Below are 60,948 nucleotides of genomic sequence, written 5' to 3'. Positions count from 1 at the left end.
GACTCGCGCTGCGCAACATCCTTCGCCGCTGCGCCGAAGTCGCGAAGGTCATTTCAGACTTAGAATAGCCCCCATCACACGCGAAAAGCTTGCACACGTAAAATATGTGCGCTAACTGCGTAAGCCACGCGCAGCGCCGAAGTAAGTGTGCAAATCGTCGCCCCACTCATTTAAGCTGGCCAAATAATTTACCCTAACCAAATCGTGGCTTAGTCACAACAAGAAAGATAATTTACTTTGAGAAAATGTGCACCAAATTCTTCAAAAATAAGAATGGATCATTTTTCAGCTTTGTTGGTTTTCTTAATTTTCTGAAAACAAACATTTCTATAGTTACCAAAATAGGACACGTTGGGAAGAAAATTTAGAGTGTAAATTTGTTTGAAAAAAACAAAAGGAATAGTGTGTAATTTGTATTTATAAAGAAAGCACGATGATAATAATAATAATAACAATAATAATGACGTAGCAAACATATAATATATATAATATAACAATAATTAAGTTAATATGAAATTAAAAAAATAATATTATAGCAAAGTACAATACAAAAACGTGAAATTCATGCCAGTCTTGGAAAAAATCTAAGGAATTCATTGAAGTCAGGTATCATAATAAATTGCTGGCGATGAGCTTTTGGGACTAGCAAATTATTTAGTTCAGAGTTCAAGAAGGCCAATTAATATTAGTAAATGTTTTGCCCAAAACAATTAGTCTAATGATTTTTGCAGGAAAATAATGAGGTAAAAGGGAGAAAAGTAAATTAATAGAAAGGTCATTGACAAAAAAAAAATAAACAAACGAAAAGAATTGCAAAAAAATTAACATAATGACTAAAAGCTAAATATGTAGAAATAATAAATGTTGAAATATTCTTCTATCTTACTTTTTTTTCCAACATTAATTTTATGCACATTAAAAGAACTTTTTCTCTACCAAAAATAGACGACATTTTAGCCGCGCACTGCACTGCAAAAACTGTCGGATCAAAAAAATCTAGTCAATTTTTTTACAAGTATGTCCTGGTTATCTTGTCATCGTACAAAATTCATAGTACTTCCAGAGTTATGAAATTATTGTTGTAGCTACCATGGCGGCCCCACAATACTTTGGCTTGGACGCCCTTTGAAAGAAATTTACACCATGGGGCGGATTTAGGGCGTCATTGTCTGGGCATCAAAAGGCTGTCTTTTAAAACCATATATAACATGGTAAATCATCTTTCTACCTTCTGAAATCACCTTCAATTTGTGCGAAGTTTTCCTGTCAACCAATCACCATTGAGAGGGTGATCAAACGGACCAATCAGAAGCAAGGGATGGGGACCTGTCATCCAATCAAATCGTGAGAATGGGAATATCCACCAATCATTACACAGCTGTCTCATGGTCGTCAGCAGCAATTAACTGTAACTGCTCCTCTTCTAAATAAGACAATAAAATCGATTGAATTCAACATCATATAACGAGACTACGAAATTATGGTCAAAAGAATTTTCAGTAAGAACATGCTACTATTACAATCTCAATCTAACCAATTCAAAATTTCTCATCGAATTGTTCGGTAAGCATATTCTAGAAGATTTTCCATGTATTCTTAGGTGGCACGTTAACGTAGAAAGTTCCTCGAGTTTTGTTCGCGTTTGCTTATTATGTTCGGAATAAAGTTATATAGATTCATGCCTATAAAATACCTTAAGGCTCAATTACGAAGTTTCGCGGTTCAACTTCCTCACGGTAATTAAGAGAAGTATCATTTCTAACGGAAGTACACGAGGTAAGCAAAATGGGTTTTTATGATGATGTCCAAAAAAGTTGATCGCAAGAAGGAAAGCCGAAAAAAGCTCTGCCATTAGCAAGGAAATACGAAAATGAGGTCACAACATTTTTCTTCTTGATTAAACCTTAAATGGGAATTGTCGAATGACTTGCCGCCAATTTCTAACATTGTGGTAATTTTCGTTTATATTGTAAATTTGTAATTTAGCGTAGAAGCACTAGCCACAATATTGTTTTTGTATTAGAAGTGATTTTTCGCCTGCCTGTTCACGAATCGAATCAACTAATGCAACTTTTGACAAGCACTTCACGTGGACAGACTTCTAGGAAATTCAAAAACCAAGGTATGGTTTGGGGTCTGTTAAACATGTATGAAACTTGTTTTAAGTGCAAAAAGAAAGTTAAAAATGTTACCAGAGCACTCAGCCCGTGAAAATGTAGGTGAAATATCCCTTGACTACGTATTAGAAAGATTTTTGGTACGTTTTGTAATGTTTTGAGAATAAATAATAACTGTTGAAGTGTTGACGCAAAAAGAAAGAAAACATGACGTCCTCCAAAACTCTCAAATTTTTTGTTATTCCAATCAAGAAGATATTATCTTATTAGGTCACTGATGTCATGAGAAGTGGTTTTAATGCTAGAATAATCTTCAAAAAAAATATCGACACCTTAAGTCTTCCAAACAACTTTCTGCTGCTCATAAAGAAGGTCGAGAAGAACGAAAGGCTAATGAATACGAAAGAGTTGTTCCTGTGAACGATTATTCTGTAAAGATGCATGTATAACGTCTTACTTTGTAGGAACTTGGCCAGCTCGTTATCGGAGGACTTCATTGCTAATTGTTGTGGTGTGTTCCCCTGAAAACAAACAAAAATAGAAATAAACAATCACTGAGATCAAAAGAGGACGAACGGATGTTTTCATCACATTCACTTTTTACAAAATGCATGTCAAATTGTTTTACGAGGCGCTATTGAAATTAAAAAGACGAGCTAGACATTTTTGACCAAGCTTGGTGAAACATCCAATGCATCCAAAGAGAAGGCCTGAGCAAAAATAAAGTCGTCGTGTAGGACTGGACCTTACCAATAGATTTTAAAGCCCCTACTTTAAAATAGTCTCGTAAAATACCAGCATTAAACGTTTCTTCCTATACATGTTTTTTTTATAAGCAAATGTCTGCCCCTATATCAGGCTCGCATTACGCTTATCATTCTATTGTTCTTAACAAGAGAGCCATTGTTTTGATACCAAAAACTGAGCCTGTATATGCTTACAAACGTTATGTTTATAGAAAACAAGTGATACTTTTATGGACCTACCTGGTTATGCATTTAACAAATATAATTGATATCTACGTAAGCATGACCGTTAAACAATCATTCAGAACACAAATAGTGACGATCTATCAAAATTAGTCGTTTGTTTCTTATAAAAAAAACGTTTAGAAACCAAAATTTCATGCTCTTGAAATAATCTTTCATATTCAAGACTTCGTGAGCAAAAAAAAATATCTTCTCATTGAAAAATTGAGTAATTTGGCTAAGAACATGTATGCTTATTAATAGTGATTCTTATAAATAAAGATGCGTTTTTTAGTTGAAAACTTCTTTTTTTACGAAAATTTGCTTGAGCCATCTTTTAGCTACTTTCATGTAAAAAATCAGAAAAAAAAAATAATCCAATGTTTCACAAAGTCCAAAAAAACCCTTTTTTAAGCCGTTTTTTGGCCCAAATTTGCCCAAAAACATTTATTTTCGAAAATCAGGCTCCGTCACATTTGAGGGTTTAAAGTTATGCATCTTTGTGCAAAAAATCATAAAGAATGAAAGAGCCTATCTCGAGAAAAGCTAATACCTAAGTAATTGATGATGTGCTTATAAAAAATATCGAATTTGGCCAGTTTTTCTATAAAAACACACTAAGCAACCAAAATTTCATGTCTAAACACACATACTCTCTAAAAGTAAGCCCTTGTGAGCAAAAGAGACATCTATCTCATAAAAAAAATTAGTAATTTGACTAAGAACATTGATGTATGCTTATTAATAGTGATTCTTATAGATAAACATGCGTTTTTTGAGCCAACAAAATTTTTTGCAAAAATCTGCTTGAGCCATCTTTTACCTATGATGGTACCCTACTTTCATACAAAACAAGCAACATGCTGAATGGACCTACCTGTTGATCAAAATCAGATAAAAGTAGGTGTTCTACATTTTACTTTTTTTATTGATTAAACACAATAAGTTTTAGAATGCAAAAACGTCTGATTTATTTTCTTTTATCATTGTGTAACTTGGTCGTCTTTTTTTGAAAATTTTATGACGAAAAAAAATTTTCCGAGAAAAATTACTTCAGCCACATTTTAGGGTACCTTGCACTCTATCTTTCTGCCAAAAATCAAGAAAAACTAATGAAGCAATTTTGCATAAAGTCCAAAAAACCTTATTTTTAGGTAGTTTTTGGCCCAAATTTGCCCCCCCCCAAATTTTTTTTTCAAAAATCGGGCTCCGTCACTTTTCAGGCATTGCTATTTTGTATCATTGTGCAAAAAATTAAAAAAAACTAATGAGCCAATCCCGAGAAAAGCTGCTAACAGGAAAATGGTAAAAGGGAATTTCCCCAAAAAAGCGAAAATCCGTATTTTTACGACGAAAAAAAATTTTCCGAGAAAAATTACTTCAGCCACATTTTAGGGTACCTTGCACTCTATCTTTCTGCCAAAAATCAAAAACTAATGAAGCAATTTTTGCATAAAGTCCAAAAAACCTTATTTTTAGGTAGTTTTTGGCCCAAATTTGCCCCCCAAAATTTTTTTCAAAAATCGGGCTCCGTCACTTTTCAGGCATTGCTATTTTGTATCATTGTGCAAAAAATTAAAAAAAACTAATGAGCCAATCCCGAGAAAAGCTGCTAACAGGAAAATGGTAAAAGGGAATTTCCCCAAAAAAGCGAAAATCCGTATTTGACGACGAAAAAAAATTTTCCGAGAAAAATTACTTCAGCCACATTTTAGGGTACCTTGCACTCTATCTTTCTGCCAAAAATCAGGAAAAACTAATGAAGCAATTTTGCACAAAGTCCAAAAAACCTTATTTTTAGGTAGTTTTTGGCCCAAATTTGCCCCCCAAAAATTTTTTTCAAAAATCGGGCTCCGTCACTTTTCAGGCATTGCCATTTTGTATCACTGTGCAAAAAATTAAAAAAAACTAATGAGCCAATCCCGAGAAAAGCTTGTAACAGACGAACGGACAACGGTCAAATTAAAGGACCTCCCGGTAGGTCCAAAAATCAGAAAAGATTAATGATCCAATTTTTCACAAAGTCTAAGCCGCTTTCTAAAGCAATTAAAAAAATTCTGAAATTATTCTTTCGTCAGATAGAAAACTATAATGCTAAATCTTTTTTCTATTCAAGTGTCAAAACATTTTGGGTTATTCAAAACAATGCCGATGTTATCAAATGCATTAACAAATTGAACAAGCGAGGTTCTTTTAGATCTATGGCCACGTTTGACTTTTCAACCCTTTATACCAAAATTCCACACGAAAGTTTACTTGATGTGTTGAACACTCTTTCTGATTTTTGTTTTCAAGGAGGTGCTAATGATGTGATTTCTGTTTCTGGTACTAGTGCAAGATGGGTGACAAAGAAAAGTAATGCCGGTGTAAAATTTTCAAAAGATCTTTTCAAGGAGGCCCTCTCATATCTTATGGGGAATTCTTATTTCACTTTTGGGGTTAATATTTTTCGTCAGATCATTGGGATACCGATGGGGTCGGACCCAGCCCCATTTATGGCTAATCTTTTCCTTTATCATTTTGAGTCGAAGTGGATCAAAAGCTTGAAAAAAGAAAATCTTCAAAAAGCCAGACGATTTAGCAACACATTTCGTTTTATAGATGACCTTCTTACCATCAACGATAACAATCTCTTCTTGGAAAATTTTGAGTCAATTTATCCTCCAGAATTAAAATTAAATCTTGAAAGTTCTGGTGATCGAATTACTTTTTTAGACATTGAATTGAGAAACATCAACGGTCGTCTAGATGTTAGACTTTTTGATAAAAGGGACAGTTTTTCCTTTGAGATTGTACGTCTTCCTTTTTGCACTAGTAATTTGCCTTCAACCATGTTTTACTCTTGTTTTGGTGCTGAAATCATCCGGATAGCACGGGTTAGTTCATCTTTGGAAAATTTTAGCTTGGCGGGTAGAGTTTTAATGGACCGTGCTTTGAAACAAGGCGGAAAAGTCTTTCGTTTACAAAAGACATTGAAAAAAATATATGGACGCCAGCAGGTATTCCATCCCCTTGCTAGCAATATAACACTATTCTTAGAAAGTCTTCTCTAGTTTTATTTAATTATCATCATCATCTAAAACATTTATCGGATTTGTCGTTTTATTTTAACATTTTTAGTTTGAAAATTGTGAATGTCTCGCTTGAACTTATTAGAAAGTCTAGTGGTTGGTAGCGCTCCACTTGTTTGCAGGATATGTGAATTAGCAACTCACATTAGTAAAAAATTTGGTTAAAGAAGTTCACGCGTATTGATATAAATTTGTGTGTTTTTTGTTTGAAGTCCTCATTTCCTTCTTCTTTTCCTTTCGTACGGCCACTCGGATACGGCACGCCGAACCGGGCTCTGGGCCAACTTTTCAAACTTTTCGATTATGCGTCTTTCTTTCTAAATCTTTTCTTTTCTAGATTGTGATTGCAACACTTTCTAACCTTTCGTTAGATGACGGGTGACTCTAGAGTAGCAGGGCAAGCTTACTCATGGCCACACCTGATGCCAGACTTTGGTCTTCATCTATCCGCTTTCCATTTATTTCTCAACTTTCTTTAAATTCACTTACCGGTTTTCTCTCCGCTAAATTTGTAGATTTATATTGATTGTTTGTCTATTGTAAGATTGTTTTTTTGTGGGTTGTTACTTTTTGGTTCTTTGTTTTTATTTTGTTATTGTTGTTGGTTTTAAGGTTTGTCGCTGTTTTGTTTTGTTGGTTTTCAACTTTTGTCCTTGTTGCGTTAAGTTGGTGAAAATGATTTCTCGCTCTGTTTGAATGTTTTTGATTTTTAGTTTGACACGCGTTTTCTGAATTTTAATTAGCTTTTTCAGATAAAAAACCCTTTTTTTAGCTGTTTTTTGGCCCAAAAATTGGCCCAAAAATTTTTTTTCTCGAAAATCGGGCTCCGTCACGAACGAACGAACGAACGAACGGACGGACGGACGGACGAACAAACACAGGTTAATTTATAGGACCTCCACCGGGCTCCGTCACATTTTGGCCACCACCATTTTGCACCTTTGTACCAAAAATCAAAAGATTCCTATGATTCAATCCTGAGAAAAGTTGGTAACAGACGAACGAACGAACGAACGAACGAACGAACGAACGAACGAACGAACGGACGGACGGACGGACGAACAAACACAGGTTAATTTATAGGACCTCCACTGGGGTAGGTCCAAAAAATGTAATAGGAGTTGCTTTTTAAAATATAACCATACTGATTAAAAAATACCGCTTGAAGCTCAAGCACAAAGTTACAAAAAATAACATTTCATGAAGCTATCCACAAAGTCTCTTACTACTATGCAAATAACGCATGGGGATAGCATACATCACACACAGTTTCAAAGGATGGATCAACAACGATAAGACCTTTCATCAATCGTGAATGAGTTTATTTATTCTTCTACACTTATAACAGTGAGTTCTGCCTTGATGAGGAAAAACAAACGTTTTGACGAAAATAATGAAAGTTTTTAAGCATGGACAGGAATTGTGAACAAGACTTTAACAGCCAGTCTTTGACATTTGAATTTCTGAAATAAACACGCTAGCTTTGAAATTTGATCGATTAAAAAAAGCTTGCAGATTCACATCTCATTTGTTTTTGAACAGAGCTTTCCAATAATAATAGTGTACTTAAATACGAGAAACTACTTTGTGTCTGCAGTACATGAGATTGCGAAATGTATTAATAAAGTGTCAATGGAAGTATGTCATCACGAATTTGTGACGCTCGAGACTTTTGTGTTATCCGATTATTGTAGAAGGTTCAGTGGTTAACCATTACAGTAGTATGAAAATAAATACTAAAAACTTCTTCCAGGAGACTTTCTCTTTTAATATGGTTTCGTTGTCGAATGTGCGCAATGCACTTTGCTCAAGTACAGTATCTTTTCAACCAACTCAAAAGCCCGATTGTAAATACACAAATTATAGAGTGATGGCAAGAGCTCGTATGAAACCCTCGAACAAAAAAAACAACAGACTAAACGGACTTTCGTTTGCAAAAATGCTTTCCAAATCCAATTTATATCTACCAATGTCAATCATTTTTCATGTAACACCCAAAATTTAGATTTCAAGAAAATGAGAAAAAGACATCGACCCAGATATTCACCCCAGGAACATGCACAACAAAGTTCATCCAAATTCGCCATCTTTTAAGTTGCCAGGCTACTCCGAAGTTTTCGTCTGGTTTAGGCTGGTCCCAGGCCTCAAATATTTTCAAAAAATGAAACTAGTTTGTTTCTATAGGGGAAAGTACAAAATTGGACTTAAAAACCCAATGCCAAAACCAAAGAGCCGAATGTTGAAATCGAATGGGAGCTTACCTCGAGGTCTGCTCTGAACAGTGAAGCTCCTTTACGAACCAGTAGACGACATATCGTCCTTCGTTTGGTGGATGCAGCAATATGGAGAGCGGTTTGACCTTTTTCTTGGTCCATGATGTCCACTACTGCTAGCGGTACTGAAAAAAAAGAATTAATTGGTTCAAGCCTAGTCCATCTGAGTGATGCTTTGGCGATTACTACTTATATTGTTTTATTTAAAGGTCGGCGTAAATGAAGTCAAGTTTCATAAGGGTGAAAAAGCCACGTAAAAAAGGGTGAAAAAGATAAGTCATTTGCGCGAAAACGTCAAACATTTTCATCCAACAAGGCTGCGCAAATGTAAAAAGGTGACAACAATCTCATAAATATGTCGGAGACTAGTTTTCTCAAAACTTTTGACGAAAATTGCATCGCAGGAAGCAATGTTCTGGAGCATCAAGCTAACAATCATCCCCAGGTAATAGGTTACTTTTAAGAGACTCCAATGGTTTTAAATGCCTCGCGCTACACCTCTAGAGCAGAGTGGTATCGAAAAAAGAATGGTTAGAGACAATTGGATACCTCTTTCAAGGATATACTCGACGATATTTTTATAGCCATTCCTTGACGCCAAATGTAATGGTGTTCTGCCAGCAGAATCACAAACCGTCAGCTTGGCTCCACTCTCGTGTAGCTGTTTGAACTATAGAGAAAAAGCAATTTCGAATTATTATCCTCGAAAATATTAAGTACAAATAGCGAAGTTAGAGCATTCGGCTACGATGCATAGACTTGGGTACCAGAAGACTACGTACTTAGTACAAAATGGTACTTGGTGTCCCTCTGCTTAATGCTTAGCAATCCAGAGAAGGATCAAGATTAAGTGGAACAATCCAGGGAAAAGAGTGGTGCCCTCCCCTACATTCGCATTGATAGCTATCGAAAGAGGAGCCTTCGGGTTGTCTCCGTCTGTGTTCGCAGACTTTCTTAAGTACAAATACCGATATTTAGTATACCTTTTACACATACCAAAAGAAGGAACATAAATACAAGAATTCCCCGTTAAGAATCGTAACTTTTAATTTCAACAAAATGGACTTACCCTTGATGCGAAACCTGTCCTTGCAGCCTCCAAAAATACTGAAAAATACAAAAAATTAAAATTTGATAAAAAAATAGTATCATAATACTACGAAGGTTAATACTTGTAAAATCAGTACAGTGTGGTGAATTACATATCGAACCTTAGCAGCGCAATCAGTTTTCGAGGAGAATGATGACAAAGACGCAAGGAAAATTCAACGCCAGTATCGAAAACACAAGTGTAAGAGCGCTCTTGTAGAAAATGTAAGATACCGTTGCATTCAAATGATAATTTAACCTCGATTTAGTCAAGCTATTCGAATGCTAAAAATAATTTGAACTCCACCGCAGAGATCCATGGAAATGTCTCTCATGTGAAATGGAGTTTTGGCAGAGGTTTGCTTGGTTTGTTTTGGAAGCAGCCTTAAAATACCATGTGTATAGAACAAATTTTCCTTGTAACTTAATTACCAGTCCCTTCGAAAGATGCATTGTAGAACAGTTCTTCGTGTTTCGAGATTTTATCTCACTGGGATTCTTCATGAGTGAAAGGAATTGTCGGATCTCGTGTCAGCACTTGAACTACCATAATCAAATTTAGACAAAACGTTCAAAATTCAAAACGAGGATTCATCAAAGATTTTTCTATTAGTTTTTATTGCTACCAAAAATCTTTTCACTTACGCTTATTCTTCTCTGTTTGGTCGATGGGTGGTCTGAAAGATACGAAGAAGTAAAAAACGTTAAAAATGATTCAATAATGGATAATGATTCCAGGGTAAAATGTAAGACATTAAAATTTTGAACGAAGAAGATTAGCCTTTTTAGAGGACCAATTTTTAAATGAAGGGGAAAGTCAATTAAAGGTAGTGGTGAGACAACCACAGCATATCTTGTGTTTTGAATGATAGCCTAAAGTTTTAAATTTCAATGGATTCAACTTACTGAAATTCACTTTCGTATCCGATCATGCTGGATTGAGGTACCAAAGTACTCGTTGGACTGATGTCTGATGAGAGGCTGAAAAAAGTAGGAAAGATATTATGATAACCCTCGAGTTGTTAAGGAGAAAATTGATAATACAATTTAATTGAAGAGATGGGAACACAGAGAAACTGTATGATATTTTTGACGAAAATCAACAAAATGAAATAAGCTTTTCTAGTTATTATACGTTAAGATACGTGGCAACCACCTACCCTTATTAACAAGATATATTGTAGACATATTGGAGAGATATATTGTATAAAGAATTACAAGAATAATAAATTTTGAGGGAAGAATAGACACTGGAAACAGCCTTACCCATCACTCGTCAAGTCGCTATCTGAGCCACTGGAAGTTGCTAGATCACTACTCATGCTACCACTTGCTGACATCGTGTTTGGTGGCATGATTGCGTTGGCGTTGACGGCGGTGCTTGTAAAGTCTAATGATTGCCAGCGGTTGTTGAGCATACCATTGTGTGGAGTGTTAGTGTTGTTGTTAAGATGGTTGTGCAGTGTTGTGTGTGTTGTATGTGTGGTGGTGTGTTGTTGGATAGTGTTGTTGTTACGTTGTTGTGATGGTGACGAAGGTTGACTCTTCGAAAGCACTGATGAGCTGTGAAGAAGAATAAAGTAAGAATGAGAAAATGTAATATCCAATTGTTAATTGTATAATGGTTCTCTCGTATGGGCAGGTCACGAGAGCATTTTGGTACAGGGGACACTCGCCATTTCGAACTTCTATTATTCAAATCTTTCTATAATTCGAACTAAATTTTAGTTCCCGTCAAGGAGCAACCTACGTAAAACACTCTCTCTATGAAAGTAGCATGTTCCTTTCTTCTCTTAGATATATGTTAGACATCAAAACAATATAGAAGTGAAATGTTGAACATGAAGGAAGAGTACTTATTATAATAATGGAAAGGAATATGTGAAGGCGTGTGAGCAGGATGTCAGTTGAGGATGTTTCCTTCCTTATTGCAGTACCCAATAAAATTATAATATCACAATTTATTCATTTTATTCTTGATTATAATTAATGAAAATTATTAATAATTCAACACAATCTTCTAAATACCACAGGCAATACCCCACAATCCAATATTTAACTCGTTTAATGTCACCTCTTTAATCGTTTTGTATCTCTGGAAAGAATATTTTCAAAAAAGTGCAAACCCCCATCAAGTGAAAAGAGGATTATGCTAATTGAAAATTGAGAATACTTTTAAGAGGAGTGAACCAAAAAAGTTTCTGGTCAAAGTTACATTATATTGAGATGCACAGGAGTGAATCATTCTGAAATTATACGGAGGCTTATGATGTACTTTTTGTAAACTTCAGTTTTGAGATGACCTAAATGGTATTAACCCCTCCCTCAAATTGAGTTATCAAGTATTAAACCAAACCTTTGATTTATCCTTCGATCTCCCTCCCTATTTTAAAAGATTTAAAGAAAAAAACCTGTAGAAAAGTGGGTACTATGAATACATTGCACCAAAATTAAAGATAAGCTCTTTTAGTTGGTTCGTTAAAAAGAAGAAGAAGATGGCTTACACAGGTGGAATCAGCTGATCGGGTTTCCGTAGTCGATCCAATACATAAATTCCACCTTCCAAGATGTCTCCCACGTGTAATAGCATTTCCTACGAGATGAAACGGAAAGATTTAGTCATGGGATTGGTTATTGAGAGAATAGATGATAGGATAGTATGTAATGTGAAGGTCAATCAATTTCAGCTACAAAAGTTATCATATTTTATTTCTAATAGGACTGAGAAAATAAGTTTCACGAATTTCAAGTTGTGACTGAATGATTATAACAGGATAAGTGAAGAGTTGATGAAGCTTGATGGGACTATTCTTGATATGTGTAAGACGCTAGAAAAATGACTTACGCATATCAAGAATAGATAAATCGAGAACAGATTTAAAAATACCTGTGCTTCATCGATTCGATATATCCTGGCAGTCCACGTGGCTGAAAATGAAGAAAGAAAGTAAAATGAAAAAATGTGGAATTCTCTATTAAGAACGTGGGAAGTATTCTTTAGAAAATAAGAAAGCAGCATTTTGTAGCATAGAACTCTTTTAACAATCATCTTACGTTTTTAAAATATCTGACTTTTGGCAAAATTTTCCACGAAATGTGCGACAAAAGTCAATAACTATACTAACCATCTAGGAAGCACCAGTCATCGTGAAGTTTCGAAGATAATGTTTCCTAGCAAAGAGAAAGAACGATGAAAAGTAAATTCAGAATACGTGCAGAATCCTTTAGGTAACTTTTCCAGTTTTTCCACCCAAATACATCACTTGCAACCAATCAGGCGTTGTAAAAGTGACGTAATGTCAGAAGAATAGCGAGCATACCACTGACCTTTATATACCCTGGACCAAGCTATATCCGCTATCTTTAATCAGAGTTTTTAGAAAAGTGATCCGTTTCAATTTTTTTCACCAGCATTGAGTAGAGCTACCATTAGGGTACCAGTTGCAGAAGTCACCGGATAAAAGATTTTTCTTGACAGGGATCGAGAAACTGTGTTCAAGGTATATAAAAGTCAGCGGTGTAGAATACTTACCCCTGTCTGTTTCATTGTTTCCAGTGTTTTCCTGAACTCATCCAGTTGCAATTCAGGATCGATTTCAATAGGACATAGTTCTTGGACTACCGATTTGATTTCTTCAATGTCGAATTTCACCAAAGAGTCGTATTGTTGGAAAGTCAAATAGTAGAGTTTGGTACGAATTGTTTTCGGTGTGATCAATTCTATTGATTCTGTTGATTTTGGATATATTGACCGATGAGGCTGTGAAAAAGAAGTGGAAAATTCTTCTGGAATGTGATACTGAATTAAGATTCCATATAGACTGAATTGCCGGGAAATTGCGCCAGTCTAACAATTGAAAGTGCAGTTGACGCTCTCTAATTCGACGTTCTACTGTTCGGTAGGCTACCTCATTCGATTAAATCTAAAGTCCCCGTCAACAAGAAACTCTCATAAACGCTCCCTTATTCGATGAAAATTCAATTCCCTTTGAAGATCGAATTAGAGAGCGTCAACTGTAGTACTTTGAAAAAATTAATATCTAAGGAGTTGTAAATGATGATAAGTACGGGGAAACAAACGTGTATTGTTGATACATAAAAAAAGGAAAGGATGGGAAACAGCTTGATCAGTAGTAGCGACTTTATGTACTTGCACTTTTGAGGTGGGGCGTGGTGTAACTGAAGCGATTTGGAGCAACCTGCAGTTTTGGGCCGCGAAATTTAGTACGGTAAAAGTGCTGATTTACTGTCGTCCTCAATCCATCAGGATCTAGACAAATCAGAAGCTAACCGTCTCCGTCGCTGAAAATAACATAAACTCGCTAGTATGTTATTGCTTACAACCTACCTTCTTTTTAGCAATCATGTTAGCCTGATTCCTGATATTGATTTTAATTTTGGAAGGATTTAGCCTGCAAGGTTCACCATCAACTTGCATTGAGATTTTGGTAGTAGTAGTAAGCATAGCGCACCGACATTGGAAAATCCGAACACCATGACCACCGACTTGCGTTGTTACCTGTGTGTAGAAAGGAAAAAAAATTAGAAAATGTTCGCGCATTTATTATATTTAGTTTAGAAGTAGTGACGAGATGGAGTTTTTACAAACTCTTATTTGATTCGACCAACCGAATCAACCAGTAATAAAACAATTTTGTTAATTTTTCTAAAGAACGCGGCATTTTTATTACTTCAAATGACAAATTATTAAAGTATCTTATAAAAACTCCATCTTATCTGGAGTAGTGGAACCGAAAGTCAATAAATAAAGCCTTTTATGCTCAATACAATATACAACGGGAGAATAGAGTTAACCTATTTGATAACGATCCGATAAGGGAAGGGCATTATTTTTCAATCATTATTTTTAGAGTGAATGAAGAAAAATGAAACGGATAGAAAATTTGTCGTGACCATCGAAAGGTTTTTTTTGTTATATGGGTTGACTTAAAGGCCTGTGGTATAGATATAGGGAATCACACCATTGCTCACAACAGTTATGCCTGTTATTATTAAAAGGGTATTTAAATCTTATTGATATATCGTTGACTCAAGTCAACGGAACTTATGATAACTTACCATTGCTCTTGACGTTAGACCGATTATTTCTAGGTAGCCGTCATCACAACTTTGAGGTAGATAATGCTGAAATGAAAGAAGAATTAAAAAATATTGTAAAAAACTTAAATAAATCACTCCTTCCATACATCTTGAGTAATAGATTTAATAACAGAACATTTTTTTACTGATGATGGCACCCTGTTGAGGCCGAAACGTTTAAAATAAAAATAAATTTCAAAATAAACCAGAAGCAGCCTCTGTTACTAAACGTAAAAAATTATGTTGTGCGTGATTCAGTGACACCTACTTACATCGCTACTTGGATTTCCCCAGGGTGAAGTGCCAGCACTATATCTGTAAAGGTAGAAATTGAAATGAAATAAAATCAAAAACTGTAGCTTCTATGTAGATTTGAGCTAGGAAATAGAGGAATATAAATGTTGAAGTATTAGGCTTAAAAATCTCGTTGTATTCTTAAATCTTTTAGTAAAAAAATCAGAAAAATGATTTTTTCAGAATATGTTATAGACTATGAATATTGAAGAGCTTTTTTTTCAAGGTGAACAATTTAGAAAAGAAAAAAAACGATATTTGAAAAGTTCTAGTTTAACTATTTTAGTGAGAGACTTTCAAAATGTTTCAAAACTAATTCAACTTACGAGGATATATTTAAAAATATTAAACAAAGTGGTTTTAAGTCTTTTATTTTTTCCGTTAAATCGCAACCATCGCACTGAAAAAAATAAACAGTAGATGTTTAAAGTTTATTTTCCACATAAAATTATGTATTTCGTCAAAAGTTTAGTCACTGGAAGATGGTCCGTGTGAAAATAAACAAAAAACCGAGTTTCTCGACTCCAAAGAGCGACCTTCTATAGGCTGTAACGTCGAAAAAGGTTAAATAAACAAGAAGTAGTGCACAATTAAAGGAAAGGACTAAATATAATAAACGGTGACGTTGTTCGTTGGAAAGATAATTTCGAGCCGCTGTGATCATTCTATGATTACCAGTAATATACGCAAAACAAACATAGCAAAAATCCTGATCAGAATGCTTAAAAATGATTGAAATAAACTTCAAACGGATAGGTAGGAGTAGTTCAGGGTAGTTTAAAAATTAGAAAAAATATTTTCGGGGTGGTCAATCGATACATAGGGAAGTGAAATGGTTTATACTTACAACTAAACTATCTATACATTTATACAAATCTTTGCTTTTTCGTTTTATTACTGTTTCGCCGCCTTTCTGAAATGGAGAAACAAGAGTAAATAAAGGGATGCAAAAATGACGGTGGCCTGCAAACCTGTAAAGCTTTATTATTAAAAATAATGATTTGATGGTTGAGTGAAAAAGTCGCTACAAGCTAACCGGTATAAAAAGTACATTGATAGTCTTTATGCAGTATATCAAGCCGAATTCCCATGTTTCCCAATGGCTCTTTAAAAAAGATGATAGAAACATTTGTAGGCTGATAGCTTTACCAAAAAAGATATGAGAGAAAGGGCCGTTGAAAACCCGTTAATATTCCAAAAAAATACCAACATACCGATTAAAAAAACGTCCAACCCGGCGCCACTGGGATGAAGGTCAAAGGCCCAATCCCGTAATACTAAACTGTCAAAAGCTCTTCTTTGAATAATGCAAGATCTTACTTACCCTTCCATAAAAGTAAAGGTTTTTTATTCGACTATTGAATTTTTCAGGATTCGCCTCTGTTAAAAGAAGAAGAAGATAAAATGTACATTTGTTTCGTTGATGTTTGAGTTATTGATGATTGCAATACGCTTAAGTAAAAGTTCCAGTAAACATTAGAGAATTAAGTTCATTTCCTATGTTGACAAGAGCTTTTATACACGAAACTGATTACCTTATCGGCCTTTTTTACGCCGGCCCCTTTTACGCCGGTCCTTATTACGCCACAATCTAATTTTGGGCTTACGCCAATTAGGGCCGTTAATAACGCCAAAATTTGTAAAAATGGCTACTTATGCTTCAAATTAGTAAATAATGTTTAAAATTTACATTAAAATGTCATGTTTCGGTAGTAAATTGTTGAAAATCCCATTCAAAATCACTGATTTTCGTGAGGTCTTAGATATGGAGTAAAACAATGAACAATTTTTGTCTTCGAATCATACCTAAAATCCTTTAAATTGAGACATAATTATCGAAAATTAACGCCACTTTTAGGTAAAAATTGCAAAATCTTGGTCCTTTTTACGCCGGCCCTTAATACGCTACGTGCCCAAAAATAACGCCAATTAGGGCCGGCGTAAAAAGGGCCGATAAGGTAGTTAGGTCCTAAAAAAGTTTTATTTTATTTTTGTTTCTGCGCAAAGTCAAGAAGTGAAAAGTAGAAAATCATTACATTGGAGATTAGATATCTAGATTTCGATAAAAAATGGTTATTATAATGGCAAAGTGCAAAAGATATTTATTGATGATGTTTACCGCGCGATTCGTGGAACTCGAGACAGACGTCCGCATCTGCACCCATACTGAAGTAATTGTTCATCACGTTCAAAGGTAGCTAAAAACAAAATCCAAATATAAACATGATTGGAGAAAACCTCGTAGCCTTGGTAGTAGAAAAACGATGCACCAAGGCGATTGACGTACCTTTGGTTTTCTTAAAGACCGAACAAGAAGTCAAATGAAATTGATAAAAATTGCAGAAGAGAAAGAAACGGAAAACTACACAGATTCTGAAATAGAATTCTTGAAAATTGTGGGAATACAGTCGCTAATAAACTTTATTCACCTTGGATACAGAGTTAAGGCCGTCATCTTCGAGCCGTTCTTCCGTTTTCTCTTGGTTTGTTGTCACTTGAATGTCCCACCTGAAGTGTAAACAAAATAATTTCTCGTTAAGATAGCACTCCCACCCAGGTTTTTAGTAGTAACAATAAGGAGCGACTCTAAGATCTATTGCATCTCGGACAAATCATACGACACTGAACCTAATGAAAGCAGTATCGTAGTGAAGAATAGTACCTAGGGAAAAAGAAAACAGAATGGATACCTATCAAGTCTTTGTACTTCTCCCTCTTCGACGTGCGTAAGAATTTTACTGAGAGGTTCGTCCATGTAACCCTAAATAAAAAGGGAGAAATTAAGAACAAGATTTATTACCAAAGCTTCAACATAAAGTCACTGTACTATAATATAATACAAAAAAGATGATAAATAAAAAGAAACTTTTTCTTTGAATATTAATGGTTTTGAAGAAGTAGCTTAGTGAAAATATTTCAGCAGTTAACCTTGGCAAAATTATTACCAACACAATGATGGAATGAAGGACATAAACAAGTCTTAGCAATAATAAAAGATTTCAACTTACACCACCCCATCCAAGGAAACGTGCGAGGTCGTTACCAGTCCCCAGAGGAAGGATTGAGACGGCCGGTGGTGGTTGAATGCGTAATTTGTCGATCTCCGAAAGAATCCATCCCGCCTGAAATCAAAAAACGTATTTAAACGATTGTAGCGGAGTCTCCATAATTCAAATATAAATATGGTACGTAACTTTGTTCGAGTCGTGGAGAATTGCCCATGTCAGAATAATTGTACGAGTTCAAGGAAAATTCGAGTTATAGAGGTATCGCAAGGGTGGACACTCTTCTACTCTTCCCTGTGAAAAGTGGAAGGTATTTTAAAAGTAGTTCAAACCTTTATCGAGAGGAGGAGATCAATATCTAAAAAATATTCTGGCGAATTTCAGGAACAAAGAGATCTCGTGTGTTGGTTGGTGAATTATAAAAGAATTAACTACTTAAAGAAGCTCATGAAAACAAGTCAATCTAAATCAAGATGATGAATTTATGATGTTACTTTTATTCAGTTTTTACTACATTTAATTGCTTTTAAACACATAAATTGTAACTTTTTTTATTTCCAATTTTTAACATCCCTTGTAGCACTGAAGATGATTTTTAGTCGAAAAGCTTTGCTCAATTTTGAAATAAAACTTTGTTGTTTTTCTTTAAATTTAAATCAAGAAAGTTTCGTATATTAATTTCTTATATGTATTGTTGTTGTTGTTTGTTGTCTTACCGTCCCATCCCCTCCACAAACGAGGATTCGAAGATTCGGTACTTTTCGATATAACTCCAATCTGAAAGAAAAATCAAATAATACATATCTCAATTGCCACATTTTTCTGTTAGGTTTTGAGATGATAGCGACGCGGAAAAGTGATCCTACAATCAGAATATATGGTAATCCCGAGAAAACGTGTGAATCGTGTGTAAGCAAAAAGGAATCAGATAAAAACGTTTCTGAACAAAATTATCAATTAATTGAAACACTCAGAAATACTTACGCAAATTTTGGTCCACCCTGCGACAGATCAAAAACCTACAAATGCAAAGAAAAGACTTGATTTTGATTTTTTTTCTTGTTTATTAGGCGGTTATCACAAACTATGTTTTTTTTCTTGACGGCTAACACTTCTTATTTTGCATAGTTTACCTCTGACATTGCCGAGTTATTGCCATGGGATAATTATTCAAAACAAATCAGGAATGATAGCGCTTACCTGCCTAGGATTAAGAATATATTGATATTTTTCGAGTATTCGGCCGCCCTAAAAAGAAAAGTAAAGATAACTCTTCCATCTTGTTATCGACAGATTGACGATTTGAGGTAGAAAATTAATGATTAAAAGTAAGGGTAGGTAGAAGATAGTTGGAAACACTGCTTATGAAAGGGAGCAATTCCCGAGTGGTCAGAACGCCAGCACCTTAATCCTTGCTCCTTTCAATGTTCCGTTCAGTTCATAGATAGTCGAGGCGGCTGACCGTGAAAATAATCAAAAGACTGTCTAAAAGTCATAGATTATTTGTCTATCCACGAAGAATATCGACCAATAAAAACCGCAAAAAAACCGTTCTGATAATACTACCCTAAGCGAGTCAAAAAAACCAAATTGAAAAAAGGATTCCTGCCAAGGAATAACGATAGTGTAAAAACCTAGATGAGTCCAGTCTGTGAAGAGTGAAAACACGAATCAAATGACAGCACACTGTGACGACGGAAATGATTACCTGATTGCCACCGCTTTTTGGATTAACAAATATTATTAGTGGTATTTTGTTGTCTTTTTCGATTGGTTTTATCTGCGAAAAGAATGGTGAAAAATATTAAAGAAAATGAACTTTACAAAGGACAAGGAGTTAGGAAATTCACATGGAAGACTCATAACTCGATTGAATCAATCTTAAAGTTTCAAGTCAAAAAAAGACAAAAAACATGATAAACTAAGCATGGCAAGATTAGATGATTTAAAAAGGGTTTTAAAAAACGTACAACAAAAGCTCGTCGTTCTTTACTTGATAATCGCTTCGTTTGTCGTCCGCGTTTGCCCGTCATCTGTGAATACTGAAAGCAGAAGAACGATAAAGGTAACATGACGATCATTCTGTAAATTTTATTCCTAGTATAATTCAGAAGGAACTTATAGCATTGGTATGTGCGGGACTATCATATACACGTTGAGATCGAGGACGGCTTTTCAAAAAGGCTTTTTACTTAAGAATCTTCCGAGTCAAGGCTCCGAATGGCGAATTATGAGACGCAGATTTCGAATATTTTTCGAGAAAAGCAAGCAAGAACTCTACCTAGTTTTTTATCTTTTTATCCGACAAATTCCAAAACCCGTGTATAACGTTTCCTGCTAATATTGTACTCACTTTTCTTGGAGGTAATTTGACAACCCATGACGGTGGTAATATAATGTCTTTATGAACACCCAAATCGCATAGTGGTTCCACTAGAAACGCTTTCGAACATTCTGATTTCAAATGGTAGGCTCTTTTACACCATGAACAGCTGATGGCCACGTGTTCCTTTTGTGTTTTGTACGATAACATAGACTGGAAGCCTTTTCCACACGAATCGCATTTCCCTTCTTGTTTCCGCCGCCTGACGTAGTGGTGCGGTGGGTTGCTCTGAAAAAAAACAAGCTACATGCTGAATGGACCTACCTGATGATGAAAGTTAGATAGCAATAAAAAGAAAAATGAATAAATAATCAGTCAAAAAACATAGCGTTTCGCAAAAATGCATAACGCATTAAATTTCATCATTGATTGTTGATGGGGGAGAGGGAAGGGGAGCAGAGAAAAAAGAAATAGAAAGTTCTCAGTTTTATTGATAATTGAATCATGCTTAACGGTGGGCATTGTTATCAATAATGTTTTTGTGTGAAAAAAACAAAGAATTATTAAGAAAAAGTCCAATGAAAATCTGCAAAACGGTGATTTCTGGTATATTTCCAGCATTTTCGGCCGGAAAAATCGAACTCGGTCATGTTTTGAGGATTGCGAATACGCATCTTTCTGCAAAAGATCAGAAAAAACTAAAGATGAAAATTCGAGAAAATGTCAAAAAACCGGTTTTTCCAGCATATTTCCGGCATTTTCGGCGGGAAAATTTTTTTTTTCGGAAATCGGGCTCCGTCACATTTTAGGTATTGTCATTTTGCATCAGTGTGCAAAATTTCATAAAAAAATATACAGCACGAGAAATTCCGGCGAAATTAGGTTGTTCCGGCGATTTTTAAATAGTTCCGGCTTCAAAAATCAATTTTATTGAAAGTTGAAACATGCTTGATGGTGGGCATTGCTATTAATAATGTTTTTGAATGAAAAAACAACCAATTATAAGGAAAAAGTCCAATGAAAATCCAGAAAAACAGCGATTTCCGGCATATTTCCGACATTTTCGGCCGGAAAAAATTTTTTCTCAAAAATCGGATTCGCCAATGTTTTGGGCATTGTTAATACGCATCTTTGAGCAAAAAATCAGAAAAAAACTAATGATAAAATCTTGAGAAAATGCCAAAAAAAACAATTTTTCCAGTATATTTCCGGCATTTTCGACCGGAAAATAATTTTTTTCGAAATTCTGGTTCCGTCACATTTTGGGCATTGCCATTTTGCATCTTTATGCCAAAAATCAGAAAAAACTAATGAGCCAATCTCGAGAAAAGCTAGTAACAGACGAACGGACGGACGGACAACGGTTAATTTATAGGACTTCCAGGTAGGTCCAAAAAAAAGAATTTGATAGTGGCTATGGTTGGTCATCGAGCCTATGTCGTTTATGAGAGCGCCTCTATTGAATTTCACGCCTGGGAAAAAATATTGAGGTATAAAATGGACTAGGGCAGCAGCCAGCACTTTACTTTTGTTAGAGCAGCGGATGACAGATTAACTCCAGTGATTTTCGCATTCTAGGCCGTTGCATTCGGAGCAAATTTAGTGTATTGATCACCATGAATATGTAACAGGATGGGTAACTTATATTAACGACTTAATAAGCAGTCTTCGTGCTTCAGGATTCAGATATTTGCCGATCGCCGGGCCGTAAAAAGACCCCTGGCTCAGAACAACGAAAATGGCTCATTTCGAAAAAAATTTTATACCTCTGTTTGTACCAGTTCTCTCGTTGCTTCACGGTAAGTTGGTCGACATTTGATTTGTGAAATCTGTGCAAATAAACAGTGACAATGCTTTAAGAAAGGCGTGTTTTACAGTGATTAAGAAAACCGACGTAGTAGTGAAAGTCATAACATAGACGAGTAAGTGGAACAACAACAGCAAATCAACTGTCGCCAATGCTGAATGAATGGATATTTACCTTTTCCAGCTGATCGATACATTTCTGATGAGCGACTACTTTACAAGCTGTACATCTTTTCCGTGGTCCTGATTTCTGAAATGAAGTAATGAGAAACGAAAATAGAAACTTGAGGTTTTGAAAATGTTAGCATCTCTGTCATTTTGAATCATGCCGCGACAATAACGTCAGGTAAAAAGTTTTTTCAAAAGAAATGTCTGATTTTTACTCTACTACTCATACTTTATTCAGTCTTATCGAGGCAAGTTCAATTAGCCAGAAGATGATTTTGTTGACTTTATGATTTCAAGTGAAAAGGCAAGAAAAAAACCGCGTCATATTTAAGAAAGCTTGGGAAACTCGGAAAAAGTAAACCGGAGATTTTAGGCTTCGCCGACTAAAGTGGGCACCTTGAACAAACAGTTTAGGCCTCTAAGAGTATGTCTTTAGTTTTTTAAACAAGCAAAACTTAAAACTGCAGTGTTCGCGGAACATGAAATGTAAAGTTAAAGATCTGACAAAACTTGAATTGATTGATTGTGTAATCATTGTTTACATTGAGCTCACCTCAAGTCTATAACTCTCGATTCATCATAAAGATGACATCATTAATATTTATCATGACTATTGATTCAGCGTTTTATGAAATAATAAATTTGAGCAAAACCACGCAGTTATTCTATCTTTGTATAACATTCTTACATATCATTTAGATCAAATCTACCACGCATGTGTGGGGACCACCGTGGCACATCGATCTATTGTAGTACTAGACTGGGAATCCAGTCGTTTATAACGTTTTTGTTGAAAGCGGGAAATTTTTATGTCGGGATATGGTTAAAATAAACGACTGGGCTAAGGTGGTTTCCGTAGCTTACGGGAGTTCCAGCAGGGCCCGCAGATTTCTGCGGGGTGAGAAAACAATCATATACAACAAAATACATAAACAAATAAAAATTTCAGCCAATGAGAATTTCTAAGTGAAAGAAAAAAAAACAAACCAAAACAAACCAACAAGACCCCCTGAAAATGTTATCCAAAAACATGAAAAAAGAGAATTTTTATGAAAAGTTTGTTGTGCACAAAATATTCTAGACGACTATATTGATGCTCCTGACAAGTTTTCTAATTCCTATTTTTTACTGAGTTAAGTCGTCTAGCATGCTAGACTATTGTAGTACTGTCTCATTACGAAACGAAAATAACCTTTTCATATCGGAAAAACCTTTGCAAACTTTTCTTACGCAATTCTTACTAACTACAGGAAGAAAAAATAAACGCTGTATTTTCGTCGTATATAGTCTACATCAACTCAATGAAATTCTAGAAAAAAATTAATTTTTGAATGACTAAATTTCTGGCGATCGCACAGAGTTAAATCTCTATTTTTATTATTGCCAAAGAAAAAACTTTTATAAGCAGTTATAAGGCAATTGGGAATCAGCAAAAAATGGCGCTGAAATTCCAGTTTGAAATGAGTGAAATGTATTAATACTTTGCAGTCTGCACTGAAGCAACCTGATGCATCTGTTTCCAGCCAGATATGAGCACCATTGAAAGCAGCAACAGTCCAGTCTACACGATCAGGAATCATTTGTTTGCGAGCGTCCGCTATCCAACGTTCGTTCGGTTCATTCGTGCCATGAGGCATGGACATTGCCTTCCTGGAAAAAGAAAACACAAAGAGTCAGCAGGTTCGCTCAAGGATAAAATCACAAAGCTCCTGAAAAGTGAAAGTTTATCATCTCACGTTTCTTTTTTTATGTATTTCTAACATCCATTCCAAGGTTACACTTGTTAAAAAAATAGAGAAAAGTGCCAAAAGGTAAAACAGACCCTACATCAGATTTAATATTTATGAGCAATCTACACCAGTTTGCCAAACTGAAACTAATTCAAGACCAAGCAGCCGACCAATGATAGAATAGTCATGTCAAAATTGCGACTTGTAAGCAAGTTATGCTACATATAAAAATAGATTCCATAAAAACACAGTAATTTTTACAAAACAAATTCCACTCTTGCAAATCGGAAAAGCATGAGAACAGTCAAGCTGTTCTTTTCGTTATATTGAAATTCTATGGTTCATCAAAATCATGTGGTAACAACACAAAACATGGCGTGTGTGAAAAAAAGTTTGTTTGAGAAATCCTCCCTAATTCAATTACAATCTCACGAGCATTGAAGTATAGAGATGAATGAGGACTATTCAATACATTATGACAACCTTCAAGCATTCCCACTGCCAAACTGTAGATTTATCTCATGCAGACACAACAAAATAAAGATAAAACAGTCCTATATAAAGTGGAATCTCCATAACTCGAACACGCACAGGGAACACAAATTTATTCGAGTTAAGGAAATTTCGAGTTATGGAGCAAGGTAATCTTAATTGAAGGAACCATAAAACTTGTTTGAGTTAAGAGGTTCGAGTTATGAAGTCTCTACTGTACTAACTTTCTAGACATCTTCGTGCTCTGTTATTATTAGTGTTTCAAACGTAACAAAATTCCGTAAAGATATAAAACCACTATCTTGTCATGGATGTATTTTATTTGACGAGTATTATACAACGTGACTTGAAGCTGATATAAACGATCCAATCTAACTTCTTCTGGTGGACTTTTAGACGTCATACAATACAGCCTCTGCAAGATTATTTCTCTAATTGAGCGTACCCTTTGTTAACGCCTTTGCAAAAAGTAAAGATAAGGCACACCTCTTTTTTCACCCTACTCATTTCAGTATTTTTTCATAACCCCTTTCCAAAAACCCCTGTGAATACTGAAATCTGTGTCCAAAGACACCTACTATCCTCCCGTTCTGTTTCATAACCCTTTTAAGTAGTTTTGAGGGCATATACAATGGCAGATGAAAAGTTTAGTTAGGCTTTTTTTTGACCCACGCAAGCAATAGAGATGCGTGGAGAATACAATAATGAGAAATACAGTCGGTGACTTAACACAACAATAACATTCAGTAAAATAGATTCGAAAATGAAAAGCATATGGAAAAACATGGTTGTAGGAGTATATTTTGCAGTTGAATGTCTTCTTCAACTTCATAAATAATACATGTTCTTGTTGAGTCATACTTGAAACATCTAATCATACTAAGCATGTTTTTGTTGCATTTTTATGGAGGCACCCTGGGGGACCGTGAAAAACAACAATGACTAAACTACACATTGACGTATACTGTGCAATGTATACTGCGGGATGGATACTGTGTCGTGGATACTGTGGGCGAGCCCTCTGATTCAAGAGTATACTTTCTAAAGTTCACGTTAAAAATGTGATATATGATCAGATATGCAACAATTTCTTTCACAGGTGTCATCTTAGAATACGGGTTAAAGAATTTGCCATGTCACTTGAAAACCCCTTACAGAAGCGAAAGTAGAGAACCCACTGGACGAAAGAAGACACCCGTTTCCTTTGTATTACATATTATATGCACGTGCAATGACTTCCCTGTAAGCATTATACAATAAATGAACATAACATGAATGTGCAGTGAATGTTAGAGATTTTCTATCAATTGTCTGAAATTTAATACTGTTAAAAATTACCCCTATAAACCACAATGGAGAGGAATATGCTGTGAAAATGTTTACATAAAATCGCCCCAAACTTTCAAAATTTATGGAATATCATGAACTAACCAAAAGTGCCATATACTTTTGGCTCTAATGAAATTTCTCAAAGGAGAGAAACTTACTAGGTAGGTAAGGGCTGTTGTGGTTTTTGACTGACATGGGAGAACAGCAGAAGTAAAATGGATTTGGAAGACTTTTTTTTAGAGAAGAGATTTTGTCCAATGACTCATCCCAAATCTATCGAGAACTATCAAACATCAATGGGGCCCGAAGGCTCCTCAAAGTTAAAGTCAGCAATTATCTGGGTGGTTCCGTTAACACCCTAATTATTCTAAAACAGTGAATACAAAGAATCAAAATTAAGAGAATGTACAACAAAATTGAACTACTTTTATTAGTGCAATCTGGGGAGAAAGAGTGGCGCTCTCCCCTACTTTCGGGTATATAGCTATCGAGAAGAGAGCCTCCGACTGTGGTCGCAGACTTCTTCAGTGTATTGCATCCGTTAAACTGAATAGCAGCATAAAATAAAATTCTATGAATTAATTTACCTACGTCATTATCTATGACAATGGGAGTAAGTATGTGTCATGGGAAAAGCAATTAAAACGGAAATTTTGAACTCGAAACAGGAAGATTTGGTTTCACGTGTACAGTCGTAGAAGTAACTCGAATGGTCCATGAGGGAACCATTTTTTCTAAAAATACAATTTGAAACGGACCTCATTTTGAAACAAAACAATCATAGAAAATTCTAAGATCAAAAGGCTACTTTGTTCATCGGGCTTTGAAGGGAGGAAAACGAAAAATGGAATTTTAATCTACTTCGAAAACATCCTTTAAAAATGACTATAATTTCCACAAAAGTTCCCTCTTTAAGACAATCAAGATCTACTCAAGAATCCAACACCATCACTTGAAAGACCTTGAATCACTAAAGTGATAGATTATGACGTCATCGATTGTACTTAGCCTAAGTTCGTCTGTATAAGATTTGTACTTTTATAGAGCTTCCTTAATGACAAATATGACAATATGTCTTACGAGTTTAAGTATGACCAAAAGATTTCACAAGTAAATTGACAGAGATCAGAAAATACCATATTACTTAAACCTTAACTCATCAATAAATCCTGTAAAGAGCTACAACAAACACACAACTAATGAGGACAAAACCTACGGACCTGTATGCTTTTAATATAGACACAGTAATTGTCTATAATATGGATCACTTTTACACTAGCAAACAACTTTTAGAAAGACTTTTAAAGACCAACCCAAACAAAATCAATGAATTTCGAATGAAAACAGTCTCGTTAAGAAACAGACATTTAAAACGCTTACACATACGAGTCAGTCTTTTTCAAGGGTCGTTTATTGATACTGCCTCGTTTTTTCTTCGAAAGAAAACCTGCAGTAGAATGGCCAGAAGCGCTACCATTTGTAGTTGAAGCAGTCACTTGTTGTGGGGTGTTAGGTTCTTGTTTCATAGTTTCTTTTGGTTGTCTCATTCTCAATATACGCCGTGCGATCTTTGGGGATGATCTTGAAGGGTTTGGTGACTTAGGCTTTTTATCACCTCCACGATCAAAGAAAGCATGAAATATTCCATGGTTGGTGCTTGGTGAACCACTTAGTAGTGGAATACCGATATCGTCAGAGCTCTTTGAATAACGATTCTTTTCTTGATTTTGCTGCTGGTCTTGTTGCTGAAGCGGTGAGCTGGTGTAAAAGACTGGTGTCGAGTGGCGCCGCTCTGAACGCTGACCACCGATGGGTGGCTTTAAAAATTGTGATGCCATTTTTTCATAACATTTATTGATGGTTTCTGTATATCTAATATTATTGATCATTCGCAATGTATTGTTAAAGTACAAACTACTGAAAGATACAAATTCTCTTTGACTTCTGGTAGAATTATAACAAACTCAATCCGAGCAATACTTGATTCCGTACCACCAGAAAACACAAGAAAAAAAAATCTATTACGAAAAAATTCTCTTTAAAAAGTCAGCTCCTCTTTCTTTTCTCATATGCATTCCATTTGTCAATCAAGTCGAGAAAAAATATTAAAAACAGCAACAAAATAACGTAATGCAAACGAAAATTGATATGACAACAACTTTACCCTTGTACAAAAATTCGATGATTGTTACTACATACACAACAGAAGCTGCTGTAAAACATAGCAAAGAGAAACCATTTCAAAAATTATCGAAAATAAAAAAAAAGACGTCGTTGTTGAGTTAACTATCTATCAGTTATCATTTACTCGTTGTTAATTACTATACGTCATTAGAGAAAAAGACAATAGGGGTAGGATATAATTACAGTTGAAAGTGAAATGACTATACAAGCTTATTATCTTGGTACTCATCAAATCATGCTGAAATAATCAGATGATGACTGATACCATGTGCCTGGACCATGACGTTCAAATACAGCTTCGAAAACGAAAGTGTGCCTTTACAACAACGGTTTTTCAAGTATACCATAAATACAAATGTGGCTTGTGCGTTTAAAAGCGAGTTTTCTGGAGGGATCAATGTTGTTGTTTGAACGTGAAACTAATAGTAAATGCTAGCAAACGTAGCATTTTAATCAAGTCCAAAGACCACAGAACAGGTACCAATCAGAACATACTGCAACATACAACAACAAAGTGAAGCTACACTACATTTTTTTTATAAGAACAAACTATATAAGAACATAAGGCTTCGCTGGCCAAAATGTTAAGAACAAGTTAAGAACATTTTAAGGCTTTGAGGACTCTAAAATACCCAATTTCTTGAAAATGGACAAAAATGCTCAAAAAATGGTGAAAATAAGAACATGTTAAGAAAATTTTTAGGCTTAAAACTAGAAAAGTTAAGAACATCCTAAGGCTTTAAAAATATTGAATGTTCTCTTAAAAAAACGTGTACAAAATTTAGATTTGACTCGCCGCTGCGTGAAGACAAACGATACAAAATTCTTAACCCAGTTTTCTCAACATCATCATTGTCACCGTATAGTGAATGATGATAAAATGATATTCAAAAATCATACAACAGTCATGATGAATAAATTGGTTTTCAAAACCACTGGAAATTTAAACATACCTCAAATCGTTTTACTGTACACGTTTTTTTTTTATAAGAACAAACTATATAAGAACATAAGGCTTCGAGGCCCAAAAATTTAAGAACATTCTAAGAACATTCTAAGGCTTTGGAGACTTAAAAACATGCATTTTCTTAAGAAATTACATCAAAATGCTCAAAAAATGCTGAAAATAAGAACATTTTAAGAACATTTTTAGGCTTCAAATCTAAAAAACTAAGAACATCCGAAGGCTTCGAAAATTTTTGACGTTCTTATAAAAAAAAACGTATATTTAGAATGAGAATGAGATTTTCAAGCGATAGTTTTAAGTTTTAAGGTAAGGTATTACTATAAAATTTGATGCTTTAGAGAAATACAGACGGACAATGAAAAGATTTTTCTAAAGAAAACGTAGTATTGCATTCATAGCAATTTTCTGTTCATAGAAATTGGTTTTAGACTAATTAAAAAAAAGAGATGTATTGTCGTCACCCACTACTTTACTTCCAAAACTATCTATGTGTGGGTGTTTTTTGTAGCTTATCAAACTAAACGAACTATTTCTTATTATCATTTAATTCAATCTCTCATGTCTTTTTTTAACGCATGACAATTATATCTGGTAGTGACATGAAAGTTCAAATACAAAAAGTGGTCTCGAAGCTTTTATGGATAAATCACTCATAGTGTGATGTCAGATTCAGACTTAAATCTTTCCAGACCTTCAGCATTAGTTAGTTTACTGTGGGCGGCGTACGGTATTTCGGAATTGCGGAAATCGACCCTTTTTTCTTCAGGATTTCGGAAATCGGGCAAAATTCCTTCAGTATTTCGGAATGCTGAAATTGTTTCGGTATCGGAAATCCATGAATTTTTTTATCCCTCTTTTTCGGAATTCGTACATGAAAAATTAGTCAAAACGAGGAGAAATACCCAAAAAATCGGTATCAGAATTGCAATCTATCTATCATCGATTGAAAATGATTACTTATCGATATCAATCGATGGATAAGGTATCGATCATAATCGATACTCACATTTTTTTGGTGCTGGATTTATAGAAACCTATGATATATTATCGATTTTAATCGATTCTTAAAATCGTAATCGATGACACTCGTTCGCAGGACCTAATCGATAATAATCGATACTTACAATAGTTTTACCAATACCAGTGGATACCCCTTAAAACCACATACCCCTTAAAACCCACAATGTTGCATTTTTGGCTTTCATAACTACCAGATTTAATTTTATGTGGTATGTTTCACTTTTTTACAACCTCTTATAAATGTTCTTTCATAAAATACCAAATTTTAAGGATTTTAAAGATGCTAAAGTATCTTAAAATTCGAAGTTATTCAAAATTTTATCAAAAATCCCTTCAAAAAATCAGGTTTTTTGGACCTAGAAATTACACAATTGAATTTAAGGTCATAAAACCTATACTTTTTAGATACCTATACTTATGGTAGGTATGAAAAAATCATTTTCATCTTCGTGAATAGACCCCAACGAAAATGACAGGCCCTTAAAATTCTACTTTAAAGCACTTTTATGGTGATGATCAATAAAATCTGAAAATCGACTTTCTCAAAACCTGGTCATGTTGCATACCAAAAATGTCACAAATTGATGGAGATTTAGAAAAACATTAGAACCATAGGTCAAAAATGAAGCGAATGAAGGTTTTGGCCTTTCGTAGCCGTTTTTTGACGAAAAAACCACACACAATTGCATTATGGGCATGAAATCCTGAAAAATGAAAATATTGTTGTGGGAATGAATTTCTAGCAAGTCTTTGAACCATTGAATCACGAAGCAACACCAAATTTGTATCCATCAGCTTGAGTATCCCGTCAGCAAGGGTCGGACTTTGTGGTTTTTAGCCTTATTTTTGTAGGTTTTAAGGGGTATTTTGATTTTAACACATATTTTTGAGATCATTTAGGTACTAATGGTATATTCATAACATTAGTAACTTTACAGTGAATCACTGTTCAAAATTTGAGGTCAAAAGAACTTTTTTGTAAAAAGTTATTCGAGAAAAACCATTTTGTAGGTTTTAAGGGGTAAATAGCTAAAACTGCACTTTTTCACTTCCTCGTGAAAAACTGAAAACTGTTTTCTACAAAACATCACTGCTAGGGAAGACAATCATAGACAACGTACTTTCAACACAAAAAGTTTCAGCCTTACACTCCAACTAAACAATGAGATAGAGGGTACCACTTTTTATTGTGGGTTTTAAGGGGTATCCACTGGTAGTTATCGAGTATCATACTAACCAATGATTGATTTTATCGATTAAGGCTGTTTGGATAAAAGGGAGTCACAAATGAGTGTATCAAAAGCTGGATTGAAGATGAAGATTTTGAACAAAACAAAAGTATTTCTTACTCTTTTACTGATAGTGAACGGATCCTACGAACAAGGTCCATCATAGAAGACAATTGTACATTATAACATCTCAGGAAAAACCAATTTCCACTGTAACTACTACTAAAATTAAAATCAAATCAAAAACAATGTGGCCCAAGTGTAATCAATAACTTCTGCAATAGGTTTAGTTTTAATACCATAAGTGAAAATAAGGAAAACACCAAAGAGATGTTGGTACTCCGTAAGAAAACCTTCTATTCCAGGTTGTGAGAAGAACTAGGGAATGGAAAATGGGAAAGAATATTTCTAGACACAAAGGTGGACCAGTCACAAACAAAAATCAATTAGTGCTTTAGGGCCTTGATTGGAATTCTTTTTCTCGCTTTATCCATCTATTACACTCCCACTTTTGAAAGCTTCTTTTCACTAGTTTTTATGATTTAGATTCCTTCTATTCTTTGAGTACGTTTTTTTATCAAACTTTCTCGGTTGGAAGAAAGTAATAGAGAAATAAAATCTTCAAAAAGATCTTTTTTCACTCGTAATGAGTAAAGTCGTAGCAGTATTACGTCACTATTTAAGCCCCAACTTTCCTTAAACCCCTATAAAAGTTAGCCTATAGTTAACTAAGCAGGCCAACTCAGCAGGCATCAAAAGGCTAGGACACACGGCTAATGGAAATATAGCGTTTCCGGCGCTCTAAAGAATTTAAGTTTGGATTACAGTTATTCAGTCACAACCTTACCATCAGATTTATCCTAGTGTCTGAATCAAACTAGCTTGTAGGCTATATAGAAGTCTCACACACATTATCAACGCATAATATCACATCAAACCTATAGTTTTTTTCTTATATATGTTCTCATCAAGCTCTTTTCATTTTTGTCGAAATTTCTTTCCTTTTCACAAGGTTTCTTTAAGCTGTAAAATGAGATGTTTATGTTTTTGTTGAGAAAATTCCACCCACGTTTAAAGGGCTGTACATTGCAATCTTTTTTCTCCATATTTTTCAGTCTTCTTATTCCCCTCTCTCTCTCTCCTCTCTCACTTACTTACTTGTTTCTAGCTACACAAGTAAAGGGAATCTATATTTCACACTTGGACAACAGATAGTACGAAAAAATAAATCAATAAGAAACAAATAACAAGCAGTATAGAAAATTGAAGTAAAGGTTGAAAGGGGACACGAAATTGTGAAAGAAACTTGAACGAAGAAAGATACAACAAATCGTGTTGAAAAAAGCAAAATATTTCAATATTATCTCATTTAATGGCGATAAGAAAGGCTTGCAAGTCTTGACACAGCGAAAATTTACTATTCTTTCTATTAGAACAGTTTTATAAGAACAATGAGGCCCCATGAGGCTCAAAAAAGACACCAAAAAATAACAATTCCAGCAGAGCCACCCTGAGTAAAATGACTGAATGTCGAGCAAACGAAGCAAGAAGTACTGAAGAGAGGTTCAAAGAAAAAGAAACCTCGATTTTATCCTGAAACTAAGAACAAGATAAGAACAATTTGAGGCTCAAAGTGCCAAAAAATAAGAACGGCTGTACCTTAACAAAAATTTGGTTGTTATTATGAAAAAGTATATAATGTTAATTTTATTCACTAAGTAAAGGACGTACATCGTCTTTATTTGTTTTTCAGAACTCCTCTCGATTCGGAACCTCTTCTGCAGTTCTAACTACGCTCTACTTCAACTTAAGCTTGTGTGAAAATAGACAGACAAACAGAGAGATAGACAGTGAAATTTCCATGGCTTTAATCGGAAAATTTGTCTTTAGCGTGCCCCAAAGTTTTTAGCCTCGTTTTGAGGCTGAAACTCGTGACCACGCCCCTAAAAATCAAAAATTTTGAAAAAAATGAAACAAGCACTTCCAGACATTCAACCAAGGATCAAGGTGAGCTAAATTTCAGCCAAATCCGACCATTTTTGAAGTTTCTAGCCTGTCCCAAAGTTTAAGCCTCATTTTGGCTATAAAACTCGTCCCAGGCCCAAAAAAGTTGAAAAAAAAGTTGAAAAGTTGAAAAAGAAGCCCCCACATATTCACCAAAAGAACAAGTGTGCAAAATTTCAGCCAAATCCGACCATTTTTGAAGTCTCCAGGCTACCCTAAAGTTTTGTGACAGACAGACATCAGATTCTAGCTCAACTGAAGTTGAGAATTGGTAGAGCGGTATATCAGTCAAGAATAGAAATAAATTTATTCATCCGATGCTCGGGGTTTCTGGCCGTTTCAGGTGGCTGAAATATTTCAAAAAAAAATTGTAAAACGTATAGATATTGTTAGTTTCTAGCTCAATTGAAATTGAAAACCAACCGAAATTTGGCCAGACTAAAAAAGATTCAGATCATTGGAGGATCTTGAGGTTCTACCACTTGAGTCCATGTACGTTCTATGTGAAAAATAATTGCATACTTCAGCTTCAAAGTACCTTAGTACCAAAAAAGATAACTAAAAGATAATAGCGCATTTTCATCAACATTCTTTAGAATGTTCAACATTAAACAAAATCTAACAAGTAATACTTTAATGGACCTACCTATTTATAAAACGAATAATTAGAATTTAATGGAAGTAATGTATAATTTTAAATTTCGATTTATATATCTATTGGAACGGAGAAAGCAATTAAGAAACGCATCGATGTTTAACGGTGAAAGAAAAATAATATCGACACTTTAATCAATCATTCAAAGAAAATTAAAACTGAAGTAAAAAAAACATTTAGTTTTCAGTTTTCATTATTTCATCACAGATTGAGGAGTGTCGGGGTGGAGGATGGGGGAGGGGGTAGTCAAAAAAGAAACAATTAAGTAAGTTGAAAAAATGTGACGGAAATGTGAAAAAAACGACGATTTCCGGCACATTTCCGGTTCTACAGACCGGAAAAAAAATTTTTTTCGACAAACGGTTTTCGACAACGACACCTTTTCGGCAGTACTAATGTGCATCTATGTGCAAAAAATCGCAAAAAACTAATGAGAAAATCTCGAGAAAATCTCAAAAAACCGCTTTTTTTTTTCGGGATATTTCCGGTTCTAGCGGCCGGAAAAATTTCTTTTTCGAAAATTGGGCTCTGTCACATTTTGGGCATTGCCATTTTACATCATTGTGCAAAAAATCATGAAAATCTGTCGAGTATAAGTTGAAAAAATGAAGGAAAACCGTTTTACGCCGGGTTCGGCTGTTCCGGCGATTTTTTTAAGGAGTCCGGATTCAAAGGATGATTTTTTTTGGAAATTAAACGATGCTAAGTTTTGGGCATCATCATAAAGAAACATTTTTCTGTAAAGAAACAATTAAATAAGTTGAAAAAATGTGACGGAAATGTGAAAAAAAAACGACGATTTCCGGCACATTTCCGGTTCTACAGACCGGAAAAAATTTTTCGGCAAACGGTTTTCGACACCTTTTCGGCAGTACTAATGTGCATCTATGTGCAAAAAATCGCAAAAAACTAATGATAAAATCTCGAGAAAATCTCAAAAAACCGCTTTTTTCGGGACATTTCCGGTTCTAACGGCCGGAAAATTTTTTTTTTCGAAAATCGGGCTCCGTCACATTCGAGGGTTTATAGTAATGCACCTTTGTGCAAAAAATCAGAAAAATTGAATGAGCCAATCTCGAGAAAAGTTGGTAACTAACGTACTAACGAACGAACTAACTAACGAACACGAGTTAATTTATAGGACACTACAGGTAGGTCCAAAAATTCTATTTTTCGGTAAGATTACTTTAAACTTTAAAAAACTATCAAACGTTGGGGTGGCATTTGACATCTTCTGATCCTGATCCTGGCCGCAATGCATCCTGTGTATTTCATAGACCGATCTGCAAAATGATTTCTATTATAAATAAAAAAGCCTCCAGGGACGAGATTCTGTATAATAACTCCACTCAACCACAAATAGAATGGAAAAGAACACAGTTTCAATGCAATATCCCTTGATTCATCCGTAGTCAATTTCCCCCATCCCACTTTCTCTGCGAATCGAGAAATGGGCTTTTCCAGAATAAAACCGTATACCCTCTGTTGAGGAGGTTATCTCCCATAGGGAGATACAAAAATCTGTCAAAAATAACTGGAATTCCATGGGGGTAGCCTTTTAAATCCTACTAAAATTCAGAATTCCAGAGGGGTTTAAGCCTGAAATTGCCTGGAATTCCAGGGGGTTTCAGCATTTCCAGCCACAAAATGATGGAGTTCCTCAACAGGGGGTATACGGTTTTTTTCTGGAAAAGCCCAATGGAAAGTCCGAGGATACAATACAAGGAACAGGAATGGTAACTCAATATATTCAAATTCATTTCACTTCCTTTTTAAGGTATGAACATACCATGGTGACTATCTCTCTGTAATAAGTTAACTCTCGCTAATTCGAACTCGAACGAGAAGTCTGATTTGTTCGAATTACAGAGAGACTCAGACTCGAATTAAAGAGTGCAAGTGTCCACTGTAAATTAAAGGTCACTTAACAGTCAATTCTCAAAACGGGGAAGCAAAATATAATAATGATAAGTCAAACTTTTTTACTTAAAGTTTCATGCTTACAATCATCAGCTACATATTATACATAATTCAAGCAAAATATAACCTATTTGAGTTGGGTACTTTTAGTCTTCGGTCAGAACTTCAAATGAAAGCGTTTTCAGAGAAGACATCGAGATGAGACTAAAGTTATGCCACAAGATAATGGACTCGAAAGATCATGACGCGATGAATAGATGAATGATCTGATTCTCCGATAAAATGGGAACTACATCAACACCGAAGCTTTAACAGTGCCGTAGCAACTTGGGGGGCAAGGGGGGCCATGCCCCCCCCCAATAATTTTTTCAAAAATGGTTATTTAGCAAAATGCAAAGTTTTTCTTTTTTAATTTGTCATATTTGTCACAATTGAGTGCATTTTCAAGCAATCTAGAGCTCAAATTTTCAAATTCCCCCCCTCCGCCCAAACCATGGTTGGCCCTCGCGGTGTCACTAAACTTCAGCCCCCCAATATGAAAATGCTTTATACGGCACTGTTTAAAATTGCACTTCGTAGACATAGCAGTCATTTTTCACCTTTTATCACTTAGTACCGACTAATAATTGAAATTCTCTTTACATTTATTTCAATCAAGTTTTAATTAGGTTCTTCGTGGTGTGGTATAAAGCAAATTCTATGGCAAAAGTGAAGTACAGAGGACAAATTAAGTATCAAACGAAAAAAATCTTGTTTTCCCTCAGAATTTCCTTCCTCATTTCGTGAGGTTTCTTATCTTTCCGTTATTTAGTAAAACTAAAGAGAAGATCAACCTAAGCCAAGTGATGAGTAGGGAAAAGCATCTCTTTATCAGCAAATGTTAAATTCTACGTAAAAAGACGAATTTCCTTACGAGACCACATTATTACGTAAACATGCAGGAATTAAAAGAAGGCTTTATTTATTACATATCGCCTCAAGCTTGTTTTTAGTGAATTAACGCATAACGCAATAATCTAAAGGAAGTTTTGCTCAGAGATTCAGTCACATTGAAACAGTTCGTTAAATATGATAATCTTGAATCTAAAAGATTATCCACGTGACGTTATTCGTAATAAATACGTAATTTCCAAATTGGCTCTTTTTACAAGATTTGACCGTACGGATCTGATTTTTCAATATCTCAATCTCGATAAATGATTACTGAAATTCAATATTTCAGTATTTTCCCAAGGCTAAATTCTGATAACACCATTTATCATTATTTGGCTTAAAACAAAATTACAGGTTTAGAGTTTTAAAAGACCTACATTGCATTATGGACGTCAAATGAACCACTTTTGGACGTAGTGGAGGACTTCGTAGTTCCATGTCGTTTCATGCTGCTGAAAAACCCGACCATCAGTTTTCGTTGCAACCAAAACACAGACACTCTCAGCGAACGAACGAACGAACGAAAAAAAGAAAAGAAATTTGTAGTAAAAGTCCTTCTCGTTGATGATAAACACTCAATATATTTTTTCGAACAATCTCGAGTATTGAATTTTTTTCATGTTTAAAGTCTACACCCACGCAAAAAATCCAAGACTTTTTTTTACAGAAAAAAAAATTGACTTTTGTAAGAGATTAGTTCTCCTCGCGCTTTCAATCTTCCTTTCCCCTCTCCTTTTCACATTTACTTTTTTTCTCTTTGTATTTTTTTTTTAATTTCAATGTTGAAATTACAAGTTGGGTGCAAAGTTGCGTTTGGGTTAAAAAAAATGATCAAGGAAATTGTCCCTTATGTTGAAAGTTTTGATACAAAGTATACTCTAATAATAAATATTTCGAAAAGAAAATCCTGTGAAATATTCCTATAATATAAGATTATAGTGATATGAAACGTATTACAAATATAATTTTTAATTTCAAACGAATTTTCTAACATTCTAATATTTTGAAAAGAGTCTACTGCACATAAATATCATTGATAAAGGCAAGAAGAACGACAAAACCAAAATGATTAGTCCTAATTTCAAATTATTGGATACGCGGTTCTCTTACTTGATATCAAGACTTAATTGAAGATTTGGTTAGTATGTAAAGCTCTATGAAACGTTCAAAAAGGAGATAATTATACTATGGACAATTTGGTTCATTCTTCCAGATTCTTCTGAAAATTCTGGATGTGGATAATGTAGATTCTAGATGAAGCATAATTCTTGAGATTTTTAGATTGTGGAAGATTTTCAAGGTACATATTTAAAGGGGTATAAGGCTTTGCATTCGATAAGGACAAAAGTCAATCATGAAAGGGATACTAGAACAGAGGCTTGTCTTTAAAAAATTTGATTTTGATGATGATTTCTAATAAAAAAGTGGCAGGCAGAAAAATCAAAAGGCTGATGATGGATTTGAAATTTTCTTTTTCTTTAACTTCAATATTATTTCTTTTACATTTTCTTTCTTTATTCAGACACCCACGCACAGAAATTTGAAATTCAAGCTCGTTTTCCACATTTTTCTCTTTCTGATGAAAAAAAAAAGTTGAAAAATAAAAGTACGAAAGAGAAGAGATATAGATAGAAAAGAAAGAACATATTATTATACGTAAAAGAAACTTAAAATTCTAATATTTTTCTTTGAAAGGGGGGGGGACAATATATTTAGTGCTAATAACAACCAGTAACGACAACCAGAAAAATGGTCAAAAAAGACATTGAAAAAATCAAAAAATTAAAAGCTAAGCCCTGACCGCAAGATTTTAAAGAGGAACAAAATTCAAATTTCTCATCAATAAGAAAAAAGAAGAAGATATATAGTTAAAAAGTAGATTGAATAGACGAACTACAGTAGTCTCACAAGAGACTTTCAAAAATTTGCTTTTCTAAAAATTATAATTTTCCAATTCCAGGTGAAATGCCACACAACCTTGTATTAGTAAGTATTAAACAACTTACGTTCTAAAAAATTGTTCTAATGATAAAAAATTTAGTAACTTTTTCTAATGACACAATTTAAAGAGTCGACGAAGAATGACCCTATGATAAAAAGGTGAAGTTATGTGAGAAAGTCTTTTTATTTTAAACCTCGTTGACGACCTTCGACCTCCAAAGTTCAGTGGATTTATCTATAGTCAAACCGCCAAGTGTCAGATTTATCAAACTGTTGTGGCTGTGATTAAAAAACCTCGGGGAAAAAAAGGTACCGAATTGAGACGGTGTGAAATTGACTAAATTTTTAAATTTTTGAAATCTTTTACTTTTCTTTTGAACCTTAACCCTTTAAGTGCCAATGTCGTATATATCAGACATGGGCTATGTAGGAGGGCGAAGCCCCCTATAATACCTTTTGGTCTAACTCGTAGGAATCAGATTGGGCTTCATGGTCAAGCAAAAAATAATTAAAAGTGAGTCTTTTCAGCGAGATTTTAAGCCAAAAAATCAAACAAATACAAAAATTTGACAAAAATCCACTTTTTAAGATTTTGACCGTTTTTTGACCATTTTTGGTCAACGAGTGATCCAAGAACCTCCAAATTTGGCCCTGATTAACTTGATTCTGTCCTCCAGCGAATTAGTTTGAAGTTTTACCACTCGGCACCTTTCTATCATTCAGTCATTTCCCCTACCTTTCCCCTACCTTTACTTCGTTTACCATCATTTCTTAGAACTTCACGGAAGTCAACAAAACCGATTAAAATCTTGTACCAACTTTGAATAATTTAAAAGCGGTAGTGAATGATGCAACACAAATGGCAAACCGTAAGGGGAAGGGAACGACGGAAGAGGGGATAGCGTGGGAACAAGACCATAGTATGATAAGTGTGGTATTCACAAGAACGATTTGAATTATTCATGGCATTCGGTAATGAATAATTTACACTCTTAATTCACACTTCCTCTTCTACATTTTACTAGGTTAAGTTCTTAATTTGGCCCGGCGAACAGCGAATGGTTCCTACAACGGCTCGAAAAGATCCAGGCCTCAGTTCTTTTTCATCGATGTAAAGGCATGCCTACATCATGGGCCCTGACAGGCCGTTTGAACTGAAGGGGCCAAAGTTTTTTTGGGGGAAATAATTGTCGCCCACCGTGGTTAGGCGAGGAAGAACTTTTTCCACTTTTCACACCTTCTAAACATCATAAAATGCTATCTAATTTGAAAGAACAGTGCAAAAAAGTGAGGCAGTCATTGCCCCCTTTCCCCTCCCGTTCATGATGTCCATTATTAATTAAATCAATATTCGCTAAGAATTACCCGCCACCAAACTACAGAAATGAAGTGTCATATCCTTCCATATGGCTAATAACTCAAAATCCGAAAGCATACAAAATACAACGAAATAATTGATCGATCAAACGAATAAAAATAACCCGAATTACCTGAGTGGCAGCATAACGTTGCTCATATCCAAGCTTAAAGATGTTCTTAACTTCGCCACTTTTTTCATCTTGACTGTATTTCCTATGTCGGTATCAATTAGTAAGTATTTCTTTTAAAGAAGATTCTTTCGTAACAATGAAGGAATATTGAACTTTTTGTAGATCATGAAAAAGTAAAAACTGAGGCTCGTCTACAGTTCTTCTTTCTTCTCTTCCGCTTCAAACATTAATTTTCTTTCTTCAAGGGGTAACACTATAATAATTCTCTCCCATCAAAACTTTCGATCGATAGCATCGATGATATTTCTGTAGGTCGACTTTCAGTTAATGAAATTCTCAGCGAAAAGAAATCTCCTCTTTTTGTGTTCCTTTTTATCTCCTATGTTTCTATTAACTTAACTTCGTTCAATTTGATTGATTATTTTCAAAATAATGTAAAGGAAAAGATCTCCCTCCGACTACTTCTTCTTCAAAAAACCATTCGTCAATCAGAAAAACAACTTTTTGTTTAAAAAAACACACAGGACAGAAGCTCCTTTGACTTTAAAAATCCCAATGAGTTTTGCTTCTTAGTCAGAGAGAGGTACACACTTTAATAAAATCTGTTTTATTGGCCCCAAGAAGGATACAAAGGATATCCTTCCAATCAAAACCAGGAGAATTACTTTAAGTAATAAACTACATCACTTCATCATAACAAGCTCGTATAAATCCTTGTAATCAAACGAATTACGTTCAAGAAACGTCATCAAACAACGAAAACTAAACTAATCATCTCAACAAAATCCCATCAATTTTTCAATTCATCCGTTTAACATACACAGCTTTTTTTCAAGAAAAAGAAAAGAAAGTTGAAAAATTCGTTTCAACCACTATTGGAGACCTTGCTTCTTCGTTTTTATACGAACGTACAGTACCAATGCAGACTTATCGACGGGTAAAGAAAGAAGAATCGTTCCAACAAAAATCAAAACGATCATTCCTTAAAGACTGGTATCCACTTTCGCGCGAAATGAGTGACAGTTTTTTTCTTAACCTTTTTGCCTGAAGAAAAAAGTTTTGCGCGAACAAAAAAAAGTTGAAGAAGTTCCTGGAAGTTCAACTTTTTCGACCGTTATGTCAATTTTGACCAATGGAATTGCTTCATGTTCAACCGACCAATGACCTTACAAGAACATTTTTTCGCTTATTTCGCGCGAAAGTGGAGACTGGCCTTTACAAAGAAATCAAGAACAGTTTTAACAATAAAAGCAACGTAAAAAGTAAAATCACTGAACGAAAGAAAAAAAATTAAAAATAACGAGTCAGACAGGGGGGGGGTCGGTAGTAAAATCTCAGACATATATGAGTAGTAAAATGATTTTTACATACCACCACCCAGCAGACTCTTGGAAGAGGTATTTTACTACCCTGGTAGTAAAAGTTTTTGGGACAATTTGTCATGGAGAACACCTATTTTGTGGTTGCTTTTCGGACTGATTTTACCAAAAAAGCTAAAAAATGATTATTTCAGTGACACATTTTTCACTTAGTGCATTTGCCCTTAGAATTAAAGTCTTTTTTATATTGACAACAAATTTTGCAGTAAGCAACTTTCCAACAGAAAATTTTTCTAAATTATAAAATTTTCAGAACTTTTCAGAAAAGTCATCCAAAAAATTAAAAGAATTACAAAAATAGCTGCTAATTTTACCAGTTTTAACTACCCAGGTAGTTTTCAACATTTAACAAATAGATACCACCCTCTTTAGTATTTAACTACCCTGGGTAGTAAAAAAAATTTCCGATTTTTTGTCACACCACCACCGTAGTAAACGTCATTATGTCTGAGATTTTATTACCTACCCCCCCCCCTTAGTCAGAGTGCTGGATAAATAAGGAAAAAAGGTGAACCATTGGACAATTCAAAAACATTGTTTGAAAGTTAGACGAACGTTGATCTACCCTTATATTCCATTTGAGGCAGCTCTATGTAACTATGCTCGATGTTTATTCAGATAATCAATCGTCATTCCAATTCCTAAGCATCAATTCCTAGTGAAACAAGGAGGTTGCACCCGCCGAGTAGAGTGTTGTTGCACACATGTGTTGCGAATACTGTATACGTATTCTGGCATATGTTTCGTCAATATGAAGAATACGTTCAATGTTTTCTTATAATAAATCTGAAGGGCGTAGGGTATCCAATGTCGTGATATCGACTATTATTTTTAAATTACCGACAATAGTCAACTCCTTAAAATCCTCATTGGTACGTCCAACACCGTCCAACACGTCAGCTTTCAGAAAACTATTTCAAATGTAATACATTACGAAGTCTACAGTACGATATTAGGGACCTTTAGCATTTAAGAACAGCGACTTGAATGAGGACGTGAAGTAAATCTTAAAATCGAATTGCAAATTTCATCCGAGTTTATCTAGATTTAATATAACGTGGACATATTTGAAACGTAGTCAAGTTTATTGTAAAAATGACGTTATAATTCTCGAGGGACTCATGATCATTTAAAACTATTGTACTCTTTCTTTACCGTCTTCGTCCTAAAGACGAAGTCAAAAAAGAATTTTCAAGTCGTCTTGAGATTTGAAAGCGTCCATTTATTATCCTATTAAAGTTCACAATTCTCATGAGAAAGATGATACCAAAAGAATAAAATCTAACTGCGATCCAGATATCAATCCCTAAAGGCTTTCTTTTTGTTCAAATTGACTTTTGTTGAAAATTGACTTTGATTTCATCCCCATTCGAAATCTAATGTTTAAAAATTACACTCTAAAACCATCCGCACTGGATTTTTGAACCTTGGAACAATAGAAATACTTTCCCCATTGGGATTTCAATAGGAATTTTTATCTCCACCGAGGAAAAAAGTTATATCGGGGCTGTGAGACAGTGGTTTATGTATGTTTTCCTGCGACGGAGACGATTAGCTTCTGATTTGTTTAGATCTTGACTGACTGATGAAGACTGTAAAAATAAGCACTACCGTCACTTACCGTCCTCAATTTTGCGGGTCAAAACTGCGGGTTTTACCAAATCGTTTCAGTCACTTTACCGTACTCAAAATTCATAAAATTCATAAACCATACATGCAGACGATAGAAACAAAGAAAGCAATCACATACCTTATCGATTGATGTAGTCTTTTCATTTTGTTCATAATCATCTATTCTTCATTGTTTTCAATTGAAAGAATAAACGATAAATATCACGAACATCCAAAAGGTTAAACATGAAGAAAATATTTGGTCAAGTACCGATTATATCGAGTTAGAATAGTTGTTTGGTATCAAACCGCTTCAACAGATACACAAATCAATCGACCCTCCCAGCATTAAATGAAAAGACTAGGTTCAAGTCAACTCACTCAATTTTTAGTGATTTTTGATTATATTGACGCGAGTTAAATGTAATGGTATAAAATTTAAAAAATTGATCCCAGTAAACTTAATGACGATGGACGATACCGTCCGTCATGCAACGCGACAAAAAAGAATAATAATAATCTTTCCAGGATTTTTGGAACAACTATTCGAGATCAGAGAAGAAGCAAGAAAAAAGCAATATATAGAAGAAAATTTATCAAGGATCCGCAAAAGTCGATTTCAAGTCGATAGTAGATGGTATTTTCATTGCCATTATAACAGAAGCAAAATAAGAGAAGATATCGAGTAAACAATAATTATCCTCTACTATTCCTTGCACAATTTTTCCACCCTACCCTCATACCAATCTCTGATTTTCCTATCCATCTATAAGTTTCTTATTTTCAAGACGAAGAGAAATAAGCCATTGAAAATAGAAGATGGAGAAAAATAGGCGAAAGGGGTATACAAAAGATGTATAGTAACGCTCCATGATATATTGTTCGTAACAATACGAATAGACGACAAAAAAGAAGAAGAACAACCTGAAAATGAACAAGAAGGACGAAAAAAAAACAACAGATCAAACAAAAGGATAATCAATGAAAATAGAAACGATTGAACCAGGATAGAAAAATCTTGAGAAGATAATAGGTGTAGAATATCACTTACAACCTAGCTAGAGAGCAACGGATTACCATTTTCACTGAAAGCATCGATTAGTCCATCGGAATATCCCAAGTTGAATGCCTTAAAATCCCACCTGCAATAGTGCGTATCAAATAGCAATTTATTTTGTGTCAGACTTCTCAATAAGGAGAGAAGCTTTGCTTTGCGACCCGGGGGGGGGGTACTTAGGCAAAAATAGGTGCTGGGTATGTGCGGACGGTAAGGGTCGGGTTTTTCACCTTTCAAAGTCTCTCTAAGGGTTACAAAAATCAGGAAATTTCAAAGTAGTCTCTCTAAGGGTGGGAAAAATCACGATTTTTAGAAAAAAATTTTGATTTTGAGAGAAAAAATTACAAAAAAGTCTCACTAAGGGTAGGAAATTTTTGAAAATCAGAGAAAATTTTTCGAAAAAGTCTCTCTAAGGGTCACTTTTTCACTAAAATTTGGTCTCTCTAAGGGTCTGTTTTCGGAGGTCCCGTCCGCACATACCCCTCATTCACCAACCCTAGTACCCCCCCCCCCCCCCCCCGGATCGACGAATATGAATAAAATGCGACTATAAAATCTTCTTGGGAAAAGTAACTTATAACTATTATGCTCCTCTTTAAAAGTTTAACTTTTCTTTACAATAAAAACCCTGTTTGATATAGTTGGTTGGGTATTATTTTCGAAACTTTTCAAACTCATTACTTTTGGCCTTGATATGAAAACACGGAGAAAACTAGCCCCATAAGAACACTTATGCTAGAAGCAATTTAGGGTGAAGGATCGTTTTGTATGGATGGTTTTTTTGGATGGTTATGATAACAGAGGAAGTGAACTTTTGCTTAAATTACACGAACGCTACCCCACTCCTATCTATACATGTAGGCCCAATGTAGGCAAACGAAGTACACGTTTTTTTTTTATAAGAACGTCAAAAATTTTCGAAGCCTTCGGATGTTCTTAGCTTTTTGGATTTGAAGCCTAAAAATGTTCTTAAAATGTTCTTATTTTCAGCATATTTTGAGCATTTTGATGTAATTTCTTAAGAAAATGCATGTTTTAAGTCTCCAAAGCCTTAGAATGTTCTTAGAATGTTCTTAACTTTTTGGGCCTCGAAGCCTTATGTTCTTATATAGTTTGTTCTTATGAAAAAAAAACGTGTACGTTAACTCCCAAAGAACCATTCCAATAACAACCAAAATGTCAGACATAATAAGATCAAGAGCGAAAACAAATCCATTACTTAAAAAATATCGAGTTTTTGTACAAGTCTACCTCCCACTCATTTGGAGAAAAAGACTCTGTCACATCAATTATCTTTCACATGCTTCCAACATGTTACATCGATGTGAGAAAGAGATTTTCCAATTAAATACAGTATGCAAGTTCAACGCTGCTTTTTCATAGAAAAATAGTCGCTTGAAATCATGACGATTTTTAAATGCATTTTTTGATAACAAAATAAGATGTAAAGGGGGTTATAAAATGATAAAGATGATATAAATGCATATTAATATGCAGAAAAAAATCTAGAGCAACCCACTAGACAGGCTTCTAGCATAGCAATAGCCTTTAGAAATGTTACTGATACAGGCTAGATTACATGATGGTGTATACAGTACGCAAATTCATGGAACGTTTTCAAGCAAACCTGTCTGAAGTCAATACCGAGTTTATGTATTTGCACTTTTGAGGACGGTAGAGTGACTGAAGCGATTTGGAAAAACCCGCACTTCTGACCCGCAAAATCGAGGACGGTAAAAGTGTTGATTTACCTCAGTCGTCGCTAATACTGAGTTTATGTAAGTGTGTTTTTCAGCGACGGAGACGGTAAAGTTCTAATTTGGCTAGATCATGACCAACTGAGGACGACGGTAAATCAGCACTTATACCGTCTTCGATTTTGCAGGTAAGAAGTGCGGGTTTTTCCAAATCGCTTCAGTAACTTCATCGTCCTCAAAAGTGCAAATAGATAATCTCGGTAATATAAAAAAGTATCCCATCTAAAGTTATCATGATCACATTAATCCAAAAGAAACTGAATCAAAATTTTCAAAAGTTTCTTTCGGCTTGTAATCTTAGTACGAAGAACATTTATTGAATTGACAGACAGAAAAGCTGGATAAATAGAAATTTCCCTTCGATTCATTCAAATTGGGATGGTATGATGAATAGAAGATTAAAACACATTCAAAATAAATGTCAAGAGGTGAGATGAAAACTCTTTCATTCTAGATCGTGAATAGATCGTGAATTTGCCAAATGACAAGGCGAATGAATATTCTATTCAATCACGAAAAGAGAATCTCAATTTGCACCAATTTTCATGACACTTTTCACAAAAACAATATCTGAAACACTCAGTCCTTTAAATTATCCACTATTCTGCAACTTCAAACCTCTGAATGTTTTTATTTCAAAAGAACAAGCCTAAAATAAAACAATTTCATTTCAGACTTAGTATTTCGGTTGGGCGGGGTAGAAACCAGGGCGGAATTCATGGCGGTGCTCGCAAGGTTCGAACATACCGGTAAAGCTAAGCGACAACACCGCGATGCAGTTAATGTTTAAGGGATTCGTACAATTTGGAGGCACTGTAGTTAAAAATCAGGTTTTACTATCTTTAAATCGACGGTTCAGAAGTTCTTTTAAAATACAAACTGCAAAGCATCGGCCCGGAAAAAAGTGAATAGACTTACGGTCTGTAAGGGGTGGATCGCGGATCAAAGGGCGTGTCATCTTCTTCTACGCCCGGACCGCCCACATATTCTTCGCCTTCTGGTACGTTTTTATACATGGTACCCATCAAGGACAACGTATCGATTGAAGAGTGTATCAAGGAATACATAACGATGAGTCACTACGCCCTCTATTTATCCAACAATTTCTTGAAAAATCGTTCACAAAGCATGAAAATATTGTCAGTGTAACAATAGAGAGATGGTGAAGAGTGAGGTTTTTCTTTATCTCTTTTTTTTTTGTCTTTCACTCTTGAAATACTGTAATACTTTATTATTAATGTCAATATTTCTTTGTGTGACGTATAGATGATGATGATGTTGTAAAAATGTTCTACTTCTTCTGTTTTCGATTCAGAAAAGCCGAAGCATAAAGGATATAAAAGCAACACTGGGGAGTTTCTTTCCTGGTTTGAAACCACACACGTATTGAAGAGTGACCACAGAGAAGCTTAATTGAAAATCATTCTCTCAGATTCATCATTTTCTTCTTCGATATTTTCAAATTCTTTTTCATCGTTTTGTCTGATTTACTTTAACCAAGTTGTCTACAAAAACGGTAAAGAATAAACTTAAACGCGCAATTCTAAAAACTACGTCTGCTGATCAACGAGTTTCAATCAATACTCTATGAACGGACGTCAAAAGAAATTTGAAACATTTGAAATCAAAATTAACCTTCTTTCAAGTTCAACTTTCTTCCATTTAACCTCTCTTGATTTTATCGATTTAATTTTAAGAATTCAATCACCTTCAATTAGAATTCGTAAAATTTTAAATAAGAAAGAGATAAGAGTGTTCCTACGTAAATAATTTCAATTGAAAATTTTTTTTCCAATCTAAAATATTTCGAATTGCAATACTACTTCAACTGCAAAGTAATACGATATATTTTCCTTGCAGAATTTTGATGAACAATTTTTTTTCCTCTTTATGGACAGCGAGTCCGACCCTCCTCGTTACATTCATCGAGGAAAAAAAATAACAACAGTTGGCCTTTAAGGATAAAAGAAATGAATATAGGAGGGTACAGTACGTATGTTCACTCGTGAAAATGAATAAAAAAAGGAAGAAAATGAAGATGAAAATAAAGAAACATATAAAATAAATATTAATCTACAACATATTGATTATTCAAATTAGTTCAACTTTAGGGGTAATAACTATGCTGTGGTTAGTCCCCATTTTTTTCTTTTTAAAATATCGAGTAAAGTACTAATGATGAATTCCAATACCAAAACCCATGGCCGAACATACTTGGTCAGACAACGAAGACAGTAAATCGAATTCGGCAAACCTTTTTTATCATAAAAATGCACTGAAAATTCTTAAACTGCAGAAGTCACTTAGAAGATGGAAGTTTGCTCTGATACTTTCTACCCTCTCTTCCCCTCAAAACACAAACTTAGCACCTCAAAAAAAGTCTAAGTGAATTTTTGAAACACTATGAAAACTCCAAATAGTCTAGAATAACAGAAGTACTAAATTAGCTCCTTTTGATTATTCTTATTGTTTTCTTTGGTTTTTTTTCTTTGTTGTTTTGATTGTGTCATTTTCAATTTCATCTTCGTTCGTTTTCATTTGCTTCTCATTGGTTGAGCGAAATAATGACTTTATCACAAAGATTTCAATTTCTGACCAGGCTTTTTTAGTTAAAGCCTTGGGTGATAGAGAGGTTAGGAAAGAGCAATTACTTCTTGAGAAAGCCTGAATTCATCTAACTAAAAGCATTTTTGAACAAAATTATCGATTTCATTATTTCATTTAGTTTTCTCTTAACAAGTGAAAAACCGAGAAAGAATGAAAGAAAGAAGAAAGCACAGAATGATGAATAAAAAAATACAAACACATTGAATTCTTCGTTCCCCACTGAATCGTTCAATGAATCTAAGTCCGTGCTAACGGTGTAGGGGGGCCAACGTGATTGATAAAAGGGTAACAGTCAGTCTCAGCCATTTATTCATAACGAACGAATAGTTGAAATCTTCTTTAAAACAGCGAGAGAATTTGTTTTCAAATTCATGAAGAGTAAAACACAAAATGTAAAATATGAAAATATTGAAAAATACATTCGTATTTAAACTAATAAAAGTTCCAGCGTTGTACTACTACAAAGAGTAGATTCTTCAAATTTGAAGTTATGACACGAGAAGAAGAGTTGAATCAACGAAGGAGTCAAACAAAAGAAGATACTACAAAAAGTAAACAATACAAACGGTGAATACAGATAGCGTTAACTAAAGAAACCATCACACATTCATCAAAGGTCAGTTCAGCCTTCTTCCCTTCACCCCACAAATTGAAACCTTCCGTTATCAGTTTTTGTTGTTAATTGCATGCAACTTTTTGTACGTTCTGACCCAATTGTTACCTACGCATCATGGGGAAAAAGAGCTTTCCTGCCGGCTGGGGAAAATATCTCATCATTAACTTCTTATACACGTTTTTTATAAGAACATCCAAAAATTCTGAAGCCTTAGGATGTTCATAACTTTTCGAGTATTAAGCCTTAAAATGTTCTTAAAATGTTCTTATTTTCACCATGGCCGTTTTTCTAATCTGCATAGCCTTACTTAAAATGTTCTTAACTTGTTCTTAGCATTTCGGTCATCGAAGCAATCAATGTTCTTATATAGTTTGTTCTTATAAAAAATGTGTATAAGGTACATTCAGGTATTGTCAGGTATTCTGAATGAATGAAGTTTGAAAGGGAACCAGAAAGCATATCAAAAGACATCTCATCATACAGGGTTGCATTAAGATAAACTAACACGGAAAATTTTCAAGTAGTAACTACTTAACTCAACGGAAGAATTGTAAAAAGTGCAGCAACAAATTTGTTGGCAGGGTTTCCTTGAAAGTTTTCTGTGAAAAAATCTTGAAAACGAAAAGTAAATAGTATAGTTGGTAAGCTATCAGGTTTGAAACCAAAGAACTTAATCAAACATTTTGAAATGAATGTAATCAGCGAAAGAGAAAAAATATATATATTACCTTCCAAGCAAAAATGGACTTGCATCATACACTACACTATCTTGTGCTTGTAAGCAATCTTTAGCAATACAAGCCAAGAACATCATGGAATTCCCAAGTTCGAATGATGAATAGCTATATTCCGAAAATGAAGAAGCCTACAAATCAAGCAGAATCTTCTCAATTCATAAACAAAAATTAAGTACAATCAACTTTAAGTAGATAATGTATACTAACAGTATACTCGCAAGATAACAGTTCGTTGAAAGAGAAAGGTTTCGAATTTCATCTTCATCTTCATCTCTATGCACCACATTGTGCAGCTTTGAGATGGCATTAAAACAATTCAAGAAAGACTTTAAAACAATGAAAAGACGTACAAGAGACGTACAAGAGACGTATCGTTAAAAGAGTATTTCGTTATTACAACGGAGAAGATTTTAAACATGACTTTAAAAGAGGCTCTTCCGATGGAAGTTTTAAGCTAGTTAAAACCGTATGGCGTACGAAATCTCCTTTTCGGTCCTTTTACGCCGGTCCTAGTAAATACGCAAATCCTTTTACGTCAGTCTTCAATCAGTCTTCAAGGACGTGTAATAACTGCATCATGCCGTTCGAAAAGGAACTCTATCGAAGAAAATTCAAAACTCCAAAACATACGAACAGTCAAAACTAACAAGATTTATATAATTTACTAATCGGATAATAAAGCTAACTTTCAGCTCTATAAAGGCCTGTTTCCATCGATCGCGCGAGCGTGCACGCTAGGGCAAAATTTTCAAAATAGATTTGGCCGCACACTCCGCGCGATCAATGTTAGGCTACGTCATATCTTCCTTCGTTTCGAGCGTAAAACTCCTACTCTTCGGGCTATGAGCACTGCTCTTGTTTTGAATATTGAAATTCTCCAGATAAATCGCATGCGCACTGAGGTTTTAATGAAACAATAGAAAGTTTCGAAACCTAAGCCAATCAGCTGTGTTTTAAACATTCTTTTATTTAAAATCTCTATTGATAAACATCTTTTGTTAATGTTGTCTATTATGTTTAAACCTATTAATAAGCAATTCCCGGTGGGGGTCACTAGTGGCCGCCTATAGCAGTGCCTATAGACCAAGAGTAAGGCCTAAAAGCCTGGATCTGTCTATTGTGTAGACTAGATCAATGTTTGATTTCCATCAACAAAGAGGTGCATCGAACACAATATGTATGTTTACATTTTTTTGTTTACTCAGCAGTTTTTCTCTTTCGTGATTGGTTGAAAGATTATCGATTGAGATGTGCGCTCCTGTACGCTCAAAAAAGTTGAAAATTTTTAGCGTAGAAAAGAGCACAAAAGCGTACAAGAGCGCACACATTTTGTGTACAAGAAAATTTAATCCGTGACGTCAAAGTGCTATTTTAGGAAATTTTGCCCTAGCGTGCACGCTCGCCCGATCGTACTTCTGGCTGAAATTTGCTTTATAATAATTTTTGATGAAACTGAGTCCAGTCTACACTAGGAGCGTTTGACGAGGTGGCAATTTTGAAAATAAATGCTTAAAATCCAAGTAACAAAAAAGCTACTTGAAGTTGAAAAATATAATTAAGAGTGAGAAACAAACATCAATAACAGATTTTGAATCCCTTATTTTCAAATAAAAACATTGCTCCATTCTTTTTTTACCTGGCAAAAACAACTAAAATCTGGCGGACTGTTTTACAGTCCCCCTAAGCAAAGCATATTACCATCTACTACTGGGCTACTTAATCGCGCCATCCAGTCTATAAAAAAGCTTTATTAAGTGGACTCCGGGCTATAAGTAGCACGGAATGGATACCTCTATCTCTGATTGAAAATCTGTCTTCAATTCAAAAAGGTATCTATAAAGTTATCTAAAACATGTGGCAAAAAAATGTTTAGTTACCACTCCTTGCATTCAAAGACAAATAAGTGGTATGAAAGAAAAGTCGCTATAACTGCGGCATTGGACAAAGTGGTCAAAAATACTATCCGGGAAGGGGTACCACAAATAAATAACAATCGCACGGGTCGATGTTTGGTCGCTCTTTTCCTCTTTCAGACCAATCTTGCTCCACATCCGTGTCAATCCAATGTGAAAAAGCTTGTGAATTGAAATTGATGAGTGACCAAACAATATCACTCTTATTTGAAAACTAAACCTCTAAAGAATGTCATCACTCATAATTAAGAAAGACAGACGAAAAGAACTTACACGTCATATCGTCCACGGCGCATCAGCTTCATTCCTCCAAAAATCTACTTTCACGTAAAACCAAAATTGTCCAAATGGTCAATTAAAAAAAACATCTAATATTATCTGGTGAAAACTCTGGTTTGACTTGGCTGTGATATTTGTAAAAACCTTCGATCATTAAAATCACTTAAAATATCGAGGTCTATCATCCTTTATTTTTTTTTTTTATGTTTATAATTTACCAAGATCATTCACATCCTGAACTCAGAATACAGCGCATGCGCACTTTGGCATTGGTTAACGTTAGGGTCAATCTTAGTATCACCAGAACCGAAAAATTTTAGAAATCTATAGAGCTAATAAATTTTTAAGTCTGGATACACAGAGCTACATCTATTATATAGTCTAAAACTGAAATAGTTTGAAAAGAGAAAGCTCATGCCAATTTGAGGCGATCTAAATATTTTTCCAATTCAAAAAGGTATCCAAGCAGTTTATTCAAAACTCAGCAAGCAAAGAAGTTTGGTCTCGTAGTAACTTACTAGATGAAAACTTATTGACCATGTAAACTTTGAGTTAATGGTTGTTAGAATTCATATAAGGTCTATTTACGGAATTCTTGATTTTAAGAGTAGTTTAAGAACAGTATACGACTAGAAAATTCATATAAGGTCTAATTACGGAGTTCTTGATTTGAAGAACAGTTTAAGAGCAGTATACGACTAGAAAATTCATATAAGGTCTAACTACGGAATTCTTGATTTTAAGAACAGTTTAAGAGCAGTATAAGACTAGAAAATTCATATAAGGTCTAACTACGGAATTCTTGATTTTAAGAACAGTTTAAGAGCAGTATAAGACTAGAAAATTCATATAAGTCTAACATTTAAGAACAGTGTAAGAGCAGTATAAGACTAGAAAATTCATAAGGGTACTACGGAATTCTTGATTTTAAGAACAGTTTAAGAGCAGTATAAGACTAGAAAATTCATATAAGGTCTAACTACGGAATTCTTGATTTTAAGAACAGTTTAAGAGCAGTATAAGACTATTCATATAAGGACTACGGAATTCTTGATTTAAAACAGTTTAAGAGCAGTTAAGACTAGAAAATTCATATAAGGTCTAACTACGGAATTCTTGATTTTAAGAACAGTTTAGAAGTATACTAGAAAATTCATATAAGGTCTAACTACGGAATTCTTGATTTTAAGAACAGTTTAAGAGCAGTATAAGACTAGAAAATTCATATAAGGTCTAACTACGGAATTCTTGATTTTAAGAACAGTTTAAGAACAGTATAAGACTAGAAATAATCACGATACATATAATAAAGGATGGCATAGTTAACTTACAAGTGATAGCATCCACGGCGTCTTAGGTTCATTGCAATCTGAAAAACCAACTATCTGAAATTCTCACCAACAATTCCGATAAAAACTTGATTTGACACTTTTAAATATTCGATTGCATCAAAACAGCATAAGGTAAATTTCTACCCATAAAAATCTTCAAAACATTCGCTAAAAATGTACAAACACCAATCAACAAAAAATAATTATTGTGTTCTATCAAAACAAACTACAGCGGAATGGATTTATTATCGTCACCTTACCAAAACTATTCTTTTTTGTTCATCAGAAAAAATCAACCCTAGCTAACATATATACCATCAAGACAACAACATTATTATAGGGAAATAAATCATGTAATTCTAGATAACCCACAACGTTTGTACTCTAAATATAAAGCTTAATGCATACAATGCTAATTCAGTCCTTTAAAACAAAAGACATTGAGTATGCGGAAAAGACTCCATTGAAGGAGGAAACGTTGGACAATTCTTAAAAAGGTAATTATAATAAAGTTATGATAAGAGACAAGAGAGGATAACTTTCACTTCCTACATTTTTCTGAGTAACACAGAATATATGTACAGAGATTATCTCATAGGTCACGTAAATGACAAGGGAAATCAAAATATTCTTCACGTCATGGTTAAGATGTTAAACCATGTACACATTTTTTAATCATGACTTTCGGTTGGTTAGGACAGGCCTCAATGCAGTGATGGTTTCCTTGAAATTGATAAAAAGATTAGACAGTTAGCCTGGGTTTAGCTTCTGATTTTTCTAGATCCTGATTGACTGAGGACGACGGTAAATCAGCACTTTTACAAAGGAAATCAAAATTACGTTTAAGATGCCAAACCATGTAAATTAAAATAGGACTAATAGTGGATCAGGCAATCAAAGGATAATTGTCTAATCATGACTTTCAGTTGGTTAGGACTAAACTCAATACAGTGCCGGTTTCCAGTGATGAAATTGGTTTCCCTGAGAAGATAATACTGCAGTACCATTAGCAATGTTGTTGGGAAGTTGGCCGTGCAATAACTGTTGTAATAATTGCCGAAAAAACCATGAAGCTTTAACTAAAGCTAAATGATGGGAATATAGAGAACGCTCAAAAATGAAGGAAGATTCATATCGGTTATCGGCAGCCCTTTATAAGTGTCCTACAGGGTTCGTTCCTCCACCAAATTTTTGATTTTTTCAAATCTCCCCCCTCTTTTTTTCCCCTATGACTTTTCAGTTTTTTAGTCCCCCCCCCTCTTTTTTGCTTTCCCCCAGAAAATTTTGAAAATATCAGTTCCCCCCATATACCCATATGAATTTATTAAATTTTATCCTGACACAAACGTAAAATTTTGCTGCAAAAGGAATACTATAGAACGAAAATGGGTTAATGTAAACAAACATGCTTAGAAAAAAAGACTTAAAACAACAATGAAATGAAAAATTAAAATCCTAAATAAAATCAAAACAACTTTAAAAAATACTGAATATAACAATCCTAAAATAAACACACAAGATGAAGAAATTATCACTCACACTTCCCCCCACCAAATTTGCCAACTATCGATGTTTTTCCCCCTCTCCCCCCCCCCTTTACTAATCAAATTTTTATCCCCCCCTCACCCATCCAAAATTGGAAAATTGCCCCCCCCCTTTATAAAGGGGGAGGGCACTATGGCCAGGCACTTACTACCAATCATATAAAGGACTTGGTTGTAAAGGAGGAATAAGTAACTTACTTGTATTTGATAAATGTAGGCATTGAATCAGCTACCATCTTTTTCATGCTGACTCTCTTCTTATGAAAAAGCACCATAAAACACAAAGGTAAAACAAATCTCCGATTTTAACAGTAAAAATGATAACATCAAAAAGCTAGTTATCTGGCTAACAAAAAAAGCTTTCCAAACGTCTTTAAAAATATACCCCAAGCATCGTAATTCATAAGAAAAACACGACGATGTAGTTGCGTACGAAGGGAACGAGGAAATTTTTTTTGATGCTCTCTGTTTGTGTACAATGTCAATAACCATAAGACAAACAAACAAACTTCATCACAAACACTGTGTGGTTTTTCAAATAATACCATAACATGGGTAAGCTCTTGTCACCAAAAAACCCAAATGAATATCTTTTTATTATTTTAGCTACAGAGGAGAAAATAAATTGAAATCATAAGGATAGAATTATTTTAATAACTTCATGGAATTCTTTTCTTATAAAAAATTTAAAACTGGTGATGAACGACCATTAATACAGCCAGGACTATTCCTATTTTGACTAGACTTACTTCTGACTGAACTTTGTTTTCTGATGATTTTGATGCCACCGAGTCCATTGAAGAAAACTAGAGGATATCTTGAGTTTTTTTACTTTCATGTTCAAATATTATATGAAGACACCAAAACAATACTATATCAAAAACCTCATTAAAATTTGTAAAACTATAATAAAAACATAAAACATGAAAACACCTTCCAAATTAGAAAAAATGGTCAATTGGTCATGGTTTTCTGTTTGTTTTTCTCTAATAAGGGACTGGATCTAGTGGTATTGATTGCAGTGTGCTCAGGCAAAGCCAAAAAATGAAAACTGTTATCAGCGCCATCCAGTCCATCAGTCGTATATGGCCCCTGGGCTACATTTTCACCTTTATTTTCATACCTTTTGTAAGATACCTCACTATCTATTATATAAAATACTATAAAATTTGAAATCGTGTTTGAAACAAAAACAGAGAGCTACAAGCAAAGATGACAAGACATATGGCAAACAAAAGTAAGCAAGAGAAAAAAAAGAAATGACACAATACATGATTATAATAAGAAGAATACGGAAAAGCTAATCAGAAGAATTATTGATGATTGTCATCGTCACACGCATTGTGATACATACTAAGTCTTATAATAATAATGAGGTTATATTATTTGAGATTGTAATCCAGGAAGTATGTGTTAGTACGAACACCACGCTGCAATTAAAAATGGATCATGTCATAATTGTATAGTACATGATGTACATTGTCATGATGATGTGATCAGATAGTCGTCAGTATTAATGAGAGCATGCAACGTGAAAAATGTAAGGTGGTTTATATTAAAATTTGGTATATTTCTATAAGAGTTGAGAGCGATATTTAGGAAATGTTTTGGTGATGAATAAAAGAACTAATTGCAGTTCTTTGGTAAAATGTGGTTTCATTACATCAATTTTTAGAGGTAGATATTGATCACTAGACACTCAAATTTATGAAATTCGTTCCAAAAATCAAAGATAGTTGATAGAACAAAAGATACCACTAGTTTATCGTTTATGAGCCATCATTTTTTGTTGTCATGTCATATATTCAATAAAGTCCAGAGTTAAAACTAAACCATACTATAACAGATCTATCAAGTCCATCCCAAAAATTATTTTCACATACATTTATCTATCCCCTTTTCCAATCATGAACAATTTGTTTTCATTTTTGACTTTTTATGGAGTGTTCTCTTGCTCAGTAAGAGTATGTTAAAGTGGCTCAATATGTATTTATCGCATAGACCAGTTAAATCAACCGATTTTTCTGTTTGATGTTTTGAAGTAAGTAGTAAGTAATACTTTGAGAAGTTTCTGTGTTGATCTATCCCACATAGAATGTAAACAGTAAGACTTTTTTGTTAATTCAGACTCAAATTATATCCTTCTCTAGGAATATACCCTGGATATCAATTACAGAAAAATTGTTTTTAATAGAAACTTTAACTGCATGACATAAAAGACGGTAACTGCATTTTATAGACAGAAGGAATGCGACAACAGAGAAGAGAAAGGATTTAATTCGATTCACGGCGGACAGAAAAAGTTCATATAGAAAGGAATTGCGTTGGCGTATGTCGAAATCATCTGTATTCTTAGAGGATGCTCAATTTACAGCCTACAGGTTAGTTCTAACATAAGAATTTTTCTTTCGCAAAAAAAAATCATATTGTAATTGCGAGACTTTCCAGGTTTCCTTGGATCCTTATCATAATGACAAGCGGGATGCCGATGGAATTTCGAACTGAGTCGTTTACCGTTAGGGGGGGAGTATCGCACTTTCATTGCAGGCAGTTAGTCAGGGAAGTATAAAATAAGCGTTTTCGTTCAGTGCCGTAGGAAGCATTTTCATATTGGGGGGGGGGCTGAAGTTTAGTGACACCGCGAGGGCCAACCATGGTTTTGCCCGAGGGGGGGGGGGGAATTTTGAAAATTGGAGCTCTAGATTGCTTGAAAATGCACTCAATTGTGACAATTATGACAAATTAAAAAAGAAAAACTTTGTATTTTGCAAAATAACCATTTTTGAAAAAATTATTAGGGGGGGGGGGGGCATAGCCCCCCCTTTGCCCCCCCCCCCCAGTTGCTACGGCACTGTCGTTGTATTAAGTTTCTATAATATAAGTCTTCGTAAATCTTTGTTAAAGCACTGGCGTTGTTCAAAGTGCTCTTTTTGTATTTTGAAAAGGCAAACTTATCTCCCATTATAATTAGACCATACGCTTTTTCAATATTGAGGCTCAAAAACGCCAAGAACAGTTTAAGAAAACTGTTATAAAATTAGTATAAAAAGGTAAAGTGAAAAATACCTCATTTTCACTCTTTGTTGCCAAGACAGACAGGACAGTCAGGCCTCGTCAGTAATTTGCTGGTTTTTGTATAAAAGAATATCAAGTTGTTCAGAATTAAGGTCAGCAATTTTAGCCTGTGGAAAGCTTTTATTCTCATTTTTGGTATTGGTAAAAATCGTAGTTTCGTCCTTATAGAAAAATGGAGTTTTTTAAAAAAAAATCTGTGCTCAGTTACGTAGGTTTTGCTCAGGAAAAAACAGTTGAAAGTAAAACATTATTCAAAACTGTTGAATAATGACAAAACAGCCAAAACAAGATAACAAGATAATAAGACCGAGTTTTCTAGTCTACAAAATAGACAGCTCCAGGCTCAAAACGAAGGAAGATATGACGTACAATCAGGGACAAAATACTTGGCACAAAAGGGAAATTCACCGGGGTGTTTTGAAACCACAATCGATTTGTAAGTGCTCTAAAGTAGGTTCGAAGGGTAGAGTTTTAACTCTGAGTTTTAACGCTAGACTTAACACTTAGGACCTTAGGATCTGAGGATCCAAAAGTTTAAAAATGGTCCAGTAGGGCCCAGATCGAAATAATCGATGAAATCAAGCTGAGGGCCTGAAATTGACTTCTCGCTCGAACTTCAATTTTCGAAAAATGGTAAATTAGCCAAAAGTGCAAATATATTATGGCACGGATTGTAGCCTAGAGTTTTCCAAATCAAAAGAATACTGTACTGGAGGTATTGAAAAGACAGAATCTACAAAAACAGAATCTACATTGGAACTTCTTAGAAGAATAATAACTTCATGACATTAAATACTTTCAAAACAATCATTCTTCACAATATTCACCTTTCATCGATTTTCCATCAAGAAAAGAAACAAACTATATAGTTCATCGAAGAAAACACAAAAAAAAACTTTTTTTACGTTTCATATAAATTATTTTCACAAATAAAAAAACATTTATATTAGTACGAAAAGGCCACGAAAAGGGTTTAGAATAACAGAGGTGTGAGATTTTCGTTCATTCCCATCTTCATCAAGACTTCAAGTGTGGAAGAATAATATCACAAGCGTGAAAACATCTGTAACGAATCAGACATACGTAAGATATACGATGGTTATTCCCCTCCCTGTATTTACCTAGTTCTGCGTCTCCACTCGCAACATTCGATAATGCAAAGCTCAACACTTACTTTTTGGACACTCTGGTGATAACAGCAGCAAGAATATTCTTGGGAGCAAACTATACTCTCTTGCCCAAGTCGCACTGACGAGTCCTTGAAAGGACGAAACACGTGTCTGCGGAAAGAATTATCCAGTACACGACATCACATTTGTGTTCAGAACAAATTATGACATGGCTCGTGTTCGGCAAGGATATCCTGCATTTGCGGTTTACGTAAAGCTTTCATTTATATCCCGCGAAAGCAGGTTAAAATTACTTCATAATCTTTCATTGGGGGTAATCTTACGCAAAGGAAAATTCAAAATTTCAACTCTTTATTATGGGCAAAGCGGTCTTTATTTTTACAACAAAAAACAATCTTTCTTTTAGTAGGGGGCCAAGCCTGGGGTTCCGTGACATCTTTTCTACGACCTAACCATTTTTAGTCTATTCCAAAGAATAGTATATTACAAGATATTTTTCAGAAGGAGGACGCGGATTAGGCCCGGGAAAACTTTTTACGAACAAAATAGTGACGCCATAGGCAAAACTGCAAGGGAAAATAAGGGGTAAGAAAATACCTGATTTTTAAAAGTCAAAATAAACACAAATGATTGGTACCATCTGATAGAGCTCGAAATTCTGAGCAAAAAAATGTATTACAACAACTCTCTGACTATAACACACAAAGAAATACAGACGCTTTAAGACCAACTAACTGTCAGCTCTACTATGATTTGACGTCAAATCTTGTCTTGATCGTACTGACGTTGGTATGTTTTTGAACTTCAAGCGGCTGTATTTCTACTATTTTGTTGAATTTCCTTTAAAATTTCATTATCAATTATAGCTTCCAAACACGCTTTCTGTACCTCTAGCAAATTATCTCAAGCTAAAGTTCTATATGTTTCAAAAAATCTCTATTCTATCTCTAAAACTCGTTTGCATTATTCATACCCTATTCCAGTAGAATCGGCTCGGTGTCGCTATCAAAGCACCTTTATTACCGGGGGCTAATTATCAAATATCAAAATAAGTCTCATCTTAAGGGAATCACATATAAAGTCATTGCTATCTTGGAATAAAGACATAAAGCTTACATAACGTTTTGTAAAGTAAAAAACGATATACATCATGAATTCAGTGATCGTGAAAGAGTAAGTGATACTAAAGCAAAGAAATCTTCGGGTAAAAAAAATACAAACATTGAAATTAAAATTATATTAATTACACTCGAAAGTTGCAAAGAAAACGCCAGTGCAATTTTAAATCCTTGCTTGAATTAGGGATGGGAAAGGGCTCGATGATTAAAACAATTCCAACAACTCCCCCTTCCCAGTTTTTATTTTAATATCTTCATTCCATCAAAGTTAGATTTAATTTACAAAATATTTTTCCTCTACAATATCAAACAAAGAATAAGACAAAAAGAAAGAGCTCTCATCCATCAAATTTCATAATGAAGAGATAGCAGAGAAGAGAACTAGCAATTTCCTTGAAGAATTACGAGAAAATTTCGACACTCTTTCTTTTTATGTGTCAAGGATGAGAGGGCTCTTTGAAAATGATCAGTATTTCTTTGTGTTTGCAATGACCAGTGTTCGTATGTTGATGATTGTTCGATAACAAGTCTTACAAGTTCATCATAAATCATATGAACTTGTTTTCAAAGAAATATGAGAGAATAAAGCTACTGATATTGAACTACACAAGTACTTTGAGAACCAACTTCTGATGGGAAGTAGTTTGCTTAATGAATGTTGAGTCAAATTAATAAAAAATACTTCT

General features: G+C 34.6%; 1 protein-coding gene and 1 long non-coding RNA gene across 3 annotated transcripts in view; one reads left to right on the top strand and one right to left on the bottom strand.

The window, feature by feature from the left end:
• Window positions 1-400: 400 nt before the first annotated feature.
• LOC136818256 (diacylglycerol kinase zeta-like) lies at window positions 401-28,008 on the bottom strand. Of its 2 annotated transcripts, none has more exons than XM_067074633.1 (32): window positions 27,152-28,008; window positions 23,696-23,864; window positions 22,222-22,296; window positions 22,007-22,069; window positions 20,271-20,528; window positions 19,888-19,959; window positions 19,626-19,697; window positions 19,118-19,165; window positions 18,902-18,936; window positions 18,634-18,694; window positions 17,921-18,034; window positions 17,603-17,673; window positions 17,342-17,420; window positions 17,032-17,110; window positions 16,237-16,292; window positions 15,760-15,825; window positions 15,239-15,312; window positions 14,891-14,933; window positions 14,598-14,663; window positions 13,867-14,037; window positions 13,051-13,278; window positions 12,644-12,689; window positions 12,406-12,446; window positions 12,023-12,111; window positions 10,785-11,081; window positions 10,425-10,499; window positions 10,164-10,195; window positions 9,499-9,536; window positions 8,979-9,099; window positions 8,418-8,554; window positions 2,575-2,638; window positions 401-1,423 (listed from the first exon to the last, which is right to left on the bottom strand). In XM_067074633.1, the coding sequence occupies exons 1-32, from the start codon at window positions 27,652-27,654 to the stop codon at window positions 1,371-1,373; spliced, it is 3,396 nt and encodes a 1,131-aa protein (XP_066930734.1). In that variant the 5' UTR covers window positions 27,655-28,008; the 3' UTR covers window positions 401-1,370. The 2 variants fall into 2 exon arrangements, with proteins under 2 accessions (XP_066930734.1, XP_066930733.1); XM_067074632.1 differs by having other exon boundaries at window positions 27,146-27,965.
• Window positions 28,009-56,416: 28,408 nt separating this feature from the next.
• Window positions 56,417-60,948, top strand: part of LOC136818258 (uncharacterized) — a 5,383-nt gene continuing 851 nt past the window's right edge. The window contains exons 1-2 of the long non-coding RNA XR_010848220.1: window positions 56,417-56,616; window positions 57,179-57,320. This is a non-coding gene — a long non-coding RNA (uncharacterized lncRNA). The remainder of the gene's footprint in view (window positions 56,617-57,178; window positions 57,321-60,948) is intronic.

Source organism: Clytia hemisphaerica, unplaced genomic scaffold (assembly GCF_902728285.1).
Source record: "Clytia hemisphaerica strain Z4C2 unplaced genomic scaffold, Clytia hemisphaerica genome assembly, whole genome shotgun sequence".
Taxonomy (NCBI): domain Eukaryota; kingdom Metazoa; phylum Cnidaria; class Hydrozoa; order Leptothecata; family Clytiidae; genus Clytia; species Clytia hemisphaerica.
This window is presented reverse-complemented; position numbering and strand designations above follow the sequence as displayed.

Bases quoted from the DNA above. Each gene is read 5' to 3' on its own strand.
- LOC136818256 (XM_067074632.1), bottom strand. From the start codon at position 27,654: ATGATCAATAATATTAGATATACAGAAACCATCAATAAATGTTATGAA. The intron at 17,674-17,920 runs GTAAGTTGAAAT...CTTTTTATTTAG, and splicing joins GTTTCCTTGGATGGGGTGGT to GGTTACATGGACGAACCTCT. The intron at 12,447-12,643 runs GTTAGTATAGTT...CTTCATTTTCAG, and splicing joins TGACTGGTGCTTCCTAGATG to CCACGTGGACTGCCAGGATA.